Raw genomic sequence first — 60,948 nt, 5'->3', positions numbered from 1 at the left:
GTGCTCCCTGCACTGGAAGCTCGGAGTCTTAACCACTGCACCACCAGGGAAGTCCAATTCAATTTTAATTGTATGTTTATTACGTTCCATATATGGCTATATTTTTCCAAGTTGCTAATCACTCTTTTAACTTCTCTGTGGTTTTCCATGTATAGATGAACATTATTTGCATTGGGTGAGGAAGGAACCAAGGCTCCTAAGCTGAGAGACCTGCCTAGGATCTGAAGTCCAATAAGGGGGTGGGCGCCTCTAGACCAGCCCTGAGCTACTGGCTGACTTGGTGTGGCGTTGGCTATGCGGGACCGGGAGCGTTTCCTGTTCATCGGGGACTTTCTCCGAAACCAATTCCAGTGGGACTTTTCCAGAGAGCGTTTTTGCAGTGCTTTTCTCTCTCTGGCTGGTGCTCTAGTTTCCCTCCCCAGCCCTTACCTGTTCTCCCTCAGCAGTTTTTGTACCTCTAAGGCCCCGCCCTGTTGGGTAAAGAGCTGGAGTGAAGCCGGCTGCCCCGGCGCTGAGTGCCCCGTCCCGGTTGTGCTGGGGAGCCTTGGGGCCAATCATAACAGCTGAGGCGATGCTGTGGGCCCCTGTCCTCTTTCACTCCTTCCTGACCTTCCTGCCAGAGACCCGAGCCCGTTGAGTGGGGAACTGGGGGCAGCGGGCTGGGAAGAGTTGCAGGGGAAACCGAATCCGGCAGAGGAAAACTCCAGAATGGAACTTCAGAGCACTGGAAGCTCAAGGGTGACTTTCCAAAATCTTGGTGCAGGCTGTCACAGGCTTACTATTGTGCGGGCTCTGTCAAAGAAGGGCATGTAGTGCAAACAAGAAGGAAGCTGGCAGATCTCTGAACGAGGCTGGAAGTTACGAATTATGTATTCTTCCTCAGAATAGATGTTTCTGGTTCTTCAAAGCCACTTAGAAAAGAGGCTTTTTGAATATTTCGAAGGGCAGAGCCACAGCCAGAAGCAAGAGTTTGGGGTCCATGGTGTCCAATGTTTTAAATCATCTTTCTTTACAGTTTAAAGTGTGTGTTTATTTATAAAGTATGTAGATGTTCCATTGTTACCAATACATTATGCACATTATAAAAATTTACAAAAACAGAAATCTAAAAAGATGGGATAAAATATTTTAAATAACTTCTTTTTTATTTATCAGAAGCTTGGTTAATGACAGAGTTGAAAGAGATAACACGCACAAACATTCACATTTATTCAGATGGAAGAAGTGCTTCACTGATGTACTCGTTAAATATGACTCATCCAGGAAAACCCCGACCCGAAACTATGTAAAGCTCTCCCCACCCCAAGCTGCTATTTTTGGATTTTCCTTTATGCAAACTAATGAGAAACCGTTGTCTCCAGCCTCAGGTGTCCTATGCATGGTTGCTCAGCAGCTGTTGTTAAACTTCAGAGTCTAGAGGTGTACTAAGAAAACCAGATGGAAAGCCAGGCTCATGACTTAATTGCTGATTAAAATGTTTCTGGACTAGCAAGGAAAAACTCGATGGAAAATGAAACAAATTCTTGACATTCATATCTGGCAGCATGAATGTGATGTCGGTTTCACTCTTTTTTTTTTGTCTCACCTATTTATGAGCAAGAGAGAGAGATGTGTTCTAATTAAAGCTTTGCTACTAAGCTTCAGTTTTCTCACCTCTAACATGGAATTTAAATGTCACTTCATACAGTTATTAAAAGAATTAAAATAAAACAAAGAAATAATAGCAGACCACAGAGGAAATGCTCCAACACAGTGATAATATTTAGGAAACAGACTTTATTTCTGTGCAAACCTAACTGGTTTGGTGAGGGTGTTTAATGGGAGTAAGGTGTGAACTTTTCCATATTTGTACATTTCCTGTCTGCCTGAATGGACCAAGTCATCCAGGATATGGCTGCTGGACTGAACCTTAGAAAGAATAAAGGGGAGTTTGTATACAGTGTCTTTCGTCTTTCTTATGCTCTTGTTTTTTTTTTTTCGTTCTCTTCACCATCATTCCCTGGAATTCAGTGTCTCTGAACATCTAACAACAGCCTTGCTCCCTGCATAGCCCCTGTTCAGGTGCAGGGCCACAGTAGGGATTGGCAGAGAACAGACAGAGGGACCGCTGGCTTGCATGTCCACTGTCTTGGTTCCTCAGGAAGGACTTCTTGACTTGACTCAGCAGGTGCTTCTTCATGGAGTCTAGATCTGAGTGGGGTCAGAGTCAGTTCACGGTGAGAGGGACTTGTTCATCAAAGGAGGAGACCACACCAAGGGGTAAAAATGGAGAGGTTCTTCTTAACAGAGAAAAACAATTCCGTTAAAAGCATATAAATGATATGAATAAGTAATTTACAGAAGAATAAATTCAGTTGCCCAGTAAACATGAAATTATATTCAACCTCTCTAATTACAACATAAGTACATTAAAAAATATATATTTCAACTGCCATTTGCAGCAATGTTGATAGATCTAGAAAATATTATGCTTAGTGAAATAAGTCAGACAAAAAAATACTATATGACATCACTTATACGTGGAATCTAAAAAATAATACAAATGAATGTATATACAAAACAGACTCAGACATAGAAATCAAATCTGTGATCACCAAAGAGGAGAGGGCAAGAGGGGAGGGACAAATTAGGGGTATGGGACTAACAGATACAAACTACTATATATAAAGTAGATAAGCAACAAGGATTTATCATATAGCAAAGGAAATTATACCCATTATCTTATAATAATCTATTATGGAATATAATCTGCCAAAATACTGAATCACTATGCTGTACACCTGAAACTAACACAACATTGTAAAGCAACTCTTCAATTAAAAAACAAAAAACACACTTTAATTCTGTAGAAAAGGCCCTCCCAAGTTTTTGTTGACTTTTTAAATAATCTATTGAGTGAAACTTGCTTATTAAATAATCTGTTGAGTGACAAACAAAAAACTATGTATTGCAAATTCTCCTGTTAATGTGGGTATAAATTGATGATCTTTTTGTGGAGCACTTTGGTACTACCTATTAATATTCAAACTATTCATAAGCTTTGTTTCAACATTTCCACTTAAGAATTCATAGAAACACTTTCTCTAGTACGCAAAGAAATAAGTGCAAGAATACTTTTGAGGCATTATGTATATTAGTGAATAATTGGGAAAAATAGTACTGGAATAGTTAAATAAGCTATGTACATACAGTGAAATACCACACTTGTCATTAGGAAAAAAGATAAGAGTCTATATATATGGACAGGAAACATGTCCACATGATAAATTAAAAGTGTAGAACAATCTGAATTGGAAGAAACATTTATTTCAAACTTCCATCCATCTTTACTAATGTATGAATAGGGGAAAAAAGGGGGAAATTTAGAACAAATAGTTAATAGTGGTTCTCTCTTGGATATTATTATGGGGCATTTGTACTTTCTATATTATATATCTGCTATACATGAATTTATGTTCCTGGTACCTTTGTAAGGTATATGGATTTTTCACTTATTCCTCTCCCTCTCATATACGTATGGTGTATATATGTATAATACACATATTATATATTTTTATATATACATTTGTATATGTACTATGTAATTATGTATTTGTGCTAAGTGCTTGCGATGGTTAATCTCATGTGTCAACTTGACTAGATCCTGGCACCTAGCTATTTGGTCTAACACTAGTCTAGATTTTGCTATGAAGTTATTTTTTAGTTGAAATTAACATGTAAATCAGTAGACTTTGGAAATTCCCTGGTGGTCCAGTGGTTAGGACTCGACACTGTCATTGCCAGGACCCCAGGTTCGATCCCTTGTCGGGGAACTAAAATCCTGTGAGCCACATGGCATGGCCAAAAGAAAAAAAAATCAGTAGACTTTGAGTAATGTAAATTACCCTAGTGATAATGTGGGTAGGCCTTGTCTAATCAGTTGAAGGCCTTAAGGGGAAGACTGAGGTCTCCTGAGGAAGAGGGAATTCTGCTTCCAGACTGCCTTTGGACACAAACTGCAACATCGAGTCTTCCTTAGGTATCCAGCATGCAGGTCTGCCCTGCAGATTTGGACTTGCCAGCCCTCCAAGACTGCATGAGCTAATAATTCCTTAAAGTAAATCAATCTCTTACTCTGTATGTATGTAAATATATATATACATATATATTTGTATGTGTATACATATGTGTGTGTATATATTTATTTCTTCAAATTCTCTCAGTGCGTACTCTGTGTGGGATTTGAATTCACTTATGCCAAGTGTTGTAATTGTCTTTTTCATTGTTTTATGTTGTGTGCCGTGTGTCTCTTATTAGACACACGTGCACACACACTCATTCCTTAGATCCTCACTCAGTAAATTCTGGAGCTTGCTCTGACCCACTGTCTCTTGTTCTTACCTCAGGATCACACTCTCTGCATTATTTCTACTCGGCTGTGTCTGAGCCAGCTCCAGGAGTCCCTTCATTTACTGCTTTTGGCTTCGTGGATGACCAGCCCTTCATTCGCTATGACAGTGAGGAGATGAAGGCAAAGTCTTCTGTTCAGTGGTTGATGGAGGAGCCGAGTTACTTTGAGAATGAGACCAAGATCTTCACAAGTCGGATGAAGATTTTCCACTTAAATCTGAGGAATGTGCAGCAATATTACAACCAAACCATGGAGGATGGTCTGAACAAAGCGCTGGCACAAAAGCAAACAGGTAGGTGCCTCAGAAAAAGCAGAGGAAAGTGGTGGTTATCACATCACACCAATCCCCATGGGTGAAAGGCCCTCTCTACAAGTGTTCCCATAGGATCAGGCTGGGGCAGGAGAACGTGTACAAGTTAACACTTGAGAATGAAAGCTGGGCTAGTCTGGTCACAATGGCATAGGGTCTGTTTGACATGACTTAATAATTAATAAATAGATGAATTAAGCAGTTTTATTGGGTCATGGACATATGCTTAGTATGTCTCTCTTGGGTGCTGGAGGTGGGGATCCAGAAAAGTATAACCTGGTGTTTGTCTTCAGAGAGCTTACAATTAATATGGGAGGGTACTCACACTTCTGTGAAAACTTTATTAACCCTTTGATGCATACCCAGAGATGTCAAAGACAGGAACCTCCTTAAATGCCAAATGAGAAGCAGAGAAATAGTTTACTGAGGTTCATAGGCAACACACCCCAGTGGTCAGAGTTTCATGAATGAGGCGGAACTTTATATAGAACCTGATGGATGTGTATTACTTAGGTCTATGAAGAAAGTAAAAGATGTTTCAAGCAGTAGGAAATTAGGGTGCAGCAAGGTGTGGGGTGGGATTTGGCATAGTGAGTTCAGGGGATAGACTGAAGTTTAATCATTTCTAGTTAATGGCTCTTGAGAGTTTAGCTCTGTTGAAACAAGTTTGTAAAGGGCCTTGAAGCCAAATCAAGGCATAAACCAGTGAGAAGTACAATTCAAGCTGAATACTGAGGCTGCTCAGCTTTTACCAGTTGATCCTTCTAGGAGCATGAATTCAACAAAGGTCTATCAGATGGTTACTTCACAGGCACTGACATAGTACCTGCCATCTAAGGGCTCACAGCATAAGAAGAGAGTGATGATACACAATAAGGTTAGAGTATGTCAGTGTTGGACCAGGAGTTTGAGCTGGGAGACTGTGGGAACCCAGAGGAGAGTGTGGTGAATCCAGGCTGCAGTGATCTCAGATTTATTTATATTTGACTTTGAAATTCATTCAAGAAATTTTTCAGCAGTTTGGGCTTATTGATGTTATTTGCATTCTCTAGTACCTCATGTATTAGTCTGCTCGGGCTGCCATAACAAAATACCACAGACTGCATGATTTAAGCAACAGAAACTTATTTTCTGACAGTTCTAGAGGCTGGAAAGTCCAAGACCAAGATTCAGCAGGGTTCACTTTCTGGTGAGGGCTCCCTTCCTGGCTTGCAGTCAGCCACATTCTCACTTTCCTTGGTGTATGCACATGGAGTGAGTGAGAGATCTCCCTATCCCCCTAATCCCTGTTGGATTAGGGCACCATGCTCATGACCTCATTTAAACTTAATTACCTCCTAGAATCTCCAAATAAAGTTACATCGAGGTTTAGGGCTTCAACATATGAATATTGGAGGGATAAAATTCAGTCCATAGCATTCAAGGAAAACTGTACTTAGCACTCTGTGCCCTCCTGTGTTAATGCTGTGTAGTGTGATCCTGTTTTCAGGAACTTGTGCTTAGAATCTGAGACTCTTAGCACAGAAGAGACCTGTAAGGTCATAATCTAACCCTCCATTTACACAAGATAAATGTGGAACCCTGGAGGTTGAATAACTTGCCCAAATAACACAGTTCATGGCAAAGTCCAAATCTGTAACTCCCCATCCATGGCTTTTTCAGTACCTCCTGGAACCAACCATAGGCCACTCCCCACAGCAGAGCTGACAGCCAATAAAAGAGATCAGTATCAGGACAAAACTAGTTGGCCTATAGAATGTGAATGGCCTCTAAGGAGAAGATAAGAGATAAGATGGGAAGGCGTGGGGGAGCTGGAACCATGGATGCGGAGGCCTTGGAGGCAGGCTCCGCCTGACTGACACTGCTTGGTCCCTGGGGGTGGGCAGGTCCCCACACCCTCCAGTTCACCTTCGGCTGTGAGCTCCAGCAGGACGGCAGGCCCGCGGGGCACTGGCAGTATGGCTATGATGGTGAGGACTACCTGAGCTTGCATATGGACTCTCTGCAATACACAGCAGCACCATTCATTGCTCGGTACACCAAATGAAAATGGGAGGCTGGTGGGAACTTCATTGAGAGAGACAAGAACTAGTTGGAGAAAGAGTGCGTCCTGTGGCTGCAGAGATACTTGAAATTTGGAGGGGAGAGCTTGAACCGCACTGGTAATGACCTCCCACAGCCCACCCACTCAGCCCTTCCCCCATCCCCAGCTTGGGCCATTCTCTCTCCAGAGTGTGGGTGAGGTGAGGGGGTCTCCTCCAGAACTGATCCAGCACAGGGGTGTAAGATATTTAGTGTGGGATGGCTGGGGCCAATGTGCTGATGATGACTTCCCTGCAAGCCAGAGATGTGGACTGGGGGGCTTCCTATCTTGAGTCTCCTGGACGGTGCCATCTGACCCACCCATTCTTCTTTTTTTTTTTTTTTTTTTAAAGCTTTGATTCAAACACCGATTTTTAAAAAATTAATTAATTTTTTGGCTGCATTGGGTCTTAGTTGTGGCATGCGGGATCTTTGTTGAGGCATGTGGGATCTTTCATTGCGGTGCGTGGGGTTCTCTCTAGTTGTGGCGGGCGGGTTTTCTCTCCTCTAGTTGTGGCACGCAGCGTCCAGGGCACATGGGCTCTGTAGTTGTGGCGCACGGGTTCCAGAGTGCATGGGCTCTGTAGTTTGCGGCATGCAGGCTCTCTAGTTGAGGCATGCGAGCTCAGTAGTTGTGGCACATGGGCTTAGTTGCCCCGTGGCAAGTGGGATTTTAGTTCCCTGACCAAGGATTGAACCTACGTCCCCTGCATTGGAAGACGGATTCTTTACCACTGGACCACCAGGGAAGTCCCGACCCACCCATTCTTATTAGGCTCAGGAAACTACTCTCAGGAGGGCACAGAGCTACTTCATAGAACCTTGGAGGTTTTTCACCCTTTTGGCACTTTTCCACTAGATACACACCTGTATCTAGAAACATTGACCAAAGGCTTGATAAGAGTGGAGAGTCTTTGAAGAGGCTCTTATCCTGGAGGAGAATGTTAGATTGAGTTCCCACACCCTTGTCTTTAACCTGGCTCAGCTTAATATGGGTCCCTCTACCTTCAGATAGAGGAAGCTCCCTGTCTCCCCCTGGTCAGCAGTCATCAGGAGTTGTGGTGTCTTGGTCTTTGGAGTCGATGCCACTCAGTGAGCCCTTGCCTGAGCCCTCCCTGCTTTGTCTACCACAGAGCCTCCCAAAACACACGTGGCCCAACACACCGGCCCTAATAGGAGGTCACCCTGAGATGCTGGGCCCTGAGTTTCTACCCTGCAGAGATCACCCTGACCTGGCAGCGTGATGGGGAGGATCAGACCCAGGACATAGAGCTTGTGGAGACCAGACCTGCAGGGGATGGAACCTTCCAGAAGTGGGTGGCTGTTCTTGTACCTTCTGGAGAGGAGCAGAGATACACGTGCCATGTGCAGCACGAGGGGCTGCCTGAGCCCGTTACGCTGAGATGGGGTAAGGAGGGGAATGGAGCGGGGAGATTCTCAGGGAAGCAGAAGCCCTTCTGGAGAACTTCATCAAGGTCAGGACTAAAGACTGAGGTCTGGGCCCCTTCCCTTCTCTTTCCTTCCCAGAGCCAACTTTCCTTCCCATCTCCATCAAGGGCAACACTGCTGGTGTGGTTTTCTTTATGGTCATTGGAGCTGTGGCAGCTGGAGCTGTGGTGGTTTTGATGTGCAGGAAGAATCAATCAGGTAGGGAAGGGAGGGAGGGAATCTGAGTTTTCTTGTCCCGCTGTGGGGTTTCAAGCCCACATAGAAGTCTGCCTGCCTCGTTACTGGGAAGTACCATCCACACATGTGTGCTTAGTAAGTTTGGGACCTTTTGCTTTCACTTATTCTTTGTAAGGCACATGTGAAAATCGAGACCAATATCAACGTGATGAATCTGGTGACGGGGACATGATTCCTAGGATTTGAAGGTCAGGGAATGTCACTACTGAGGACAGGCCTCCAGGAGGGTGGTTGGTCCAGTCCCTGCACATCTACTTTCTTCATGTTTTTGGATCCTGCCCTGGGTTTTCAGTCACAGTTCTGGAAACTTCCCTGGGGTTCAGGACTAGGGGGTTCCTTTAGGGCCTCATGACCTGCCTTCTCCCTGGCTTCTCACAGGACATTGTGTTTTTTTCCTCAAGTGGAAAAAGAGGGGCTATTCTCAGGCTGCAAGTAAGTATTGAGCAGAGGTGGTGGTGGAGGGTGAACCCTGAGATCCTTGGGATAGTGCAGACGGGAGCCGATGGGGGAGCTCACCCACCCCATGATTCCTTCTTTAGTCACATCTCTGGGCTCTGGCCACGTCCTGTTTTGTTCTCCCCCAGGCAGTGACAGTGCTCTGGGCTCTGATGCTCTCACTAATTCTAAAGGTGAGGCCCTAAAGGGCCCAAAATGGGAGAGAGGCTGGGGCAGAGGGAACACACTGGGTTATGGAGATTCTTTGAGTGGGACATTTTGAGCATGTGGGGGGCTGTTAAGAATGGACCACTTACGGTGATTGACCTGAATTTGTTCATGATTATTTTCTTTCACAGTATGAGAGAATGGCCTTGTGTGGGACTGAGTGATGTAAGATTTGTTTGTGCCCCACCCCCCTCCTTTGTGACTTTGGATCCCCTGACTTCTGTTTCTGCAGCTTGCATCTGAATGTGTCTGTGTTCCTCTTAGCATAATGTGAGGAGGTGGGGAGACTGGCCCACCCCTGCCCACCACGACCCCTCCCCACCCTGACCTGCGTTCTCTTCCCTGATCCACTTGCCTGTTCCAGCAGAGGTGGGGCTGGGCCACCTCCATCCCTGTCTTAACTTCACGTTGCACTGAATTGCAGTTTCTTACTCCTTATTGAAAATAGGAATCTGGATATGAATTTGTTTCTTCTGATTCTTGTCGTGAGGTGGGGTTGGTGGGTTAATTAAAAGATAGGAAGATTCTTATATTTTGCGAGAAATAAATGGAAGTGCTGAGAACCTTCCAGAATACGTGTGCTTGCTGTGCTCTGTCTGTTGCAGGTGGGACAGGAGGAGGCTGTGAGGAGCCGAGCGTGGACGCGGCCTGTGCCCACTCCATGCTCAATGCATCGTGGGCTTTGATGTGGTCACTCCTGGTCACATCTTCTCAGCTTCTTTGTCCTTGTCCCTTCAGTAGAACCTTGTCCCACCAGGACTTGTGATCACAGGGACTCGGACATCACCTGGACCTTGTCTTGTCTTCTGGACTCTGGGCAGTGAGGACTTTACCTGGTTGGGTCAGCCAGGACTCAGGACTGGGTCTGGCCCTCAGCCCTCATCTTTTGGGTGTTTATTATTATTTTTTATTTGTTTCTATAGAGAATTACGCCTCTTCTTGTTCTTGGGTATGAATTCTAGTCTCATTTTACTGTGGGTGTCCCCCATCTCTTGACAGGAGCAGGAGTGATTTTGCCTGTCATTGTCCCCACAAGGCCCAGGAGCTCCCTGCTCACTGTAGTGTCAGTGGTCTGCAGAAATGAGTTTTCTGACTCATCCAGCTCTTGCCCTCCTTCTAAGGCTATTTTCTGGATTGTTCTTTCCGTCTTTTCCCCAACCTTTCTTTAAGGAACCAGATCCCAGAATTAGTAGAGAGGAGGGATCTGATAGTTTCTCATCTTAGAAATTCCTCTTATCTTCTCTGCTCACTACTCCTTCTCCCTGCCCTTAGCTCTAGTAGTGCTAGTGCTGGCTTCAGGCCAGACTCATGGATTTATAAAGCTGAGTCTAATTTAGCTTTACAGTGGATTGGAAAATAGGACGCATAGGTCAAGGACCATTGTTTTCTCAAGAGGGAAAGAAGTTGTGTGCTGTGGTGTGCAGGAGGGTTGGTGTGGGAAGAAGGAGAAGGAAGGAAGGAGGGAGGGAGGGAGAGCAGCACTTGTGAGAAAAGCAAGGCAGGATTGACACCAGTGAGAGTAGATGTCGTGCTGTAGCTGCCACAGAACAACATGTGGCCTTAGGCTACGTTAATAAAGATACTGCCTTTAGAATACGGAGGTGCTATCCACTGATCATTCATTCAACTGATATATATGTTGTGTGTCAGATACATGACACACTATTTTTGCATCTAAGAAACTTCAGAAAACTAAAGTCAGGCAAAGTTGTTGGCCGGTGGAGCATGTTCTGGTGGGAATGGGCAGAGTGGGTACTATAAGCAGAGTAATAAAGGAAGTGTTTACCTTAGAGGTTGGTAAATGCTTTGAGGAAGGAGACCCAGCATGTAAGTGTGTGGGGACAGGGAAGGTGGCTGTTTTACTAGGGCATCATTGTCAGTGTGGGCCTCATTGAGAAGGTGACCTTTGAGTAAAGATGCGAAGGACATGAAGGAATGTCCATGAGGATGTCTGGGGCAAGTTCTCTCCAGGCAGGGGAGCCTCCAGTGCCAGTGCACTAGGGCAGGAGAGTGTCTGCGTGCTCAAGGAAGAGTGAGGAGGCCATCGTAGCTGGAGGAGAGAGGAACTGAGATGAGATCCAGTGTCCGACCAGATCATGTGGGCTTTGAGAATATTGGATTGACTTTTCTCTGAGGAAGATGTAGCACTCCAAGACAGTTTTGGAAGAAGAGGGACCTGGTATGACTTCTTTTTAGAAGCATCAGTCTGGCTGTTGCGCTGAGAACAGAATCGAGAAGTGAAGGGTGAACAATGCAGCAGTAGAAACTGTAGGAAATAGTGCAGTGTCCAGGCTGGAAATATTGGTGCTCATCTTTCTAGCCATGGGGCTCACCACGTGCTAGGTTTGGGAGTCTTTGTTTCTTCACTTCCTGTTTTCACTACAGATCAGATTCCTTGTTTGTTTTATGATTTGGTTTGGAGGCAGCAAATTGTGCTCAGAGACTGAGATTGTCTTTGCTAATAGTTTATTTAACACAGGTTCACTGTGGAAATTAAAATAATTTCATCAGCCAATAGCATACAGGATAATGTCTTTTAATAAGCTAATAAAGAAATAACATACTCCAAACAAATGATTAATTACACTGTTGTTCTGGGCAAGGGGAGATTACAGAAATAATGTCCAAATGTACTTTGAGGTGCATCTTTTATAGGAGTTTGTTTTCTCGGGAGAGAAGGCTTTGCTAGAGCATGTTGCTAGGGAACGTTGGAGCCTGTGTTGGTGGGCAGGCGAGGCTGCTCCGAGGGTTATCACTCCAGGGACCATTGCATGGCTCATGTCACTGCCAACCAGGAGGGCCTCGGTGAAGCAGGAACAGGTGTCCCTTCCCTTCCTGAGACTGCTGCGTGGTTGAACATCGCTGCTGACCAAAGTGTTGCCTTGGCCAGGGCAGGAGCAAGTGTCTCAATATCTTCAGAGAGCTAGATCCGTGAAGGGTAGCTTTGCCCTGACTGAAACTCTCAGATATTCCTCCCTAACTGTTGGTTTTTTATATTGTAAATGTCCCTTTGCCATAGTTGCTTCTCCACATGTTCTTACTGATAAGCCCCCAGAGGGCCCCCGTCAGCAGCTGGGCTGCTAAGTGCTTATCAGTCAACAGCAGAGGACATGATGACATCCTGACACAACTTACTTCATTCTTATGTCAAAACAACTTTACTTTGAAGAACAACGTTTTTTGGTCCTTACCATAAACAAGTGGATTAAAACAACTCCACTTAAGGTATAAACAAGTGGATTTGAAATCATTTCAAACCAATATATTTACAACGGTCCTAGCCAGCATCAGAATCACTGCTGGTGGTCTCTTCCTCCTCCTCCTCCTCCTGTCTCGAGGCAGTGACTGTGGAGGCTGAGATCTAGAGGAGAAACTCCTCAGGTGGAAAAGGAATGCAGAGCCACTTGACATTGGTTTTCACTGGGAGTCTGTGCTTCCCCAGCCTGGCTTGGACAGCTGAACTTGAGACAGCTGACCTCAGTTCCCTCATATCCTGTCCCCGGTCATCCCAAAATAAATATTCCATCGCTCACTTCCCGAATTCTATTTGCTACCAGTGAGTCACTAGCTCCAACTTATGCTCTAAGGGTAAAGGTTATACATGGGCATGGATGCCAGGAGATGAAGATCTTTGGGAATATCTTAGAGTCTGTCTGTTTACCACCTAGAAAGGTGAATCAGTTTTGTGATTAAAAGAGTCAGTTTTGTTAGCTAGAAACATAAAGGTAGGGACTTCCCTGGTGGTCCAGTGGTTAAGACTCCACGCTCCCAATGCAGGGGTCCCGGGTTCGATCCCTGGTCAGGGAACTAGATCCCACATGCATACCACAACTTAGGAGCCTGCGAACCGCAACTAAGACCTGGCACAACCAAATTAATTAATTAATTAATTTTAAAAAGAAACATAAAGGAAAGCCAACTTTGCTAATAGCTGATGTTCTCTCATTTTTCTCGTGGCCCAAAGAATTCTGAAAGTTCTTTTTATTTATAGTTACATGGTTTAATAATCAGCATGACCTTAAATAGCTTAGGAAATATTATGATGTACCAGGAGAGGCACATGACCCAGACCTCCTGACCAATCAGGGTGTACCACATTGTACCACATCTGCCTGGCAACAAGGATTGGTCCAAAGGTAACCTTCTCTGGTACTTTATGTATGGACACTGTGAGAAAGATGTTTATTTTTCTGCTTAAGTTGTTAAAGTGGCGCAATGTGAGGGAGGTTAGAGATGATCTTGGCTACCTTCCTTAGGAACAGAAAGAGAGAGCTGATGACAAGTTTGATTCCCTAGATCCAGTTATGTCTCAAGTCAGCCTCATCCCTGCCCTCTCAGGTAGATCAACATGCTCAATCTGTTCTGCTAAAACTGTTAACTTGTGACTGAAGGAGTCCTACCACAATGATGCAAATATTGTTATTTTTTTAATGAGAGCCCAGCAGAATTTAATGTTCTCTCCATCATCCAATGACTAGTCTAATGACTAGTCTAGTCTAATGACTAGAAGTATAGCCTTGGATACTTATATTACTATGTGAGCCCTAGGTTAATAGTTCTGAGTGATGCTCTGTGGGAAGGAAGGGCAAAATCCTACCTGGAATACATGTCAGCCCAGATCAAGGTCAATCCCTGATTTTTCCAAGGTGGAAGAGTAACAACATAATCAACTTGCCACCAAGGGGCTGGTTGCCCTCCTCAAGGAATGATACCACATTGGAGTTTATTTGTTGCTGGAAGATCAGCTGTTCAGTTGTAGCAGTAACTATATCAGCCTGGGTGAAAGGGAGCCCAACCATGGATATTCCTTTTATAGCTTGTTGTGCAAACACTGAGTTAGCTAAGGACAGAGGCTGGCTAATGTCTACTGGCTGAGTCATTCTGTGCTCTTGGTTGTTTAGTGTCTCTTGCATAGTAGATAGTTTTTGATGGGCATTAACATGTGATACAGCTTATCCTAACACTTTGTGCCTACCATATGCCTCTTCCCAAATATTCTTGTCCTGATCTTCCAATCTTGCTCCTTTTAGGTCCCTCCCAGGCCCCTCCAGTTAAGCCACCGCCACTGCCTGAGTTTGTGCATAGTCTTACCTCAGGCCACTTCTTTTTCTTTATGCAATGTGGGTAAGTAGGAGTGCCACCTGAAGTTCTGCCCATTGGAAGGACGGCCCCTCAGCACTGTCTTTGGTCATCCCTGAGTGGGGCTATGGTGCAGCACGGCAGTAGCCCACTTTTGGCTCACACCAACATACTGAGCTGCCACATTTGTGACCCAAGCTCAGGTTTTCCCCTCTTATGTCAACTGGTCATAGGAACTCCCCGTTAGGTCATAGGTGAGAAATGAGGAAAAGAGAAAGGCACAACAGTGGTAGGTGACATGAAGGCCTGAGCCATTTGTTTATGCAACTGAATTGAGGTAAAATTCCCTTTAGGTATTCAATAGCCTTATATCATGTACCAGAAACTGCATAAATCTGCTCTATTAAACATATCACATTCAGCACATCTGCTGCAATTAGGCTAATTTGAGTTAAATTTCTAACAGTTCCCTATCATCTACCATGATCCATCCAATTTTTGCAAGAACCAGACCAGCAAATTAACTTAATATGTTTGGACTACCCTCCATGCCTGCATCCTTTATGTATTTGAGGGTGGTATTAACCTCTTTAATTGCCCTCAAGATACAATATTGTCTTAATTTTCTATCCTGCCTGAGGTTCAAAGGCTAATTCATGGGCTTCCACTTGGCCTCTCTTACTACCAGGCTTTTATTCCACAGGTCAAAGAAACAATGTGAGGGTTCTGGCAATTGTTAAGCATGTCCATTCCAATGACACATTTGGAAACTGGGGAAATAACCACCAAGTAGATGTGTGGACACAGAGGACCCACTGAGATATTGGTGGACCTGAGACAGGAAACAAATTATTTCCTGGTCCCCATATGCCTCTCCCTAATGGGAGTCCATGATGGTGCTTTGGTTCCCCAAGAATTAGTGTCAAATTGGATCCTGTGTCCAATAAACCTAGCAAAGATCAGGGTATTTTCTTTCTTAAGTGTATGAATAAATGGCCATTGATTCCTTTAGTGATGGGCTTGGGGAATTACTGATGTACACTTGACATGGTGTTGCACGGGACTTCAACAGGGGACCTGGCCTCTCCTCTAATTAATGGATTCTGTGTCTGAGATCTGGCTTGGGTCTGGAAACTGGTCAAGGAATCATAACTTTTTAAAAAATTTTTTCATTTATTTGCTTATTTATTTATTATTTATTTTGGCTGTGCTGGGTCTTAGTTGCGGCACGTGGGATCTTTCGTCACTGCATGCGAGATCTTTGCTGCGGCATGCGGGATCTTTTTTAGTTGCGGCATGTGGGATCTTTTAGTTGTGGCATGCGGGATCTTTTAGTTGTGGCATGCGGGATCTTTTAGTTGTGGCATGCGGGATCTAGTTCCCTGACCGGGGATTGAAGCCGAGCCCCCTGCATTGGGAGCATGGAGTCTTAACCACTGGACCACCAGGGAAGTCCCAAGGAATCATAACTTTGTATTGGAGCCATTAATCTCAGCCTTCAGCTTATTCATTTTTCTTCTATTGGTTAAAATATTAAGCAACACTCTTGTAGGCTGCCCATTTATCTTGCCCCTAGGAGTACAATGGTCTGTTACCCATTTCCAAAATTCCTTGCAGTCAGAATTTTCTGGCTTCAGTTCTGACATTGCTGGCTATTTTGGCAATTCTGCCCACTTTGTTTCTAACTTGCTGTCACTTGTCCTCTGGCTTTCTGGGATCCTATTATCCCCATTAATGCTAAGGAGCCAGGTTCTGTAATATCATCTCCTAGAGTCAGGCCCGGCTTACCAAGCACAGGCACAATGAGGTTGATACTCCCCTTGCCTGCACATTCCTTATTGCCTGATAAACAGTATCCTCTGGGTCCCTCCAAGGAAAATAGTCACCTCGTGTGTTATTCATGGACATTTAGGTTATTTCTGTTTTTTTGGTTATTATGAATAATGTTGCTTGAACATATGTTGCAAACTTAGTAATACACTGTAATAATTAATTATTACTTCGTATAATTTTTATGTCTTCAAGGTCACTGACCTTTTCTTCTGCAATATCAAATCTGCCATTACACATCCAAACACAATCTACCAATCTACCAATACACATCCAGTGTATTTTTTTAAAAGTCATTTATTTATTTATTTTGGCTGCTTTGGGTCTTTGTTGCTGTGCGTGGGCTTTCTCCAGCTGCGGCGAGCGGGGGCTACTCTTCGTTGCAGTGCGCAGGCTTCTCATTGCGGTGGCTTCTCTTGTGGAGCATGGACTCTAGGCACACGGGCTTCAGTAGTTGCAACGAGTGGGCTCAGTAGTTGTGGCTCGCAGGCATGGCGCACGGGCTTAGTTGCTCCGCGGCATGTGGGATCTTCCTGGACTAGGGATCGAACCCGTGTCCGCTGCATTGGCAGGCGGATTCTTAACCACTGCACCACCAGGGAAGTCCCATCCACTGTATTTTTATCTCAGACGTTTTCATCTCTAGAAGTTTGATTGTGGTCTTTTATATACCTTTCATGTCCTTATATAACTTTTTGAACATAAGGAGTACATTTATAATAACTTCTAATGTCACTGTCTGCTAATTCTAACATCCTAGTCCTCACAGTTCATAACTCTGTCCCCTTAACTCACTGAGACTGCTGGGCTGTGTTAGGGCTCCTCCCCACCCGCGCTGTGTCCTGGAAACTCTCTCCAGGAAGGAAGCTGGACAATTGTAGGCCTTGCTGCTTTCGTTTCCCTTCTCATAGGAGTCACAGTTCTTGTGCTGCCTGATGCCCAAGGTCTGAATACTGTTGTTTCATATATTTATCTGAATTTGTTGTTGTTTAAGACAGGAGAGTAAATCTGATCCTTGATACTCCATCATGGCATTTTCAAGCTTGTCATTTTTCTCTTTATACAAAATAATCCAGGTTGTTTTATTTTCTATGTTTTATAATTACAATATTGAAGTTTTATGAGCCTCTTTGTACTATCTGTTGTTTCTTGTGGTTCTCAATTGTATTGTCTTTTGCCCACTTGTACTTATACATCTCCTGCTCCAAGCTGCTCCTTTATCTTGTGCAAGTATTTGTGTAAATTCTTTGACACATAGGTTAAATGTCAAACAAATATATTAGCAATAAATGTGAACAAAAACAAGAATGTGGAATAAGAAATGAAATAAAAATTAAAATCTATCAGCTTGGGGGCTTCCCTGGTGGCGCAGTGAAGAATCTGCCTGTAGATGCAGGGGACACGGGTTCGAGCCCTGCTCTGGAAGATCCCACATGCTGCAGAGCAAGTAAGCCTGTGCGCCACAATTACTGAGCCTGCTCTAGAGCCCGTGAGCCACAACTACTGAGCCCGTGTGCTGCAACTACTGAAGCCCGTGCGCCTAGAGCCTGTGCTCTGCAACAAGAGAAGCCACCGCAATGAGAAGCCCGCGTACCACAACGAAGAGTAGTCCCCGCTCGCTGCAACTAGAGAAAAGCCTGCGCGTAGCAACAAAGACCCAACGCAGCCAAAAATAAATAAATTATTTAATTAAAAAGAAAAAGAATGAAAAAATCTATCAGCTTGGCAAAGATGAAAATGAATGAGGAGGATATTGCCAGTATAGGGAAAAAATATACTGGTCATAAAGCTTGATGGGATTAAAAACTGGAATACAAAATTTCTTTTTTTCTCCTCTTCTTACCAACTCTATTAATTTGTGTTTACTCTTAGAATATTATAGGGTTACAAAGTAAGTAGTAAAGAGAACATTTAATTTAGTAATTGAATATTAGATTCCCCAGACATGGTCTAAATATAAATGATACCAAAAGATTATATAATATAAAATTATTTTTTAGTGTGCTAAGCACAAAGCTGACTTTCTTAACTATTCAAAGAAAGCTATCTAAAATCCAGAGTCTTTTGCTCATCTCTATCCTGAAGTATAGAATTTGGGGGGAAAATAATAGAACTAATGAGTACATTAAATTTTAATAAACTGTTAGGCTTTTTTTCAGCTTTGAAATAAAGATAAGTAGTGTAAAATTTCTAAAGGGCACTTTTGCAAATCATCTCAACAATTTAAGTATGCTTACATTTTAATGCAGAAATAACTAAATTCCTGGGACTTCCCTGGCAGTCCAGTGGTTAAGAATCTGCGCTTCCAACGCAGGGGGCACAGGTTCGATCCCTGGTTGGGGAATTAAGATCCCCCATGCCGCACAATGCAGCCAAAAAAAAAAAAAAAAGAAATAACTAATTCCTAAAAAGAATTTATCCTAAGAAGATAATCACACATGTCTCAAAAATGTGTTCAAGGATGTTTCTTGAATTGTGGTTTATAAAAGCAAAATAGTGGAACTTATCTAAATGCTGTAATGAGGGTAACTGTGAATAAAGGAACACATTTCTCAGGCAATAATGCCATGTGATTTACATGGAGAGTCAAATTTAATCCTCAGAGCAAACCCATGAAGCACCCAATTTGTGATCCCTTTGTACAGACAGGGAAAGGGAAACTCAGGGAGGTTAAGGAGGTGGTAGAGTTGGGGTTGAACCCAGGATATCTTCTCTCAGAGACCTTTGTGACCCATCTTCCTTTGGTTCCCTGTCCATCAGGTGGCAGGCATGACTCTGCATCCCATGCAAATGAACTGTTGCAGTGTTCCAGAATGTTCTGCGATAGGAAACTGCTAGGCTCAGAACTCAGGAGGTCATCAAGCGGCAGTGTGACTTAACTGCCCAAGCCACACTAAAGTCCATCATCCAGCGTATGTTTTGAGGCCTCCAGTGGATCAGGATCTGCTACTTCCTGGAGACAGAGTGAAGAAAAAGAGTAAGACCCTGGTGCTATGGAGATCTCACTGTTGTGAGGGAAATGAACATTTAGCAGAAATCATGAAAGCAGATAACCAGGAGAACTAACGGATTCCCTATGACTATAATCAATAATATCTAAAAGATGTAAAAAAGATACGGCATATGAAACAAGAACAGAATTACATACAATTGTATACAGTCAGAGAAGAAGAAAGCACTCTTTAAAATTAGAAATATCACAGAAATAAATAATTCAATAGATGAATTGGAAAATTAAGTTGTACTTCCATTTAGTGCTACAAATGGAAAAGTAATGGCAAGAAGGAGAGAAGAACTATACGAATTCTGGGTTATCAATCAAGGGATTCCAACACATCAATAATACAAGTTTCAAAAAGAATGGAAAGTAGCAAATAATTTTAAAATTTCAAGAAATTTTCTCAGAGTTTGACAGACAAAAGTTTACATTTTGAGTGGTCCCAACCAAGTTCTCAGCACAGGAGATGAAAACAGATACACATGAAGATACATCACAAATGAAATTTCAGAAAAAGGGTGGAAAAGAAGAGAACCTGAAAACTTCAAGAGGCAAGAAAATCTGCTCTGGAGAAGCTAGAAAATGTTGAAGCAGTGCCTTCCAAATTCTGAGGAAAATTATTTCCAACACAGAATTCTATACCAAGTCACTATGTGAATAAGTGTTAGCATAGCCTGAAGACATTTTTAGATATTAAGGGTTTCAATATTTTACTTTACATGTTCCCTTTCTCAGGATACTAACTAGATGAAGTAGGGGGGCAATGTTTGAGAAAACCAAAAAGAGGAACACATGGGATCCAGGCAACAGGGAAGCCAGTAGGAGAGAAAGGCCAGAGGGCTGCCCAGGATGAGGTGAAGGAGATGTGGGACATCAGCCCTGCCCCAGGTGTGCAGGGAACCAGTCCCCGTGTGGCAGCATCGAGGTCTATGGGAGAGTCTGTGCGAAGAGACGAAGCTGGTAGAATATCCGATGTGCTTGAATATATTCATAAATATTTAGATGGTGGAGGAAAGTTTGGGAATGATTTCATAATGAATACAGCAGAAACTAAGCAAATGAAGGAATAAGACATTTATTTACTCCAGAAAAATTTTTTAAAAATTCAAGGGAAAAAAATTATCATAGTCTACTAAATGCTTAGTTGTGAATAGCGTTTACATGGTTATAATAATGTAGATACTGAACACTGAGCTAATCAAAATTATAAAATAACTATTTGGAGGACTGTGGTATGTTAAAGAGAACTAATCCACTAAAATGATACACAAACTGAAAAACAAAGAAGGAGCACTACAAACGTGCTATGTAGACAACAGAAGTAACAATAAGAGAAACAGACAGAAGTTGGCTCTGGGCTCAGAAATGGGATGCATGGAAGACTGGGGATGTATGTCTCCTTAACGAGCCTTGTAGAGGTATTTACTTTTCAAGATATGTGCGTATATGCATCTGATAAAACGAAAAGACAACCTAGTAGGTGAGAGAATGGACTCAGGGATTGTTCTATAAGGAGTGTCATAGAAGTGGGGCACTGGTGGGTGGGGGACGTGGGATCAGGTGTTGGATTTTGATGGGATGATTTTTTTTCTGTTGTTGTTGTTTTGGCCCACACCGCACGGCATGCGGATCTTAGTTCCCTGACCAGGGTTCGAACCTGAGCCCCCTGCACTGGAAGCGCGGAGTCTTAACCACTGGAACGCCAGGGAAGTCCTGGAATGATTTTTGTTTTCATTTATTTAGTTTCATTTTGTTTGTTTTAATGAGAGGTATTACAGCACATTTGTATGCAAGAATGAATGATACAGTAGAGACTAGGAAATTGATTCTCGGGGGAAGCAGGGGCCCAATCTTATGCCCAAGCTGAGGGGTGACCTTAGATAGGAGTGGGACTGTCCATCATAACTGGTTGGAAGGCAGAGATACAGGCACAGAGCTTGGGGCCACTGAGGTCTGTGCTCATCAACTTAGAGTTTCAGCACTTGGGCAGCAGCAGGTTATATAATAAACTAGAAGAAAATGCAACAAAATATTTCCATGTGTGAGGGTTACAGTTATTTTTACTGTCATTTATTATTTTCAGCATTTTGTAAATTTTCTATAGTGAATATACATTATCATATATACTATCCATATACATTATAATCAGAATTTTAAAAGCTTGGTTTAAAATTTTAAAGGGAAGGCAGATGGGTAGAAAAGTCAGGAGTTTGGGACAAAGAGCTGGAAGTGCAGGACTGCTATGTCTGGGCTCTGGGGCAATAAATTTACAGAGCTGTTTCTCCAATTTCAGGACACTGTTCTGTATGAAGTCCAAGCAGGGTCTTTCCCTTCTTTGGGGAGCTAGGTCATTTATTACTATCTTGTCAACTCTTTGATGCTTTTAAGAAGATGGTTTTTGAGTTTTACATGGCATTTGTACCTCTTTTCAGTGGAAGGATTTGTCCATATACTATAGCCAATCTTTTCTAGAAATGGAAAATTTAAGCCAAAATAGTTCAGCGAAAAGATCTTTGGGGAGTTTCTGGTTTTGGTTCTACACATAAGCAGCTTGGAAATCACCTCTCTGTCCTTAAACCAAGTAAAAAGCTGAACAGACTGAAAAATCACCAACTTCTCAGATTCGTAAAAGAGGAGAGGAAACAAGGCAAACTACTGCCCCCAAGATTAAAAAAAAAAAAATTCCAAAAAGTTCCCCAAAGCAAAATTTGAATTTGCTATATACCAGCAACTATTTTCATAGCATTTACATTGTATTTATAACCATTTGCATGGCAATTACATTGTATTAGGTATTAGAAGTAACCTAGAGATGATTTAAAGTACACAGGATGATGTGTGTAGGTTATATGCAAACACTATGCCATTGTGTAAAAGGGACTTGAGCATCCACAGATTTTGGTATCTTTGAGGGGTCCTGAAATCAATCCCCTGTGGATGCTGAGGGACAATGTAGATCAACTGAACAGAATAAAGAGCCTAGAAATAGACCCACATAAATACTGTCAACTGACCTTTGACAAAAGAGCAAGGCAATACAATGGAGCAAAGATAACGTCTTTCAACAAATGGTGCTAGAACAACTGGACATCCATATTAAAAAATGTCCGTCTCGACACAGACTTTACACGCTTCACAAAAATTAACTCAAAATGGAGGATAGGCCTAAATGTATAATGTAAAACTATAAAACACCCAGAAGATGATATAGGAGAGAACCTTGATGAATTTAGGGTATGGTGATGACGTTTTAGATACAACACCAAAGGCACAATCCATGAAAGAAATAATTGATAATCTGGACTTACTTAAATCTTCTTTAAGTGTGGGCGAGGATATGGAGAAAAAGGAACCCTTGTGCACTGTTGGTGGCAATGTACATTGGTGCAGCCACTATGGAGAACAGTATGGAGATCCCTCAAAAAATTAAAAAGAGAACTACCATATGATCTAGCAATTCTACTTCTGGGTATTTATCTGAAGAAAATGAAAACACTAACTCAAAAAGAGATGTGCATGCCCATGTTCACTGCAGTATTATTTACAATAGCCAAGATATAGAAACAACCTAAAGTGCCCATCGATGGTTGAATGGATATGAAAATGTGGTATACACACACACAGATACACACACACTGGAATATTATTCAGCCATAAAAAAAAATGAAATCTTGCCATTTGTGACATGGATGGACCTTGAGAGCGTTATGCTAAGTGAAATAAGTCAGACAGAGAAAGGCAAATATCATATCATATGACTTCACTTATATGTGGAATATAATCCCCTCCCCTAAAAATAGTCCCCAAGCTCATAGATACAGAGTGGTGGTTACCAGAGGTGGGGGTGGTGACGGTGGGAAAAATGGGTGAAGGGGATCAAAAGGTACAAACTTCCAGTTGTAAAATAAATAAGACTTGGGGATGTAATATACAGTCTGGTGACTATAGTTAATACTGTACTGCATATTTGAAAGTTGCTAAGAAAGTAGATCTTAAAAGTTCTCATCACAAGAAAAAAAGTTTTATAACTATATATGGTGATGAATGTTAACTAGACTTATTGTGATGATCATTTTACAATATATACAAATGTTGAATCATTAGGTTTATACCTGAAAATAATGTCAATTATAGCTCAATAATAATAATTTTAAAAACTTCTGCTGTCAAGAGAATTAGAGTCAAGCCACAGAGTAGGAGAAAATATTTGCAAAAGATACATCTGGTAAGGGACTGTTATCCAAAATACAGAAAGAAGTCCTAAAACTCAGCAACAATGAAACAAACAACCATTAAAAAATGGGCAAAAGACCTTAACAGCCACCCCACCAAAGAAGATATACAGATATGGCAAACAAGCATATGAAAAGATGTTCCACAACGTAAGTCATCAGGGAAATACAAATTAAAACAATGAGATATCACTACACACTTGTTAGAATAGCCAAAATCTAGAAAACTGACACCACCAAATGATGATGAGGATGTGGAACAACAGGAAGTCGTATTCATCGCTGGTGGGAATGCAAAATGGTATACCTACTTTGAAAGGCAGTTTGGTTGTTTGTTACAAAACTTACCATACAATCCAGCAATCACACTCCGTGGTATTTCCCCAAAGGAGAAAACTCTTGTCCACACAAAAACCTGCACACAGATGTTTATAGCAGCTTTATTCAAAATTGCCAAAACCTGGAAGCAATATGTCCTTCAGTAGGTGGATAAATAATCTGTGGTACATTAGACAACAGAATACTTTCAGTGCTAAAAACAAATGAGCTATCAAGCCTTGAAAAGACATGGAGGAACCTTAAATGCATATTATTAAGTAAAAGCCAATCTGAAAAGGCTGCATACTGTATGATTCCAACCGTATGACATTCTGGAACAGGCAAAACTATGGAGACAGTAAAGAGTTCAGCGTTTGCCAGGGATTAGGAAGGGGGAGGAATGAATAGGAGGAGCACAGAGGATTTTCAGGGCAGTAAAAATACTCTGTATATTATAATGATGGATACCTATATTATACATTTGTTCAAACCAATAGAATGTACACCACCAAGGTGAACCCTAAGGTAAACAAGGTAAACTGGATTTGGAGTGATCATGATGTGTCAATGTGCGTTCCTCAATTATAACAAATGTACCACTCTGTGGGGGATGTTGATAATGGGGGAGGTTATGCATTGGTGGGGGCTGGGGGGGTATATGGGAAATCTCTGTACCTTCCTCTCAATTTTGTTGTGAAGCTAATACTGCTCTAAAAAAAAAAAAAAAGTCAAAAATAAATCATTGGTGCTAGAATAGAGGATCAGAATTTTAACACATGATTTGGACATGATGTCAAGTGTTTTACAAGTTTAAAGGATTTTAATGTAATTTAGTTTCGAAACCATTCTTTGATACACAAGAAAATTAAAAATGCTGAGGGATATATCTATATCTTATATCTATATCAGAATATATAGATATATAGATATAGATGTATAGATAAATACACACACACAAGTCACATCTCCCCAGCTGCCATCCCCCAGTCACCCAGGTCATTTGCCCAGAAACTAGAGTTAGCAATTTCTCATTTCCCTTTCCAGAAAAATAGTAGTATTTTTTTCTTTTTTTTAAATAAATTTATTTATTTTTGACTGAGTCAGGTCTTCGTTGCTGCGCGTGGGCTTTCTCTAGTTGCGGTGAGTGGGGGCTACTCTTCGTTGTGGTGCACGGGCTTCTCATTGCGGTGGCTTCTCTTGTTGTGGAGCATGGGCTCTAGGAGTGTGGGCTTCAGTAGTTGTGGCACGCGGGCTCAGCAGTTTTGGCTCACGGGCTCTAGAGTGCAGGCTCAGCAGTTGTGGCGCACCGGCTTAGTTGCTCCACAGCATGTGGGATCTTCCCAGACCAGGGATCGAACCCGTGTCCCCTGCATTGGCAGGCAGATTCTCAACCACTGCGCCAGCAGGGAAGCCCCTAGTAGTATTTTTTTGTAAAATACAAATCTATGCTTATATTTGGTCATTTGCATATGTTGTTATGTCAGTAAAAGAGCTCAGGCCACAGACTTGGAGAAAATATTTGCAAATCACATATCTGATAAAAGACTTGTATCTAGAATATACAAAGAACCCTTAAAACTCAACAATAAGAAAACAGATAACCCAGTTAAAAAATATGTAAAATATGAACAGATAATTCACCGAAGACAATACAGATGGTATATGAAAAAGCATATGAAAAGATGCTCAATATCATATGTCATTAGGGAAATGCAAATAAAAAAATAGTATGCCACTACACATCTATTAGAATAGTTAAAATAAAAACTGATATTACCAAGTACTGGTGAGGATGTGGAGCAACAGGAACTACGGTCTGTTTGGGCTGCTGTAACAAAACAGCACCAACCGGGTTGTTTATAAATAACAAAGTTATTGCTCATAGTTCTGGAGGCTGAGATGTCCAAGATCACTGTACCAGCAAGGGTGGGTAAGGACCCTCTTCCTGGTTCATAGCTGCCACCTTCTGGGTATGTCCTCACACAATGTTAAGAGCTAAGGATCTCTCTGTGAGGCACTGTGATATTGTTATTTATAATAAGAAATGTATATTTGGTCTTCCTCCCCTTTCCTGGCACAGGGCTACAAAAGCCTTTGGAATTTCCTAAGTGATGAAAGCGATAAATGTGTCTTTTGTTATGTTAATGAAGTGACTTTTGGACCGCCCCTAGCTAACTTAAGGATGAGGGCTGGTCACCAAAGGAGACTACCATGATTAGAGGGTTGGAATTTTCAGTCCCACTCCCATGACCTCCGTGGAGGGGAGAGGGGCTGGAGGTTGAATCAATTGCCAATGGCCAATGACTTAATCAACTATGCCTATGTAATAAAGCCTCCATAAAAACCCAAAAGGATGGAGTTTGAAGAGTTTTCAGGTTGGTGAACACATGGAGGTGCTGGGAGAGTGGTACATCCAGAGAGGGCATGGGAGCTTGGTGCCCCTCCCCACATACTTTGCCCCATGAATCTCTTCCATCTGGATGCTCATCTGTATCCTTTATCATATCCTTTTATAATAAATTGATAAACATTAAGTAAACTGTTTTCCTGAGTTCTGTGAGCCTCTCTAGCAAATTATCAGGAGGGGTCCTGGGAACCACTGATACCTAACTGATCAGTCAGAAGTATAGGTGTCAACTGGGATTTGCAATTGGCATCTGAAGTTGGGAGGGGTGGGTATTCTTGTGAGACTGAACCTTTAACCTGTGTGATCTGATGTGATCTCCAGGTAGATAGTGTAGACAGTGTCAGAACTGAGTTGAATTGTTAGACCCCCATCTGGTATCAGAGAATTGCTTGGTGGTGTGGAAAAAACCCCACACCTTGGGGACTGGGAACAGGATTGTAGGCACTCATCCCATTCATTAGGGCTCCACTCTCATGACTTAAGCACTTCCCAAAGGCCCCGCCTACTAATACCATCCCACTGGGCATTAGGATTTTAGCATATGAATTTTGAGGGCACACAAACATTTAGACCAGGGCGGGAACACTCATTCCTTGCTGGCAGGAATGCAAAATAGCACAGCCACTATGGAAGATATTGTTTCTACCTCTCGGTATCATACAGTATGTGGACATTTGAAAATCACCACAGTTCATCTTCTGGACATTAATTATTTGCATTCCTCACATATGCAAAATAAACTCCCTCCCATCCAAGGCCCCAAATGTCTGATTCCAAGACAGAATCCCTCTATGTGGGACCCGACCTGCAGTGGATTATGGATTCTGTTCCTGGCTGTGTAGCCTCAAGCTTGTTCTGTGGCTTTCCCTGAAATGAAATGAGTTCCCAGGGTACACACACACACACACACACACACACACAATTTTCATTTATGTTACAATTAGAAAAACTTGTATTCCATCGTTTATACCAAGGAATGAGTGAGAAATCCATCCAGGGAATAGTTTCAGAGAGCAAGGATTCATAGATTTTCATTATCTTGAGCTGGTAACACTTCCTCAGTCTTCCACCTGGCTACATACCCCAGGGTAGAAAAACCAACATGTGTCTCCAGCATACGTCTTGCCCTTTTCTTCCCAGGAAAAAACAAGGTTTAAGTGTGGATTTAAGGCTCCTCCCCAACCTGAGCGCTCTGATCACTGACCTCAGTCGTTCCCAATCCGGCTGAATCCCAAGATTGCTTGCAAGGATTGCTGCAAAATATTCAGGCTTCTTCCCAGACCCACCATCTCAGAATGCTGGGCACGGAGCCCAAGACTTGCTTATTCAACAAGCCCTACAGGTGAGGCTGGTGCACAGCCGTGTGGGAATCCTGGTCTATGTTCTTGCTACTAAATGTGATCTGAAAGTCAGCAGAATTAGCACCAACCTTGTTATAATACAGAATCCCATGCCCTACTGCAGACCTTCTGAATCTTATCAAGATGTCCCGATGATTCTTATGCAAATTAAAGTTTAGGACTCCCTGGTCTCTGTGCTGTCTAGACGCAGTGCCAAAACTCTGCAGTCTGCTCAGGTGTGTGGTCTGATCAGATCACGTAGCACTGGGACTTCCAGGGTTTAATCCTTGTTCCTTTCCAGTTTTTGGTTCTTTGGAAAAGATGGAAAGAATAATCCAGGAAACAGCCCTAGAAGGAGAACAAGAGCTGAATGAGAGAGAAAAGTCATCTCTCAATACCACAGAGACTCCTGTGTGCAGGGGCTGCCACAGGCCTTGTGGGGACCCTGACAGGCAAAATGACTTCTACTGTTGTCAGAGATGGGGGACACCCAGAGCAGAATGAGACCAGAACTCTATACATGAAAAGAACAGTCATAATTAAAAAAAAAAAAAAAAAGCAAAAAACTGAAGAAGCAAAACATAAACATCCAAAAGAAGATAGGGCTGAGGGCTGGACTGAGGCATGAGTCTAGGCTGACCTGGCCACATGAAGCCCTTGCTTCCCACAGCTGGGAGACAGGACAAGGCCCAGGTGACTTGGATCACAGGTCCTGGTGGGACAAGGTTCTACTGAAGGGACAAGGACAAACAACAGAGAAGATGACCCATCCAATTAGTGACCACTTCAAAGCCCACAATGGACTGAGCACTGACTGGACACAGGCCCTGTCCACGCTCCTTATATCCTTCTCTGGTCCCACCTACATCAGACTCAGCACAGCATACACATAGATTCTGGAAGGTTCTCAGTGCTTCCATTTGTTTCCTGTCTTAAACTTTAGGAATCTTTTTTGTTTATTAACACATCGACTGTCATGACATGAATTAGAAACAAATTCACATCCAGATTCTTATTTTCAGTATTTCTCAGGGCACCCTGAAGTTAAAGTAGAGGTAGAAAGGGCCCAGCCCTGCCTCTGCTGGAACAGGCAAGTGGATCAGGGAAAAGAACAGAAGTCAGGGTGGGGAGGGGTCTCGGTGGGCAGGGGTGGGCCAGTCTTCCCCACCTCCTCACATTATGCTAATAGGAACACAGACACATTCAGATGCAGCTGCAGAAAGAGGAATCAGGGGATCTGAAGCTACAATGGTGGGGGGGGAACTAATCTTGCATCACTCAGTCCTATGCAGGCAGCTGTCTCACACTTAGAAGAAAATAATCATAAATAAATTTAAGTCATTCAGAAAAGTCTTGACATTCTAAACAGTCCACTGTATGTTCCAAATGTCCACTCAGAGAATCCCCATAACCCAGTGGTGTCACCTCTGACCCACCCCTCTCCTGCTTCAGGCTCTCCAGGGTCTCACCTTTAGGACTGGTGAAAGATAACATCACAGCCCTGGGCACTGTCACTGCCTAGGATAAAACAAAACAGGACCTGGTCAGAGCCCACAGAAGATGAGACTAAAGGAAGAATTATGGGATGGGTAAGATTCCCCCCATGGGCTCCCATCTATACTATTCCAAGGGTCTCAGGGATAACCCTCCAACCCACCCAAATGTACTAGCAGCCTGAGCATAGCTCCCTCCTTCTCTGCCTGTGGGAAGAAAACATCACATGATAGACCAGGGAGGAGGCAGGGCCATGAGATCCTAGAGGAGCCCCCTAGTCCTAGACCCCAGGGAAGTTTCCAGAACTGTGACTAAAGTCCCAGGGTAAGGTCAGGAAATATGAAAAAAGGAGATGTGCAGGGACTGGACCAACTGCCCTCCTGGAGGTCTGTCCTCAGCAGGGACTTTCCCCTCTGACCTTCAAGTGCTGGGAATCAGGTCCCCATCACCAGAATTATCAAGGTGAAAAATTTGTTTTCATTTTCACATATACTTTACAGAAGGGTAAGTGTTAGCACTCAGCTCCAGACTAGTAAGCACATATGTGTGGATGGTATTTCCCAGGAACAAGGCAGGCAAACTTCTACCTGGGCTTGAAACACCCCCAGTGAGACAAGAAAACTCAGATCCCTCCCTCCCTTCCCTACCTGAGTGCTTCTTCCTCCAGATCACAGCTCCAGCCACCACAGCTCCAGTGACCACCAAGAGAACCAGGCCAACAATGATGCCATGAGGACGGTGGGCTGAAGAGGTTCTGTGGAGGAAAGGGAAGGTGAGGGCCTTCCTCAGGCTTGAGTCCTGACCTTGCTGAAGTTCTCCTGAAAGGCTCTTGCTTTATCTGATAATAAGCTCGACCACCCATCCCCCTTTCTATCCCATCTCAGGGTAATGGGCTCAGGCAGCCCCTCGTGCTGCACGTGGCACATGTATCTCTGCTCCTCTCAAGAAGGCACAACCGCAGCCGCCCACTTCTGGAAGGTTCCGTTCCCCTGAAGGCCTGGTCTCCCCAAGCTCCATGTCCTGGGTCAGATCCTCCCCATCACGCTGCCAGGTCAGGGTGATCTCCGATGGGTAGACGTCCAGGGCCCGGCACCTCAAGGTGACCTCACGGTCAGAGATGGGGTGGCAGGTCACATGTGTCTTTGGAGGGTCGGAGGAGGAAGAATCAGAAAATTCACACTTTGGGTTACTTCCATGGGCCACTGAAGCAGCATCATGTGACCATCCTGAGAAACGCGAGGACAAGGGTTGGGAAGGAGAAGCACAAAACCCAGACACCAGCCTCGTCTCAGGGGTCTGGGAATATCTCCTATTCCATGGAAAGTTCTAGAATGAGAGACTACGGTAGGAGGTTCCAGGTCTCAAAGGAAGAAAACACAGATTTCTGGACCTAGTCTGGGTGGAGGGCGAAGGACTCAGCAAAGCTGGAGTCAGGCCTCCAAAGGTGTTTTCAGGCCAAGAACAAGGCCTTGAGGGAGAAAGTCATGGTTCACAATACTGCTGTCAATGTCACAGGGAATTATTAATCAGTTATTTCAGGGATGGTCTCCCTTTCCATCCCCATGAGACTGGATTCCTTAATTGTCCTTTAGAAAAAGTCCAACGGGGCTTCCCTCGTGACGCAGCGGTTAAGAATCCGCCTGCCAGTGCAGGCGCCACGGGTTCGATCCCTGGTCAGGTAAGATCCCACATGCCGTGGAGCAGCTAAGCCCGAGCGCCACAACTACTGAGCCTGCGCTCTAGAGCCCACGAGCCACCGAAGCCCGCGTGCCTAGAGCCCCGTGCTCCACAACAAGAGAAGCCACGACAATGAGAAGCCCGCGCACGTAAACGAAGAGTAGCCGCGACTCGCCGCAACTAGAGAAAGACCACGCGAAGCAACGAAGGCCCAACGCAGCCAAAAAAAAAAAAAAAAAAAAGTCTAGCCCTCTGGGCAAGTCAGTCTCTAGTATTGAATATAAGAACCTAGAAGGACTCCTCCCTCTCCCGTCCAGAAGGAAGGGTGATATTCTGATACTGATTGCTTTTCCTCTCCTTGTGGGAAGCCAGCTCCAGCCCGAGGGGAGACCAGGGAGGCCCCGCACTCCCTCGTACCTGCGCGTTGCAGCGAGTCCTTCCCGGTCTCCAGGTGTCTGCTGAGCCACTCCACGCAGGTGCCCTCCAGGTAGTTCCTGTCGCGCTCTGCCTCACCCGAGCCCTCCCACTTAAGCTTGGTGATCTGAGCCGCTGTGTCCACCGCGGTCCAGGAGCGCAGGTCCTCGTTCAGGGCGAGGTAATCCGCGCCGCCGGAGGCTAAATGTCTGTACCCGCGGAGGAGGCGCCCGTCCTGCTTCACTTCGCAGCCGTACATCCACAGGGGAGTGAGACTCTGGCCCCGCCCCGAAGTCAGCCCCGCCCCCGCCCCGACCAATCACAGTGATTAAACCTAAACCGAAAATGAAACCGTGTGAAAGACCTGCGGACCCTCCCGGGTAGGGGGTGCCGGGCGGGTCTAGCAATGTTGGGACTATCCCGGCCCGTCCCTGGGGATGGGAGTCGTGACCACCTGGACCCGGGCCCGCGTCGCTCACCGGCCTCGCTCTGGTTGTAGTAGCCGCGCAGGGTGTTCAGGTTCACTCGGAAAGTCTGTGCGTGGTGCTTGTAGATTCGCGAGTTCCGATCCCAGTACTCCGGCCCCTCTTGCTCCACCCATGGCGCCCGCGGCTCCATCCTCGGATTCGGGTCGTCGCTGTCGAACCGCACGAATTGAGTGTCGTCCACGTAGCCGACAGAGATGAAGGGGGGCTCCCCGCGGCCGGGCCGGGACACCCCGGTGTAGAAATTCCTCAGGGAGTGGGAGCCTGGGGGCAGGGAGGGGTGAGACCCGGCCCGACCCTCCTCCCGGCGCGGGTCCTGGGTCCGAGGTGTTGGGGCTGGGAGCGGGGAGGGGGCGAGGGGCTCGTGAGACGGAAAAGGTCGGAGAAGGGCCGGGACTTCCGGGGGAGAGAAGAGGGGGCGGGAAGCAAGGGAGGGACAGGCGGGGACCGGCGTGAGGGGGCGTGTCTGGGCCGGCGGCGGCGGAATCGAACCTTCCCTGGGGGTCCTGTGCACCCGACCCCCGGGGGTTCGCGGTGCCATTACCGCATCTTCGGGGTCTGGGGAGAAGTTGAGTCTCGGCGGGTCAGACGCTGATTGGCTTCTAGAAACCGGACACCCAATGGGAGTGAGAACTGGGTTCGCGTCACGAGTGTCCAGGCAGGAGGGCCCGACACAGGTGGTGAGAGAGAAAGTGAAACTCTGGGAGACGGGGAACCCTAACACGGAGCGTCAGAGCCCCAGACACCGCCCTGGAGCCTGGGACCTTGAGAGCCTCTCCCTCCCCGGGACCTGGGACTTTGCCCTGATCCCTCCCCTCCTGCACCAGGAGCTGTTTGTCGCACTGTCTCCCCGAGTCCTGGCCCAGGGGATGTGTAGTCAGCGATTTTCAAAACATTTTGGGCAGAATATTCATACAGTCTTACAAATTAGTGAGGACCCCCAGGATAATTTTGTTTATGTGGTTACTTCTACCGATATTTTCCTTAGTAGAAATAACAGAGTGTAACATTTTAAATTAATTTATTTAGAATAATATTAATAACCCATGCATTTAATATGAAAAATAACTATTTCCCAGAATAAACACGGTAGTTGGGAAAAGTGGAGCTTTTTACGTTTTTATATTTTTGCAAGTCTCTTTCTTGTCTGTCTCATTAGAAGACCACTGGATTTTCATGTTTGCTTCTGCATTGAATCCGTTATCTTGACTGAAGTCTGTGAAAATAAAAAGGCCCACACATATGTAGGAGTAGTTTGTTTTTTTTTTTAATGTGGACCATTTTTAAAGTCTTTATTGAATTTGTTACAGAGTTGCTTCTGCTTTATGTTTTGGTTTTTTGGCAGCGAACCATGTGGGATCTTAGCTCCCCACCAGGGATCAAACCCTCACCCCCAGCCCTGGAAGGGGAAGTCTTAACCACTGGACCGCCAGGGAAGTCCCAGTAGGAGTAGTATTTTTAATAACCTTTTCAGATAATCGTGGATGTTTATTTTTGATACAAAACTAAAACTGCACAAGTGGCAGTTTCTCAAAGGTTATTTTCAAAGTGGACCTGAAACAATGTCATTGAATATTTCCTATTCTGTTACATTAAAATCCATAAGCCTATTTTGCACATTGAATGTCTCTTGTACTAATGTAAGATTTTTAAAAAGTAATACATTGTTTCACTAAGTTATATGGATCTTCCAGTGTCATTCATTCTTTCAAGTAAAAATTGTATTCCATGAAAAAGAGGATAGTTCAGCTCACACAAATTATTTTCCTTGGGACATAGTACTTTGGAATGTAGCAGAAGGGCTTGATGGGTACTTCCCATGTCATCACAGAAGATACTTTTAAAATGAGGATTTAAGGATGGTGATTTAGGAAAGATAAGAATTTTTATTTATTTATTTTTTAAAATTTATTTTACTGAAGTATAGTTGATTTACAATGTGTTAATTTCTGCTGTACAGCAAAGTGATTCAGTTATATATATATATATGTATATATACATATATATTTATATTCTTTTCCATTATGGTTTATTAAGAAAAGATAAGAATTTTTAATGCATCAACCAGGACACTTTAAAGCAAACATGCTTTTTTTTTTTTTCTGCAAGTAAGTTGTGGTGAAAATAATTACTAGTGCAGTTTGCTACCATAGTCTCTATTAATGCTGTTATACCTCAAAGCAAGTGTCAACATAGCAAAAAGACAAATATTATCTTAGTAATTCTATGAAAGTAGGTTTCACCTCATGGATCTCATGAAAGGGTCTCAGTGACGTCAAGAGTTCCACAGACCACACTCTGAGAACTGCTGTTCTGAATAAACCAGGGAGTCTCCCAACTGATCCCTGCCTTTGCCTTCTCGTCATTTCCAAGAATCCTTCTCCCGGAGCTGGACTTGCTGCCTCCTTAAACTTAGCTGAGGGCCCTGCCCAGGACTCCTCTAGGAGAGAACTCACCCCCTGAAAATTGGTGCCAGTGTCTGGGAGGGAGGTGGAGGGACAGGTGTTTCCCTTTGGACCTGGGAACAGTTTGTGCCTGAAAGCACCACACCCACTGATAACCTAGTTTGGTTACACACCAGCTTAATATGTATTCATATCCCAGACAGAAATGTGACATAGTCTCTAAGGGAAATAATATTGGCCCTTTCATCTCACATGGGTCTAATGTATATGACTTGAGGCCCACAAAGCATGAAGAGCAGTCCTGGCCAATAGAACGTTCTGTGATGAAGGAATTATTCTGTATCTGTCCTGTCCAGTCAGGTAGCCCCTAGCTGCATGTGGCTACTTAGCACCTCAAAACTGGCTATTGTGCTGAGCACTTATATTTAATTTAAATAGCCATATGTGGCTAGTAGCTAGCATATTGGGCAGTGCATATCTAGAATATTCTTAATCTTAAGTCTCTTCCCCCAAAAAGATACTGTGTGACTCATAGGTTGATGCATATTAAAATAATCTTCATATGGAAATCATGGATTTGTCTACGTGGGTCTTAGATATATCCTTAAAATACAGCATGCACCGAAAGTTTCATTAACATGTATTTTAACAACTAGAGTGTTCACACATTAACCAAACCATAGTTTATCACCCTAAGGTCATAAGTGTTCAAAACTGCCCATCACTGGAGATAATCCTTGTCTATATTACATTGAGCTCTTGGTGTTGTTTTCCTTAACCTGGTAAACATAAGCAGACACAAAGAGTTCACTTAGCCCAAGAGGAAGTAGTTATAGAATACATCATATATCAAATACCTTGTAGGCCCTGTACATACTTGTAAAATTATGAAGTAGAAGATGTAACCTTAGAATTCTTTACTTACTGCTCCTGCTATACTTTCCCCCCAAGTTCGATCAATTCTGTTTCCCTTCACCCGTGGACCCCTCTCTCCTAGATAAAAATATACATGAATTTTTTTTCGGTTGCGCTGGGTCTTCGTTGTGGCGTTCAGGCTTCTCTTGTTGTGAAGCATGGGCTCTAGAGCACGCAGACTCAGCAGTTGAGGCCCGCGGGCTCTCTAGTTGTGGCGCAAGGGCTTAGTTGCCCTGCGGTATGTGGGATCTTAGTTCCCTGACCAGGGATCGAACCTGTATCCCCTGCATTGGAAGGTGGATTCTTAAGCACTGGACCACCAGGAAAGTTCCTTTACATGAATTTTTTACACTTGTGGAATGAAGAGTTATATGACCCAAAGATGAAAAATCATAAAAAGCCATAAATCTTCTGTCAACCAGACACTCACAAAGATACAAACACATGCCCCTATTCAAACTCAATGACACTTAAAAAAAAAATTGACAAACAGGTAACCTGTCTCAATGTTCTTCAGCCAAAGACCGCCAGGAGCAAATTTGTGGGCAAACAAGTTGGAGTTATTACTGGATGCAGCAAGGAGGGAGATGACACACCATAGGGGACCATGGTGTCTTAGTGTGAGGTGTTAGATAGAACATATACAGGATGTGGGCTCTGGTTGGGTGATTTTGAGGAGGGCGTATGGAGGAGGGGCTCACTCTAGATTGGGTGTTGTCAGGAAGTGTGGGCAATTCTGTGACTGGGCATCTCAGTGCATCTTCCCTGTAAGGAGGAAAGACTAGAGTGAGGATGCAGCTGTAATTGGAAAGAAGCCGTGGTCACTCTTGTCAGCACAGGGAAAGGTTTGGTCCATTGTGAGGTGCACAGTGATGCCTTGTTTGGTCTGTACTTGGACAGAATGATGTCGTGGGCTTGTTTTGTCTCACTGTGTCATGGCCTCAGATGTCCTTGTCTGACTTTGATGTTCTGTGAGATGACATATGTCCAACAGGAGAATAACATGGCCGCATGGTGAGCTCCAGCCCAGCTTCTGAGTAATATTCCATTGTATATATGTACCACATCTTCTTTATCCATGCGACTGTAGATGGGCATTTAGGTTGCTTCCATGACCTGGCTATTGTAAATAGTGCTGCAATGAACATTGGGGTGCATGTGTCTTTTTGAGTTATGGTTTTCTCTGAGAAAATGCCCAGTAGTGGGATTGCTGGGTCATATGGTAGTTCTATTTTTAGTTTTTTAAGGAACGTCCATACTGTTCTCCATAGTGGCTGTATCAATTTACATTCCCACCAACAGTGCAAGAGGGTTCCCTTTTCTCTACACTCTCACCAGCATTTGTTGTTTGTAGATTTTCTGATGATGCCCAATCTAACTGGTGTGAGGTGATACCTCATTGTAGCTTTGATTTGCATTTCTCTAATAATTAGTGATGTTGAGCATCTTTTCATCTGCCTCTTGGCCATCTGTATGTCTTCTCTGGAGAAAAGTCTATTTAGGGCTTCTGCCCATTTTTTGATTGCGTTGTTTGTTTTTTTACTATTGAGCTGCATGAGCTGTTTATATATTTTGGAGATTAATCCTTTGTCCGTTGATTCGTTTGCAAATATTTTCTCCCATTCTGAGGGTTGTCTTTTCGTCTTGTTTATGGTTTCCTTTGCTGTGCAAAAAGCTTTTAAGTTTCATTAGGTCCCATTTGTTTATTTTTGTTTTTATTTCCATTACTCTAGGAGGTGGATCAAAAAAGATCTTGCTGTGATTTATGTCAAAGAGTCTTCTTCCTATGTTTTCCTCTAAGACTTTTATAGTGTCTGGTCTTACATTTAGGTCTCTACTCCATTTTGAGTTTATTTTTGTGTATGGTGTTAGGGAGTGTTCTAATTTCATTCTTTTACATGTAGCTGTCCAGTTTTCCCAGCACCACTTATTGAAGAGACTGTCTTTTCTCCATTGTATATCCTTGCCTCCTTTGTCATAGATTGGTTGACCATAGGTGTGTGGGTTTACCTCTGGGCTTTCTATCTTGTTCCATTGATCTATGTTTCTGTTTTTGTGCCAGTACCATATTGTCTTGATTACTGTAGCTTTGTAGTATAGTCTGAAGTCAGGGAGTCTGATTCCTCCAGCTCCGTTTTTTTCCCTCAAGACTGCTTTGGCTATTCGGGGTCTCTTGTGTCTCCATACAAATTTTAAGATTTTTTGTTCTAGTTCCGTAAAAAATGCCATTGGTAACTTGATAGGGATTGCATTGAATCTGTAGATTGCTTTGGGTAGTATAGTCATTTTCACAATATTGATTCTTCCAATCCAAGAACAACATGGTATATCTCTCCATCTGTTGGTATCATCTTTAATTTCTCTCATCAGTGTCTTATAGTTTTCTGCATACAGGTCTTTTGTCTCCTTAGGTAGGTTTATTCCTAGATATTTTATTCTTTTTGTTGCAATGGTAAATGGGAGTGTTTCCTTAATTTCTCTTTCAGATTTTTGATCATTAGTATATAGGAATGCAAGAAATTTCTGTGCATTAATTTTGTATCCTGCAACTTTACCAAATTCATGGATTAGCTCTAGTAGTTTTCTGGTGGCATCTTTAGGATTCTCTATGTATACTATCATGTCATCTGCAAAGAGTGACAGTTTTACATCTTCTTTTCCAATTTGTATTCCTTTTATTTCTTTTTCTACTCTGATTGCTGAGGCTAGGACTTCCAAAACTATGTTGAATAATAGAGGTGAGAGTGGACATCCTTGTCTTCTTCCTGATCTTAGAGGAAATGCTTTCAGTTTTTCACCATTGAGAATGATGTTTGCTGTGGGTTTGTCATATATGGCCTTTATTATGTTGAGGTAGGTTCCCTCCATGCCCACTTTCTGGAGAGTTTTTGTCATAAATCGGTGTTGAATTTTGTGAAAAGCTTTTTCTGCATCTATTGAGATGGTCATATGGTTTTTATTCTTCAGTTTGTTAATATGGTGTATCACATTGTTTGATTTGCATGTATTGAAGAATCCTTGCATCCCTGGGATAAATCCCACTTGATCATGGTGTATGATCCTTTTAATGTGTTGTTGGTTTCTGTTGGCTAGTATTTTGTTGAGGATTTTTGCAATCTATATTCATCAGTGATATTGGTCTGTAATTTTCTTTTTTTGTAGTATCTTTGCCTGGTTTTGGTATCAGGGTGATGGTGGCCTCATAGAATGAGTTTGGGAGTGTTCCTTCGTCCGCAATTTTTTGGAAGAGTTTGAGAAGGATGGGTGTTAGCTCTTCTCTAAATGTTTGATAGAATTCACCTGTGAAGCCATCTGGTCCTGGACTTTTGTTTGTTGCAAGATTTTTAATCACAGTTTCAATTTCATTACTTGTGATTGGTCTGTTCATATTTTCTGTTTCTTCCTGATTCAGTCTTGGAAGGTTATACCTTTCTAAGAATTTGTCCATTTCTTCCAGGTTGTCCATTTTATTGGCATAGAGCTGCTTGTAGTAGTCTCTTAGGATGCTTTGTATTTCTGCGGTGTCTGTTGTAACTTCTCCTTTTTCATTTCTGATTTTATTGATTTGAGTCCTCTCCCTCTTTTTCTTGATCAGCCTGGCTAAGTTTTATCAATTTTGTTTATGTTCTGAAAGAACCAGCTTTTAGTTTTATTGATCTTTGCTATTGTTTTCTTTGTTTCTATTTCATTTATTTCTGCTCTGATCTTTATGATTTCTTTCCTTCTGCTAACTTTGGGTTTTGTTTGTTCTTCTTTCTCTAGTTCCTTTAGGTGTAAGGTTAGATTATTTATTTGAGATTTTTCTTGTTTCTTGAGGTAGGCTTGTATAGCTATAAACTTCCCTCTTAGAACTGCTTTTGCTGCATCCCGTAGGTTTTGGATCGTCGTGTTTTCATTGTCATTTGTCTCTAGGTATTTTTTGATTTCCTCTTTGATTTCTTTAGTGATCTCTTGGTTATTTAGTAACATAGTGTTTAGCCTCCATGTGTTTGTGCTTTTTACGTTTTTTCCCTGTAATTCATTTCTAATCTCATAGTGTTGTGGTCAGAAAAGTTGCTTGATATGATTTCAATTTTCTTAAATTTACTGAGGCTTGATTTGTGACCCAAGCTGTGATCTATCCTGGAGAATGTTCTGTGTGCACTTGAGAAGAAAGTGTAATCTGCTGTTTTAGGATGGAATGTCCTATAAATACCAATTAAATCTATCTGGTCTATTGTGTCATTTAAAGCTTGTGTTTCCTTATAATTTTCTGTTTGGATGATCTGTCCATTGGTGTAAATGAGGTGTTAAAGTCCCCCACTATTATTGTGTTACTGTCGATTTCCTCTCTTACAGCTGTTAGCAGTTGCCTTATATATTGAGGTGCTCCTATGTTGGGTGCATATATATTTATAATTGTTATATCTTCTTCTTGGATTGATCCCTTGATCACTAGGTAGTGTCCTTCCTTGTCTCTTGTAACATTCTTTATTTTAAAGTCTATTTTATCTGATGTGAGTATTGCTACTCCAGCTTTCTTTTGATTTCCATTTGCATGGAATATCTTTTTCCATCCCCTCACTTTCAGTCTGTATGTGTCCCTAGGTCTGAAGTGGGTGTCTTGTAGACAGCATATAGATGGGTCTTGTTTTTGTATCCATTCAGTGAGCCTGCGTCTTTTGGTTGGAGCATTTAATCCATTCACGTTTAAGGTAATTATCAATATGTATGTTCCAATGACCATTTTCTTAATTGTTTTGGGTTTGTTTTTGTAGGTCCTTTTCTTCTCTTGTGTTTCCCACTTAGAGAAGTTCCTTTAGCATTTGTTTTAGAGCTGGTTTGGTGGTGCTGAATTCTCTTAGCTTTTGCTTGTCTGTAAAGCTTTTGATTTCTCCATTGAATCTGAATGAGATCCTTTCCGGGTAGAGTAATCTTGGTTGTAGGTTTTTCCCTTTCATCACTTTAAACACATCATACCACTCCCTTCTGGCTTGTAGAGTTTCTGCTGAGAAATCAGCTGTTAACCTTATGGGAGTTCCCTTGTATGTTATTTGTCCTTTTTCCCTTGCTGCTTTCAATAATTTTTCTTTGTCTTTAATTTTTGCCAGTTTGATTACTATGTGTCTCGGCGTGTTTCTCCTTGGGTTTATCGTGTATGGGACTCTCTGCGCTTCCTGAACTTGGGTGGCTATTTCCTTTCCCAGGTTAGGGAAGTTTTCGACTATAATCTCTTCAAATATTTTCTCGGGTCCTTTCTCTCTCTCTTCTCCTTCTGGGACCCCTATAAGGTGAATGTTGTTGCATTTAATGTTGTCGCAGAGGTCTCTTAGACTGTCTTCATTTCTTTTCATTCTTTTTTCTTTATTCTGTCCCACAGCCATGAATTCCACCATTCTGTCTTCCAGGTCACTTATCCGTTCTTCTGCCTCAGTTATTCTGCTATTGATTCCTTCTAGTGTAGTTTTCATTTCAGTTATTGTATTGTTCATCTCTGTTTGTTTGTTTTTTAATTCTTCTATGTCTTTGTTAAACATTTCTTGCATCTTCTCGATCTTTGCCTCCATTGTTTTTCCGAGGTCCTGGATCATCTTCACTATCATTATTCTGAATTCTTTTTCTGGAAGGTTGCCTAGCTCCACTTCATTTAGTTGTTTTTCTGGGGTTTTATCTTGTTCCTTCATCTGGTACATAGCCCTCTGCCTTTTCATCTTGTCTCTCTTTCTGTGAATGTGGTTTTTGTTCCACAGGCTGCAGGATTGTAGTTCTTGTTTCTGCTGTCTGCCCTCTGGTGGATGAGGCTATCTAAGAGGCTTGTGCAGGCTTCCTGATGGGAGGGAGTGGTGGTGGGTAGAGCTGGGTGTTGCTCTGGTGGGCAGAGCTCAGTGAAACTTTAATCCGCTTGACTGCTGATGGGTGGGGCTGGGTTCCCTCCCTGTTGGTTGTTTGGCATGAGGCAACCCGACACTGGAGCCTACCTGGGCTCTTTGGTAGGGCTAATGGCCGACTCTGGGAGGGCTCACGCCAAGAAGTACTTCCCAGAACTTCTGCTGCCAGTGTTCTTGTCCCCACAAAAGCAGCCACCCCCCACCTCTGCAGGAGACCCTCCAACACTAGCAAGTAGGTCTGGTTCAGTCTCCCCTGGGTTCACTGCTCCTTGCCCTGGGTCCTGATGCACACACTATTTTGTGTGTGCCCTCCAAGAGTGGAGTCTCTGTTTCCCCTAGTCCTGTCAAAGTCCTGCAATCAAATCCCACTAGCCTTCAAAATGTGTTTCTCTAGGAATTCCTCCTCCCATTGATGGAACCCCAGGTTGGGAAGCCTGACGTGGGCGTCAGAACCTTCACTCCAGTGGGTGGGTTTCTGTGGTATAAGTGTTCGCCAGTCTGTGAGTCACCCACCCAGCAGGTATGGGATTTGATTTTGCTGTGATTGCGCCCCTCCTACCGTCTTATTGTGGTTTCTCCTTTGTCTTTGGATGTGGGGTATCTTTTTTGGTGAGTTCCAGTGTCTTCCTGTCGATGATTGTCCAGCAGCTAGTTGTGATTCTGGTGTTCTCACAAGAGGGAGTGAGAGCACGTTCTTCTACTCCGCCATCTTGGTTCAGGCTCTGTATGACTTCTAATCTTCTAAATTTGTTAAGGTGGGGACTTCCCTGGTGGTGCAGTGGTTAAGAATCCGCCTGCCAATGCAGGGAACATGGGCTCTCGATCCCTGGTCTGGGAAGATCCCACATGCCGTGGAGCAACTAAGCCTGTGCGCCACAACTACTGAGCCTGTGCTCTAGAGCCCGTGAGCCACAACTACTGAAGCTCGTGTGCCTAGAGCCTGTGCTCTGCAACAAGAGAAGCCACCACAATGAGAAGCCCGCGCACCACAACAAAGAGTAGCCCCTGCTTGCTGCAACTAGAGAAAGCCCGCGCATAGCAAGGAAGACACAACGCAGCCAGAAATAAAATAAATAAATTTATAAAAAAAAATTTTGTTAAGGTGTGTTTTATGACCCATAATGTGGTCTATCTTTGTGAATGTTTAATGTGAGCTTGAGAAGACTGTGTATTCTGCTGTTGTTGGGTGAAGTAGTCTATAGATATCGATTACATCCAGTCGATTGATAGTGTTTTGAGTTCAATTATGTCCTTACTGATTTTCTGCCTGCTTGCTCTGTCCATTTCTGAGAGAGAGCTGTTGAAGTCTCCAACTAAAAGAGTGGATTCATCTATTTCTCTTATCAATTCTATCAGTTTTTGCCTCACAGAGTTTGACCCTCTGTTGTTAGGTGCATTCACATTAAAGATTGTTATGTCTTTTTGGAGAATTGACTCTTTTATCAGTATGTGACGACTTTCTTGCTATTTCTGATGACCCTCCATGTGTTGAAGTCTGCTGTGTCTGAAATTAATATAGCTACTCTTGCTTTCATTAGACTAGTGTTAGCATGGTATATTTTCTCTATCCAGAACCTCTGTGCCATGAGTTGGGTTCTCCCCATCATGCTGCCAGATCAGGGTTATTCCACAAGGTAGAAGCCCAGGGCCCAGCATCTTAGGGTGACCTCACGGTCAGAGATAGAGTGATGGGTTGCATGTCTCTTTGGGGGAATCTGAGGGGATGAATCAGAAAATTCAGACATTTTGCATCCCTCATGGGACACTCCAGCAGCACTCATGTGACCATCCTGAGAACAGACAGGACAGTTGAGTTGGGGGGAGAAAGACACCAGCCTGGACTTGGGGTTTGGGATAATCTCCTGTTCCTTGGATAGCTGTAAGTTCAGGTTGAGACAACTCAGAGAAAGAGGCTCCAGGTTTCTGGGTTGGAGAACACCACTTCTGGTCCTGACCTGTGCGGGGGCCGAGTAACTCAGAAAAGCTGGAATCAGACCTCCAGACAGATTGAAGGTGAGGCAGACAACAAGGCCTGAGAGAGAGAAAGTCGCCCAGAGTATAGTGCCCATTGCTGCCGCCGGGGTCAAAGGGAACTGCTAATCAGTTACTTCGGGGATTGTCTTCCCCTCCATCCCTGGAGAGACTGGATGCCTTAGTTGTCCTGAGAGAAGGGCGGGCCCTCACAGTCACTCTCTTGGCACAGAATCTGGTATCCCCAGAGGACTCTTCCCTGTAGTCCTAGTATCAGACATAATTTCTCTTCTTGGCTTCTTTGTTCTGGTTTTTTTCTTTTCTTTTCTTTTCTTTTTTAAAATTAAAGATCCTAAGGTAGCTTTTTTTTTTCTTTTTCTTATTTATTTATTTATTTTTTATTTTTGGCTGTGTTGGGTGTTCGTTTCTGTGCGAGGGCTTTCTCTAGTTGCGGCGAGCGGGGGCCACTCTTCATCGCGGTGCGTGGGCCTCTCACTGTCGCGGCCTCTCTTGCTGCGGAGCAGAAGCTCCAGACGCGCAGGCTCAGTAGTTGTGGCCCACGGGCCCAGTTGCTCCGCGGCATGTGAGATCTTCCCAAACCGGGGCTCGAACCCCTGTCCCCTGCATTGGCAGGCAGATTGTCAACCACTGCGCCACCAGGGAAGCCCCCTGATTTTTTTTCTATTTATCTGTCTAATAAGTATCTTATTAACATTAATCTTTGACTTAAGAAACATTCTAAAGAGGAACAGTTTCAACATTGTCTTGCTAAATTCTGACCCTATTCTTTAGTAATTACTCATATTTCATCTCATATTTACTTCTAACCAAAATCACTGCAACATTCTCTATCTACATCCTTAACCCATAAAATCTGTTCCCTTCAGTCCTGTAAGTGAAACATGGACTGTGCTGTAATTGAATATAATAGTTAAAACCTTTGGCCACTCACCGTATAGAAAAAATCTGGTTGCACATTGCTTTGTCCCTGCTATAATGAGGATCTGAACATACAACGTCAGCAATCGACTTGTACTTGCTTGTATTGATAGATACAGTAATAGGGTATAGAAATCTCGTGTTGTTTGCTCATATTTTTTTGACAAAACATTCTTATACAACTGAGCTATCAGAGCAAGTATACCCACATCTCTTGAACCCAGCAGTTTAAATAAGGGACGTTCTTCTTAGGCAGCTAGCATCTGCTCCCATGTCTTGAGAATGCTAAACTACGTGAGTCTTGATGAGACCACCTCTTATTACAGAAGCCAAAAGCACGCTTTCCTAACCTTTAATGTTGCTGGGGCACAGGCAGGCATCCTATTCTCTGGCAATCTGGTGCACTTATGCCAGATTTTGATTTAGGAGTTAGTTACGTGAAGAACTATGGCCTGTTCTATCCACTAATTTCCTGAGACCATTCCTCCTCAACCCTTCATTCTCATCTCTATATCCAGGAGAACTATACCCATCAGTTGGGTCTATGAATCCACCAAGATAGCTACTGCCAAACACACCTCTGGCTCCACCCCTGTCTGTATTCACTACTTCTTCCTCCTCTGCTCCCCACCAGATCACACCCACTCTCCACTAGCTTGTCCTCATGCATCATATGTTCTGTTTACGTACTGACAATCCCAACAATCCTCTCAACCACTGATGACTCCCCCACCTGCTCCTCCCTCTCACTGCAGCTCCCGCACTGACTCCCAGCTCTCTTGGGGCAGAATTTGCAAGCAGGTAGGCACACATATCCCTCCCTCTTTACACTCTAAAAGCCACAGTAACATTTAATAAATTTCCCTTTTTCTAAAATTAGCCAAATTTGTTTTCTGCTGCTTATAGTTAAGACTACTAATTTAATATTAAGCTAAGTATCTATTTCTACCATCTCAAAACACAGCTGATATAAGACTGAACTCCAGGACCAAGTGACTTCCAAAAACTCATATACACCTGAACCTCACATGGCTTCCACTCCCCCCTTCTTATTGCAAAAATTATCAGAACACTTCAGAAAGAAATAAACCAATTCCCACTCCAGATAGCTCAAGTCTCATAATGTATCAATGGTAAGCAGGTATGAGTTGCAAAATATTTACTGTTTTCTCAGCTGCTTAGAAAGATGGCAGGAGAAATTCTGTGACAGAAAAGGTGCTCTAGAAATGGATATGGATGTTGTAATCAATTCCTATTCGTGGCAGGGGCTGCAGTCCTATGATATAGTCACTCGTTCTCATACCTTTGACTCAGTGGCAGGTGAAGAACCAAATCAAAGGCAACAGAAGAGAAATATTAATAATTAATACGCATTTTAATAAGTACTTTAAAGACATTTCAACCATTCCCTTGTAGAGAAAGCAGACCAAGCGTTACGACTCCCGTTTTAGAGACAAAGCAGTGAGGACAAGAGACTCCTGACTACCATAAGGCTCCAGTCACCTAAGTGCATTCAGAAGCCCCGCAGGACCACCTAGCTGAGGCAGAGAGCTGGGAATGATGTAAAGGAGCAGAGGATCAATGAAAACACCGAGGGCTGTGCCCAGGAGGTCTCCTCTCAGGGTCTCAGCGTAAGCCTGGATCTCATGCAGTCAAGCCACAGGAAAGGGAAAATTCTCCCAGTGAAGGAAGATGAGAATCCATAGAGAAACTCTTGAGTTCTGGCATTGGTAAAGGTTACCTTCCCACCATCATAATCCAGAGCAGCTCCAGTCAGCCTTGGACAGTAGGACAGGATCTGGCAAGGCTCAGGGCCGGTGCATATATAGACCCCAGCTGAAGACAGCTGCAGAGTCCAGAACCCCTCCTCAGGGGTGAAGCTGAGAAACCCTCTTCTCACCACTGACTCTCTTGCCACCCTCACCAGGCAGAATTCTGGCCACATTCCATCTTCCTGCGACCATTCCCCTCCGACTCCTCCTTCTCACCTCTATATCCAGGAGAACTAGACCCATCAGGGATGCCTAGAAATCCACCAAGATAGCTACTGCCAAACACACCTCTGCTTCCACCCCTGTATTTCACTGCTTCTTCTTCCTCCTCTGCTCCCCACCAGATCCTGTCCACTGTCACTTCCCAATACACTTTGCCCCACATGAAGCCTTTACTGCCCAGCATGCCAGGCTCCGGATCAAATCGCTGACCATGCTGCTATGTGTTCATCCACAAGCCAGTGAATATCATGCTCTTCCCATTTGGAAACACTGAGAGGTAGCCACTGGCTGTCTGGGAATTCAGGATGATCCTCCCTGTGGAGGCAAGGAGATAAAGGTGTGGCATCACAAAAGACAGCAAATGAGATTTATCCCATAGGTCCTGGGGCCTTTATGACAACGGGGGGGAGATTCCTCAGGGGGCCAGGCCAGAGACTGCTTTTGACCTTGTGCTCATACTATTAGCAACCATATCTGGAAAATGAAGAGAACACAGAAAATTCAAGGGCACAGGCAGTGTGATGAGACTTGAGAGGGAAAAACGGTAAGGACTGGGATCACTGCAGCTGCACAAATCTGGGGAAAGGTTTGTGGTTTTGAAATCTGAAATCTCAGGATAAAGAATTTGGATACATTAGTCACACGAAGACCTTCCTCTTTAAATCGAAAGAGCTGACCCATAAGTAATGGAGCTTCACAGGAAAGCTGCAATTAGCAAACTTCAGCCACTATCCCCTCCAGATGCTCACTTGTTTTATATTCCAGATCCCTCATCAATTTTCCTAGAATAAAAGTACCAAAGGACAGTAAGCGATTCTGACACCACATCTTCTAGGTCAAATTCTCTTACTGTTGGCTAATATAACTTTCGAAGGTGACAAAGCACCATGAAAACGCAAGTGAAATAGAGAAATCAATTCAGGAGACACCCAGAGCTGTCCAGTGTAAAGTGGTTCATGTAAGTATCCTGGCCAACATCTGCTGAACCCACCTGGTGCTTCGTTAAAGGGTACCTATGGACATATTCCCTGTTGTTAAACTAAGTCCTAAACTTCTAGTCCTAGACCATACTATTTCTCTCCACTCTCAAAGGTACCTCTTTTAGATTCATTCTCCCAGTATTCTTTAAATTTAAAAAATTTTTAATTGTGGTAAAAACACACAACATTTACCATCTTTACCATTTTTAAGTGTATAGTTCATTAATGTTAAGCGTATTTAACTTGCTGTGCAACCAATTTCCAGAACTCTTCCATTCTTCAAAGCTGAAACTCTCCACCCATTGAACAACAGCTCCGCATTTCCCCCTCCTCCCAACCACTAATCTACTTTCTGTTCCTGTGGATTTGACTGCTTCAGAGACCTCCCATAAGTGGGATCATACAGTACTTGTCCCTTCGTGACTGGCTCATTTCACTTAGCATAATGTCCTCAAGGTTCATCCATGTTGTAGCATGTGTCAGAATTTCCTTCCTTTTTTAGGCTGGATAATATTCCATTGTCTGCATATGCCACATTTTTTTATCCATTCATCCACTGATGGATGGATTTGGGTTGCTTCTACCTCCTGGCTATAGCGAATACTGCTGCTATGAACATGAGTATGCAAATATCTCTTTGAGATCCTGCTTTTAATTCTTTGGAAAGTGGGAATGCTGGATCATATGGTAATTATGTTTTTAATTGTTTGAGGAAATGCCACACTGTTTTCCATAGCCTCCCAATTTTCTTTTACTTCACTGTTAAATGTGAAATATCTTTTTACCAACTCTGAGACCTATTGACTATGATTCTGCTTTAGTCTAGGTAACATTCTTAGACTATCATGTGGAATGCTCTCTGGTTTGGACTTGCTTAGATTCCCTCCCCAATGTCCCTGCATGGTGTGAGTGACGTGCACAAGAGCAAGGAACTCTGAGAAGCCACGGCCACAATCAAAACCTAAGGAAACATTATAGAGAAAGAAAGAAGGTTTTCTAGGCTCAGAACCCCTTCCTTTACCATGGAATCCTTTGAGTCCTTTCTCTAAAGAAAGAAGTTTATCTGAAAATTCTTGTGTCTGCTTTTTGATTGGAGGACTGATAGGCTTTTCAATCCAGAACTTCTTCCTGGGGTATCTAGAGAAAATGAAGTCACAGTTAGAACTCCTGAGAGAAAGGCATGATTTCCCATCGTCAGCACGTGCATGTGCACAAACATCAGGAATGGACCAAAGGGGCAGAGAGTAAAAGCTGCTTTTCCAAGTGGTCGGTTTCAACATCAGAGTCAAAGAGTAGATATATAGAGTTCTGAAGAAAGGGCCATGATCCAAGGATTCTCTACCCACCAATATGTAATTTATAGACAATGTTAAAAAAGAGAGAAAGCCATTTTCTGCCTTTGAAAGTCTTTGAAACATGCCAGTAATACTACAACCTCTAAGGAAATTACCTGAGGATATAAACTAGACAAATTAAAATTAAGCTTTAAATATACATTTTTTTCACACACACACACTGTATTTTATTTTTACAAGAGATAAATAGACTGACACCAAGCATTGTACATGGATGACCACAACAAAAGCAACAATGATTGCAATTACCAAACATGAAACACACTCATACTATGTCATAATATTGACATTCAGTCCAGTAATCCTCCAGTGTAACAGCTCCTTTACTTTGCAGTGAAAATTGATTTGTATATTCTTTGCCTCTGAGTCCTTGTGGGATTTTTTTTTTTAAATTCAGACAGAAAGTCACAAAAATTATACTCATCCTCATCAGTTCACTCAGTCCCATGTAATTAATTTTTTTTCATCTTGATCTTTTGTTAGCACTTTTATGAGTTCATCAGTTTTTCATTAGAGTTCTGAAAATGCTTATTCATTCAGTTCAGCAGTACAGTCAGTTACCAGAAACCTGTACTTGTCAGAGTCTTTTCCATGAATTTCTTGAAGATGAAACCCTTTTATAGGAACATATTTGCAAAATCATCAGAGTACACCCGGAACTGTCTGTAAATGACAAAAGACTTAAAAATGACCACGGTTAAAGATTTGATGAAAGTTCATAATAATGCAGTTGACAAGAAAATTAGTTATTTCTGAGATATACATTTTAAAGTAATAACTAGGATTATTACTTATAACATTATACCAGAACATATAAGATTTTTAGAAATTTCATGTAATGTCTGAAATATTTATATTAACGTATTTCCATACAAATAACCCAATGAAAGTTTAGTATTAGTTGTTTTGTTTGTTTTTTTATACTGCAGGTTCTTATTAGGCATCAGTTTTATACACATCAGTGTATACATGTCAATCCCAATCGCCCAATTCAGCACACCACCATCCCCACCTCACCGCAGTTTTCCCCCCTTGGTGTCCATATGTCCATTCTCTACATCTGTGTCTCAACCTCTGCCTTGCAAACTGGCTCATCTGTACCATTTTTCTATGTTCCACATACATGCGTTAATATACGATATTTGTTTTTCTCTTTCTGACTTACTTCACTCTGTATGACAGTCTCTAGATCCATCCACGTCTCAACAAATGACTCAATTTCGTTCCTTTTTATGGCTGAGTAATATTCCATTGTATATATGTACCACACCTTCTTTATCCATTCGTCTGTTGATGGGCATTTAGGTTGCTTCCATGACCTGGCTATTGTAAATAGTGCTGCAATGAACATTCGGGTGCATGTGTCTTTTTGAATTACGGTTTTCTCTGGGTATATGCCCAGTAGTGGGATTGCTGGGTCATATGGTAATTCTAGTTTTAGTTTTTTAAGGAACCTCCATATTGTTCTCCATAGTGGCTGTATCAATTTACATTCCCACCAACAGTGCAAGAGGGTTCCCTTTTCTCCACACCCTCTCCAGCATTTGTTGTTTGTAGATTTTCTGAGGATGCCCATTCTAACAGGAGTGAGGTGATACCTCATTGTAGTTTTGATTTGCATTTCTCTAATAATTAGTGATGTTGAGCATCTTTTCATGTGCTTCGTGGCCGTCTGTATGTCTTCTTTGGAGAAATGTCTATTTAGGTCTTCTGCCCATTTTTGGATTGGGGTGTTTGTTTCTTTGATATTGAGCTGAATGAGCTGTTTATATATTTTGGAGATTAATCCTTTGTCCGTTGATTCATTTGCAAATATTTTCTCCCATTCTGAGGGTTGTCTTTTCGTCTTGTTTATGGTTTCCTTTGCTGTGCAAAAGCTTTGAAGTTTCATTAGGTCCCACTTGTTTATTTTTGTTTTTATTTCCATTACTCTAGGAGGTGGATCAAAAAAGATCTTGCTGTGATTTATGTCAAAGAGTCTTCTTCCTATGTTTTCCTCTAAGAGTTTTATAGTGTCCAGTCTTATATTTAGGTCTCTAATCCATTTTGAGTTTATTTTTGTGTATGGTGTTAGGGAGTATTCTAATTTCATTCTTTTACATGTAGCTGTCCAGTTTTCCCAGCACCACTTATTGAAGAGACTGTCTTTTCTCCATTGTATATCTTTGCCTCCTTTGTCATAGATTGGTTGACCATAGGTGTGTGGGTTTACCTCTGGGCTTTCTATCTTGTTCCATTGATCTATGTTTCTGTTTTTGTGCCAGTACCATATTGTCTTGATTACTGTAGCTTTGTAGTATAGTCTGAAGTCAGGGAGTCTGATTCCTCCAGCTCCGTTTTTTTGCCTCAAGACTGCTTTGGCTATGCGGGGTCTTTTGTGTCTCCATACAAATTTTAAGATGATTTGTTCTAGCTCCGTAAAAAATGCCATTGGTAATTTGATAGGGATTGCATTGAATCTGTAGATTGCTTTGGGTAGTATAGTCATTTTCACAATGTTGATTCTTCCAATCCAAGAACATGGTATATCTCTCCATCTGTTGGTATCATCTTTAATTTCTTTCATCAGTGTCTTATAGTTTTCTGCATACAGGTCTTTTGTCTCCCTAGGTAGGTTTATTCCTAGGTATTTTATTCTTTTTGTTGCAATGGTAAATGGGAGTGTTTCCATAATTTCTCTTTCAGATTTTTCATCATTAGTGTATAGGAATGCAAGAGATTTCTGTGCATTAATTTTGTATCCTGCAACTTTACCATATTCATTAATTAGCTCTAGCAGTTTTCTGGTGGCAGTTTTAGGATTCTCTATGTATAGTATCATGTCATCTGCAAACAGTGACAGTTTTACTTCTTCTTTTCCAATTTGGGTTCCTTTTATTTCTTTTTTTTCTCTGATTGCCGTGGCTAGGACTTCCAGAACTATGTTGAATAATAGAGGTGAGAGTGGACATCCTTGTCTCGTTCCTGATCTTAGAGGAAATGCTTTCAGTTTTTCACCATTGAGAATGATGTTTGCTGTGGGTTTGTCATATATGACCTTTATTATGTTGAGGTAGGTTCCCTCTATGCCCACTTTCTGGAGAGTTTTTATCAGAAATGGGTGTTGAATTTTGTCAAAAGCTTTTTCTGCATCTATTGAGATGATCATATGGTTTTTATTCTTCAATTTGTTAATATGGTGTATCACATTGATTGATTTGCGTATATTGAAGAATCCTTGCATCCCTGGGATAAATCCCACTTGATCGTGGTGTATGATCCTTTTAATGTGTTGTTGGATTCTGTTTGCTAGTATTTTGTTGAGGATTTTTGCATCTATATTCATCAGTGATATTGGTCTGTAATTTTCTTTTTTTGTAGTATCTTTGTCTGGTTTTGGTATCAGGGTGATGGTGGCCTCATAGAATGAGTTTGGGAGTGTTCCTTCCTCTGCAATTTTTTGGAAGAGTTTGAGAAGGATGGGTGTTAGCTCTTCTCTAAATGTTTGATAGAATTCACCTGTGAAGCCATCTGGTCCTGGACTTTTGTTTGTTGGAAGATTTTTAATCACAGTTTCAATTTCATTACTTGTGATTGGTCTGTTCATATTTTCTGTTTCTTCCTGATTCAGTCTTGGAAGGTTATACCTTTCTAAGAATTTGTCCATTTCTTCCAGGTTGTCCATTTTATTGGCATAAAGTTGCTTGTAGTAGTCTCTTAGGATGCTTTGTATTTCTGTGGTGTCTGTTGTAACTTCTCCTTTTTCATTTCTGATTTTATTGATTTGAGTCCTCTCCTTCTTTTTCTTGATGAGTCTGGCTAATGGCTTATCAATTTTGTTTATCTTCTCAAAGAACCAACTTTTAGTTTTATTGATCTTTGCTATTGTTTTCTTTGTTTCTATTTCATTTATTTCTGCTCTGATCTTTATGATTTCTTTCCTTCTGCTGACTTTGGGTTTTGTTTGTTCTTCTTTCTCTAGTTTCTTTAGGTGTAAGGTTAGATTGTTTACTTGAGAATTTTCTTGTTTCTTTAGGTAGGCTTGTATAGCTATAAACTTCCCTCTTAGAACCACTTTTGCTGCATCCCATAGGTTTTGGGTCGTCGTGTTTTCATTGTCATTTGTCTCTAGGTATTTTTTTATTTCCTCTTTGATTTCTTCAGTGATCTCTTGGTTATTTAGTAACGTAGTGTTTAGCCTCCATGTGTTTGTCTTTTTTACGTTTTTTTCCCTGTAATTCATTTCTAATCTCATAGCGTTGTGGTCAGAAAAGATGCTTGATATGATTTCAATTTTCTTAAATTTACTGAGGCTTGATTTGTGACCCAAGATGTGATCTATCCTGGAGAATGTTCCGTGCACACTTGAGAAGAACGTGTAATCTGCTGTTTTTGGATGGAATGTCCTATATATATCAATTAAATCTATCTGGTCTATTGTGTCCTTTAAAGCTTCTGTTTCCTTATTTATTTTCATTTTGGATGATCTGTCCATTGGTGTAAGTGAGGTGTTAAAGTCCCCCACTATTATTGTGTTACTGTCGATTTCCTCTTTTATAGCTGTTAGCAGTTGCCTTATGTATTGAGGTGCTCCTATGTTGGGTGCATATATATTTATAATTGTTATATCTTCTTCTTGGATTGATCCCTTGATCATTATGTAGTGTCCTTCCTTGTCTCTTGTAACATTCTTTATTTTAAAGTCTATTTTATCTGATATGGGTATAGCTACTCCAGCTTTCTTTTGATTTCCATTTGCATGGAATATCTTTTTCCATCCCCTCACTTTCAGTTTGTATGTGTCCCTAGGTCTAAAGTGGGTCTCTTGTAGACAGCATATATATGGGTCTTGTTTTTGTATCCATTCAGCCAGTCTATGTCTTTTGGTTGGGGCATTTAATCCATTCACGTTTAAGGTAATTATCGATATGTATGTTCCTATGACCATTTTCTTAATTGTTTTGGGTTTGTTTTTGTAGGTCCTTTTCTTCTCTTGTGTTTCCCACTTAGAGAAGTTCCTTTAGCATTTGTTGTAGAGCTGGTTTGGTGGTGCTGAATTCTCTTAGCTTTTGCTTGTCTGTAAAGCTTTTGATTTCTCCATCAAATCTAAATGAGATCCTTGCCGGGTAGAGTAATCTTGGTTGTAGGTTCTTCCCTTTCATCACTTTAAGTATATCATGCCACTCCCTTCTGGCTTGCAGAGTTTCTGCTGAGAAATCAGCTGTTAACCTTATGGGAGTTCCCTTGTATGTTATTTGTCCTTTTTCCCTTGCTGCTTTCAATAATTTTTCTTTGTCCTTAATTTTTGCCACTTTGATTACTATGTATCTCGGCGTGTTTCTCCTTGGGTTTATCGTGTATGGGACTCTCTGCGCTTCCTGGACTTGGGTGGCTATTTCCTTTCCCATGTTAGGGAAGTTTTCGACTATAATCTCTTCAAATATTTTCTCTGGTCTTTCTCTCTCTCTTCTCCTTCTGGTACCCCTATAATGCGAATGTTGTTGTGTTTAATGTTGTCCCAGAGGTCTCTTAGGCTGTCTTCATTTCTTTTCATTCTTTTTTCTTTAGTCTGTTCCGCAGCAGTGAATTCCACCATTCTGTCTTCCAGGTCACTTATCCGTTCTTCTGCCTCAGTTATTCTGCTATTGATTCCTTCTAGTGTAGTTTTCATTTCAGTTATTGTATTGGTCATCTCTGTTTGTTTGTTCTTTAATTCTTCTAGGTCTTTGTTAATCATTTCTTGCATCTTCTCAATCTTTGCCTCCATTCTTATTCCGAGGTCGTGGATCATCTTCACTATCATTATTGTGAATTCTTTTTCTGGAAGGTTGCCTATCTCCACTTCATTGAGTTGTTTTTCTGGGGTTTTTTCTTGTTCCTTCATCTGGTACATAGCCCTCTGCCTTTTCATCTTCTCTATCTTTCTGTAACTGTGGTTTTTGTTCCACAGGCTGCAGGATTGTAGTTTTTCTTGCTTCTGTTGTCTGCCCTCTGGTGGTTGAGGCTATCTAAGAGGCTTGATGGGAGGCTCTGGTGGTGGGTAGAGCTGACTGTTGCTGTGGCGGTCAGAGCTCAGTAAAACCTTAATCCACTTGACTGTTGATGGGTGGGGCTGGGTTCCCTCCCTGTTGGTTGTTTTGCCTGAGGCAACCCAACACTGGAGCCTACCCGTGCTCTTTGGTGGGGTTAATGGCAGACTCTGGGAGGGCTCATGCCAAGGAGAACTTCCCAGAACCTCTGCTGCCAGTGTCCTTATCCCCACGGTGAAACAGAGCCACCACTCGCCTCTGCAGGAGACCCCCCAACACCAGCAGGTAGGTCTGGTTCAGTCTCCCCCAGGGTCACTGCTCCTTCCCCTGGGTCCCGATGCACACATTACTTTGTGTGTGCCCTCCAAGAGTGGGGTCTCTGTTTCCCCCAGTCCTGTCAAAGTCCTGCAATCAGTTCCCACTAGGCTTCAAAGTCTGATTCTCTAGGAATTCGTCCTCCCGTTGCCGGACCCCCAGGTTGGGAAGCCTGACGTGGGGCTCAGAACCTTCACTCCAGTGGGTGGACTTCTGTGGTATAAGTGTTCGCCAGTCTGTGAGTCACCCACCCAGCAGTTATGGGATTTGATTTTACTCTGATTGCGCCCCTCCTACCGTCTCACTGTGGCTTCTCCTCTGTCCTTAGACGTGGGGTATCCTCCTTGGTGAAGTCCTGGGTCTTCCTGTCAATGATTGTCCAGCAGCCAGTTGTGATTCTGGTGCTCTCGCAAGAGGGAGTGAGAGCACGTCCTTCTACTCCGCCATCTTGGTTAATCCCCCTTAAATATACATTTTTAAAGGCTTTAAATTTAAAATGAAGGAAGTGCTGGGCAGAGATATATAAGCTAAATACAAAATGAAGGAAATCTGAGGTCTTGATCTTATTATCAAACAGGATTGGATTCAAAGCAAAAAATTATTAAGTAAGACAACAGAGGGTGTTTTATGTTACTAAGAAAATTATAATCCACAATTAAGATACAACTCTCCTTAAAGGTCATACAGAAAAAAAGTATCAAATATAAAAAGCAAGAACTATAAGAATACAAGTAAAATGGGCAAAAACTCATTGCTAATAGGAATCTTTGAGTGATTGCTTCTAGTCCATAACGTATCAAGAAGTCAAAAAATAAGTGTCAATGCAAAATACCTAAATAACAAAACTACTAAAGAAAACTTCATGGAGATAGAGCAAATTCTATTCCAAGAACACAGAGAATGTACCTTCTTTGCAAATGTTTGGAACTGTCCAAAAGTTTACAATGTACAATACAGAAAGCCTCAATAAAGTCCAAAATGGTAGAAATGGCAACAAACTTGTCTGGTCACAAGATTTAAAAACGATGAAACATAAAACTATTAGAAAAAACCCTGCACACCACTGACAGGGAAAAAAAAAAAAAAGAGAGAGGAGAGTCCTTGAAGAGGATCTTATCCTGGAGGAGAATGTTGGACAGAGTTCTCACCTCCTCGTCCTGGACCTGGCTTGTCTAGTGCTTGTTCCCTTCACCCTCCCCCTAGAGGACGGTCCCTGCCTTGTGCTGGTTGGCAGCCAAACCATCAGGAGCTACGGTGTCTTGATCTTTGGAGTCGATGGCACTCAGTAAGGCCCTGCCTGAGCCCTCCCTGCTTTGTCTCCCGCAGAGCCTCCAGAGCACAGGTGACACAGCATCCCAGCCCTGACGGAGGGGTCACCCTGAGATCCTGGGCCCTGGGCTTCTACCCTCAGAGGTCACCCTGACCTGGCAGCGTGGTGAGGAGGACCAGACCCAGGCCATGGAGCTTGTAGAGACCAGGCCTTCAGAGGACAGAACGTTCCAGAAGTGGGCGGCGCTGGTGTTGCCTTCTGGAGACGAGCAGAGACACGCGTGTCACGTGCAGCACCAGGGGCGGCCTGAACCCCTCTTCCTGAGGTCCGGTGTGGAGGAATCTGAGGGGGAACCTTCTTCTCAGGGAAGTAGGAGCCCTTCTGGGGACTTTCAGCCGGGTCAGGGCTCAGATGTGAGGTCAGGGCCCCTCACTCTCCTTTCCTCCTCAAAGCCGTCTTCCCAGCCCAGCATCCCCATCAAGGGAGCACTTGCTGGCCAGCTTCTCCTTGCAGCTGCTGTCAGTGGGGTTGTGTTTGCAGGAGTTCAGATTGCTGGAACTTTGCCTGCAAGAACTGTGCTCTAGAACACCAAGAACTCAGGTTAGGAAGGGATTCTGGGTTTCATTGTTCTGACCCAAGGGTCTCTCACCTCAGGGGTTGAATTGCAACTCCTGTCCTCGTGACTTCTGGAGCCAACGTGCAGACATCCTGTTGTGCAGCAAAGCCTGGAGGGACCCTGGCTGGTGGGAGGCCAGCTGAGAAAGTGCAGGTGAGCTGGCAGGCTGGGGACCTGCTGGATCCCCTGAGCCTCACTTCCAGGTCAGACCAGTGTACGTGGCTGCCTTTGGACTCCAGGACCTTGATCTAAGTTCAGCTTCCCTTCTCCTCTAAGAGGGTTCCAGGAGCAGGGCCACATGAGGCCCAGAAAGTACCAGATTGCCTGGGGAATGGGTCTCTTTCTAGTGGGACAAAAATTCTCAGGTCCGTCTCCTGCAGGATCCTAAATTTTTTTACAAAGATGAAGTAGTATTAAGCCCAGTCCTACAATGAACTGGCAAATCTGAAGGGAGAGTGTAACCTGAATGTGTGTCTGTTTGTGTGTGTTCACATGTGTGTGGATGTTTGTGTATATGTTTGTGGGTGAGTGTACACAAGCATGTATGGGCCTTTGTATGTGTATGTGTGTTTTTGTGGTGTGCGGGTGTGCATTGTTCTGATGCGTCCTCATCCTGGCCCCCACCCTGGCCTTCTCCAGGTGCCCCTCCCACCTCAGGGGATATAAGAGACAGGACAGCTCTCCATCTGCACATGAGTAAGAAGAGGCTGAGGTGATGAGTGTTGGGGAGAAGTGGTCCTCATCCTCTTGGAAGAAAGAAACAGGAGCTGCATGTGTGGACTCTCTTCCTTCCCAGGATTTTGCCTTAGTAAATGTGTCAGATACCATTTTAAGGGACTTACATGAATCAAATTATTTAAATCTCATAAGAGTCCTCTGAGATAGGGACAGCAATCAACCCCATTTTACAGACAAGGAAACTGAGGCCTCTGAGAGCTTGGCTGGCCCTCGGTTGGCTGAGCCATGACTCTAAGGCAGCGGTCTGACCGCTGCGCCCAGGTCTGTACTCACTCTGCTGTGTTGACTCGCATACACTGTTCACCAGCCTCACTAAGGGTCACCTCCTCTGGGGGCTCTGACAGCTTCCCTGTCCCCTCTGGGCTCTGAGACTGGCTGGGAGTCTATTGCGTTTCTCACACTCCCTATAGGTGTGTCCATGGGGTCTGAAGTGACAGGAGAGTTGGTTCTACATTGGCTGCTGGAGTGTGTTTGCCAAAGGTGGGGGGAAGTGAGGGTCACATCTGGGCTGTAGGGCCTCAGTGGTGTTTGCATCTGGGTGTGAGCTGGGCTTTCCAGATGCTGAAGGGTGAAGACCAGCAGGGGTCGTGCAGAGTTTACTCATCACTGTGTTATTTCACAGCCTGAAACCATGGCCCCTTGTGGGCCTGAGAATCCCAGGGGTGTTCATGCATCTCCTTCCCATCCCTGCTGCCCTGAGTGCTCTTCTTCCAGCTGACTTTCTGGGGACATCTGCTGTCCAAGGTGACACATGAGGAGGGGTCTGGCCACACCCCTGCTCACCAGCACTTCCTCCCACCCTGCCTGCTGCTCCCTTCTGGGGCCTCCTGGATGAAGTGAGAGGACAGCAACTAGGACAGACAGAGAAGCTGACATTATGCTGGTAAAGAGAAAGCAGAATGTCTGTCAACAAGAAATGGAAAGGGTTGCCTTAGGGAAGAAGACTGAGTAGTTTCTTGTGGGCTGTTACACTGGCAGCCTCAGACTTCTGCTAGATGTTGACAGGAGGCTGACCTTAATTTCTTGCCATGTAGGAGTTTCCAACGCAGCTGCTTCCTTCCTCAGAGCTTGTAAGCAGTGAAGACAGTAGAAAGTCAGCCAGCAAGATGGGGTCTTGCTCTTCTATGATCTAATCTCAGGAGTGACATCCCCGTTGTCATATTCTATTGGTCAGAAGCAAGTCCCAGGTCCCACCCACACTCAGGGGTGGAGAGCCACAAGGTGTGAACCCCAGGAGGCAGGGATCCTTGGGTAGCATCTCAGAGTCTGTCTGCACTGGGACATTCCAGGTCAGAGAAGCAGGAGCACGAGGTAGTGAGGACTGTGCCACGGATTGCACAGTCACTGAACAGTCGTTGTCACTGTGGGTCCGCCTCAGGCAGGATGATCTGCAGAACTGACTTGTGTTTATCACGGCACCGACCTGGATACAAGAATCAATGTTTTCATCGGAAAGGTTTCTCTCCAGGTCTGTGGGAATCTGAGAGGGTCCCCTCTGAATATTTGCCCCCTTACTTTTCAAACCTCCTACACCTCTAGGAAAGTGCTGTCACTAAAGTCACCCACATTTTTCTTCCCTGTGTCATCCTGCCAGCAAACCCTGGGCTCCCACTTTTCCTCCCATCTTACTTTCCTACAGGATCCCAGAGTCACTCCTTGTGATTCTAGCTTGTTGGTTTCTTCCCCTTCATCCAGATTATTTCTTAGTGATTTTCTCTCGTGTTGATTACTCAGCTTCATTAGGAAATTGTGTTCTCTAACTAACCCTTTCTACTAATTTTTGGACCAAATGGGCCAAGGTCGTCTCTCCAATCCTCAGCTCACGTCCCACACTGGGACAGGATAAGAGTGGGGCTCCTGGGAAGTCATGGACTGGCACAGACCCTCATCGGGGTGAGACATTTAGGTCAGCAAGCCATAGACCTTAGCTTTCTTTATGTCCCCGGCAGGGGTCACCACACCTGGCACACAGTATGCTCTCAATCAGCTCCCTCCCTCCTGGAAGCTGTTTCCCCGACAACTAATTATAGACTATGTTGCATTTACCAGGCCATTTCACTCCATCGTGAGTTCCTTGATGTGTCACTCACTGAGGCCCAGCGTAGAGCCTGACATCTAGTAACCGCTTAATAAATGATTACTAAATGAGTGTGGGGTTTTCTTTGGTCATTCAACATTTATTTCAACTTACTAATACATGCATAAAGTTTCAAAATTTCATATGACATAAAGGATATACAGTGAAAAGTAAATTTCCTCCTCCATCCCATCCAAAATCCTTCCAAATTCCCTCCCTGGACACAGTAACTGTTACCAGTTTCGACAGTGTAGTAGAGAGCAATTTCATTTTATCAGGTGGTATTTATCACATATTCTATCTGCAATTTTGTTATCAATTAGCAATATATTCTGAGATTATTCTATTTTTAAAATACAAATCTGGCTCAGCTTAAGATATTGATAATAACAATTCTCCACTGCTGATTTAAAAAAATTTAAGTATAGCAAAAATCATCTCTCTTCCATAGTAATAGAGTTTTTTTCTGGACAAAGTCACCCAGATTAAAAACACATTCGGGACTTCCCTGGTTGCGCAGTGGTTAAGAATCCGCCGGCCAATGCAGGGGACACGGGTTCGATCCCTGGTCCACGAAGATCCCACATGCCGCGGAGCAAATAAGCCCGTGCGCCACAACTACTGAAGCCCGTGCCCCACAACTACTGAAGCCTGCGCGCCTAGAGCCTGTGCTCGCATCAAGAGAAGCCACCGCAATGAGAAGCCCCCGCACTGCAACTAAGCGGAACTAGAGAAAGCCCAGCAACGAAGACTCAATGCAGCCAAAATAAAGAAAGAAAGAAAGAAAGAAATTAAAGTAAAAAAACAAAACAAAACATTCAATCTCCACTACTTGTATCCTTTTGATTAAGTTCTGGCCAATATGATGAAGCAGATGTCAACTTTAAAATTTTGATCTTAAAGGGAAGAAACCTTTCTTCCTTCCCTGCTTTCCCTGGTTGCTCCTGGACCATGAACATGGTCTTAGGTACCTTGGATCATGTCAACAATGGCAACATCCCAGGGACAGCAGAGAAGGAAGGTCAAGGAGACCTGGACGCCTGGACATCCTCGTGGTGCAGAGCCACCCTAGCAGCCCTGGAACTGCCTGCCTCACTGTCATGGGAGACACACACAGGCTTCCATCCTGTGAGACCACTGTTATTTGGGTTCTGCTGCACATACTGAATACATATCGGCAGAATAAGACTTCCCAGGAGTGTGGGGCTGTGGTGGTCTGTTCTAAGATGAGCAGAGATATATTTACAGTGTCACCAATGGGCTCCTAGAACATTATTGTAAATGGAGAAAGGGAGAGCTGGGCCAGGGTTGGGGGCACAGCACAGGGAGACTGGAGACTGTTACCCTCCTCATCTCTCTAGCCATGGGGTCTGATAGGGGAGCGTTTGGGTCACCAGGTGTTAGATTTGGGAGCCTTCGTTTCTTCACTTCCCTTTTTGTCCTTTTCACAGACAGTTCTCTTGACATTCCAGCCAGAATGAGAATCACTGCTGGTGGTCTCTTCCTCCTCCTCCTCCTGTCTGATGGCAGTGACTGTGGAGGCTGAGATTTGGAGGAGAAACTCCTCAGGTAGGGAAAGAATGCAGCATCAGTTGTCATTGGGTTCCATCGGGAATCTCTGCTTCCCCAGCCAGGCCTGGACAGCCAGCCCTGAGACAGCTGACCCCGGGTCCCTCATATCTTTTTCCCTGGTGATCCCCAAATATACATTCATCACTTCCCCTATTCTATTTGTTACCAATGAGTCACTAGGTCCAGCTTATGTTCCAAAGGTATTAGACAGGGGCATAGATACCAGAGGAGGGAGCATCGGGGACCAACTTAGAGTCTGCCAACCACAGGGTGACTTTGGGACCATCTGACTACATGGCCTGTCACACGGCTGAGGCTAGCAATGCAGAGACCAGAATAAATAAAGAGTTCAAGTCAAAGGTTTTGGGGCTCACTTCACAGGAATCCAGATCAAAATTATATTCCCGAAAACCTGGCCCAATCTTCCAGGTAATTTGGGATTTTTAAAAGAGAGAACTTTGTAGGTAGAAACATAAAGGTAGGAAATGAAAAGAAGGGTAGCAGCGCTGAGAGTTAGCGTT

The 60,948-nt window shown here is 43.3% G+C and overlaps 1 protein-coding gene and 1 pseudogene across 2 annotated transcripts; one reads left to right on the top strand and one right to left on the bottom strand.

Annotated features, from left to right (window-relative positions):
• The first annotated feature begins 209 nt into the window (after nucleotides 1-209).
• LOC118903655 lies at nucleotides 210-10,600 on the top strand (annotated as a pseudogene).
• Nucleotides 10,601-28,832: 18,232 nt separating this feature from the next.
• Nucleotides 28,833-32,675, bottom strand: LOC118903649 (BOLA class I histocompatibility antigen, alpha chain BL3-7-like). 2 transcript variants are annotated; one of them, XM_036868920.1, is made up of 8 exons: nucleotides 32,012-32,675; nucleotides 31,400-31,608; nucleotides 30,924-31,163; nucleotides 29,799-30,055; nucleotides 29,477-29,583; nucleotides 29,235-29,240; nucleotides 29,003-29,029; nucleotides 28,833-28,853 (listed from the first exon to the last, which is right to left on the bottom strand). In XM_036868920.1, coding segments are annotated over exons 2-8 (777 nt in total). In that variant the 5' UTR covers nucleotides 31,539-31,608; nucleotides 32,012-32,675; the 3' UTR covers nucleotides 28,833-28,852. The 2 variants fall into 2 exon arrangements, with proteins under 2 accessions (XP_036724815.1, XP_036724816.1); XM_036868921.1 differs by lacking the exon at nucleotides 32,012-32,675 and adding an exon at nucleotides 31,898-31,996 and having other exon boundaries at nucleotides 31,400-31,557.
• Nucleotides 32,676-60,948: the final 28,273 nt, after the last annotated feature.

This window comes from Balaenoptera musculus, chromosome 11 (genome assembly GCF_009873245.2).
Source record: "Balaenoptera musculus isolate JJ_BM4_2016_0621 chromosome 11, mBalMus1.pri.v3, whole genome shotgun sequence".
NCBI classification, from domain to species: domain Eukaryota; kingdom Metazoa; phylum Chordata; class Mammalia; order Artiodactyla; family Balaenopteridae; genus Balaenoptera; species Balaenoptera musculus.
Note: the sequence above shows the minus strand (reverse complement) of the source record. Positions and strands in the feature narration are given on the sequence as shown.

Coding starts and splice junctions, on each gene's coding strand:
- LOC118903649 (XM_036868920.1), bottom strand. CDS start 31,538: ATGGAGCCGCGGGCGCCATGGGTGGAGCAAGAGGGGCCGGAGTACTGG. Junction 30,056..30,923: donor GGACTCGCTGCAACGCGCAG/GTACGAGGGAGT, acceptor CGCGTTTCTCAG/GATGGTCACATGATGCTGCT. Junction 29,584..29,798: donor GGGAACGGAACCTTCCAGAA/GTGGGCGGCTGC, acceptor TTTCCTCCACAG/AACCTCTTCAGCCCACCGTC.